This window comes from Centroberyx affinis, unplaced genomic scaffold (assembly GCF_046629955.1).
Source record: "Centroberyx affinis isolate AG114_WGS23_722 - 3 ecotype Tasmania unplaced genomic scaffold, CSIRO-AGI_Caff_v1 ptg002205l_1, whole genome shotgun sequence".
Taxonomy (NCBI): domain Eukaryota; kingdom Metazoa; phylum Chordata; class Actinopteri; order Beryciformes; family Berycidae; genus Centroberyx; species Centroberyx affinis.
In genome coordinates, this window is record NW_027280509.1 from 49,840 (window position 1) to 120,779 (window position 70,940).

Here is a 70,940-nt window from a genome sequence, read left to right on the forward strand (position 1 = left end):
AGATCACTTTTACCTTGAGAATAAAAAAAAAAAAGGCTGGAAAGGAAGTCACAGCAGCGGGAACGCAACACATCCCACAGTAAATGTTTATTGAATTAACAGGTGTGGCTTGCTGTTTTTTGTCTTTTTTTTCCTCTGCATCTCTTAAGTCAAAGTGTTGTGTAATACTGAGACAATAGACGCTGGTCATCGAAAGGTAAGTGAGAGGTGGCACCGCATCTCCAAACAAAACGGCGCTCAGAAGTGAAAGAGGAAGCTAAATGACGTTGGGAGGATCAAGTAGAGAACGGCAGCGAGTTGGAGAGGCGTTAAAAATAAATTGAGGTTGAGCGGCATTGCAATGAAACCGGATATCCAGACGACTGGGCATTAGGGAGAAGCCCGGCAGCTTCGGGACCCCGACCTTAGCCTTGAAACGTGGCCCGATTTACTCACACAGTGGCCGAGTGGGGGGTGTGAAGCGGAGTGACTTATTACTTTTTTTCAAATAAAAGGCCAGAGAAAATGTCAAGCTTTTTTTTTTTATTTCGCTTTGTTCGGCACGGCTTTCTACGAACGCAGGATGGGGGGGGGGATTCCAACCTGTGGGGTGAACTTTGCCCCCTGAGGTTTAGAGGTGGGTCACAGAAGGAAGGAAGGAAGACGTGTGTGGTATGGAATAGTCTGTCTCCCCGCTGCTAAAAATACCCACATCCAACGTGTGTGCGTCTCAGAATTGCGAGTTCAGAAGGGGGAGGGATGTGCGTCAAAACACACAGCGTGTCAGAGCAGGTGGCCCTGGAGTAGTAGTGTGTGTTTATATGTGTGTGTGTGTGTGAGACATGAGGAGTCACAGGTAGTATGCATTGTCGCAGGCCTCCACGTACAGACCCTCTCATCTATTCGCCTCTCACCAGGGTGTTTTGGTTTCATTTGGTTTGTTTTGCTTTTCCTACCCCTCTCTCTCTCTCTCTCTCTCTCTCTCTCTCTCATCTTGCTTTTGTCTGCAGGAGATTCTGTGTTTTTATGTTTTGCAGCACGCCATATCCTCATACTGTACGTGGCGGAAGTTTACCGGGTCCAGTTCCCAGCCCTGGAGCACCCCCCCTTTTCTGTGCTGCTGCTGCACTACGTGACATTTCTCTGGCCTCCAAAAGGAGCCTCTACTACAGGAACACGCTGCCTGTCAGTCTGGCCGTTTGACTGAACATCGGTCCAAGGGCTATGAAAAGAAGAAAAAAAAAAAAAAGAAAACTTTCCCTCAAAATGCCTTTTACTCCTTGGCTGCCCTCAGCAAAAGACATGCTGAAACACCAGAGCCGACACAGCGCTTATTGTGTAAAAATACCTCTTTTTTATTGAATTTCCATCATTACAATTGCACACAATCAGTTTGAGCAATCTAAAATATTTATAGAAATTCATTGAGCTCTAAATGAACAGTCATCAGTCTTTAGCAGAGGCTTTAGAGACGTGTAAATATACTGAGAACTTCACTTCCCGCGGGGCAAGGGAACGGTAGCCGTGGTAACCCCTCCCCGAACCCACCCGACAGCAACAAAAGAAAAAAGAAAAAAAAAACGCACTTATCGGACCCTCTTCCACATACAGTAGCATCTCTGGCGTACGTCTTACTCTGAGACCGGTCAGCATCGAGTATAAGGACCCGTTCCTGCCCCCCCCCACCATCCCCCCACCCCCCAACACATCCCTCTTGAACCCCCTAATAAAACAACACAACACCGCAACATCAGAAGTCACATACAGCCGTGTGTACCAGCAGTTAACCATCTGCGACAGAGAAACATAAAGCTCCAAAAGTTTTCACAAGCGCCCGTCATATTCCCGCCGGCCCGACCCCCCCGACCCCCCCCCCCCCGCAGCTCCACCGAGGAACATTCGAGCGAAAAAAAAAAAGAGTGTTGTGCAATAGATGGGTCAAAACAAAAAAAACAAAAAAAAAAGCATAGTATTCAAGAAACCGTAGCAAACATTTCACACATGAAACACGCGCACACGTACGACAGATTTACACTTGATATAGTCCGGCAAAATGCATAAACACAATTATGTCACATAGAAAAGATTTACAACTCTGAAGGAAAGGGCGATAGCGTTTCTCATACGCGGGGTTGCGTTGCGTCAACCGTTTGCGTTTGTCTGAGGATGAGGAAGAAGGTGAGCAATTTTTCCTCCGATTCTTTCCGTTCTGACCAGATCTTTCCATTTAACCCTGAAACCCTAGTCATGAGCCATTTTGATAAGGAGGCCTCGTATTCCAGTAAAGGGGGCATCCATGTTACCGACACATCCTCCATAAATACATGCTTGTTGTTGGGCATGTCGTGGAATCAGAGTGGGACGTGACAACGCCTGGGAAGGGCAGTTTCCACTCAGACATCCTGCCCCCTCTTGACCCCCTCCATTGACAAGAGGTTTACTCAGCAGGTGAGTGCTGCCCCGCGTCCACGAATAGACACGCGCACGGGAATTCCCCCCCCCCCCCCCCCACGCGGACGCACACACATTCGCAACACAAACACAGACTCTGACATGAGAGGACAGGCAGGAAACAAACACCTTTCTTGATGCACGTTCGGTTCCTTTGGGATCTTTGGAGGGACGGGGAAGGGGGGGGGAGTTAGGATGATGTGTATGTGAGAGAGAGAGAGATGGAGAGAAAGGGAGCGAGCGCAAGCCATGTGACTTGCCCTATTATCTTCCGAGAGAGTGGCGTGAACATAGGAACAGCGGGGGTAAAGATAGCGCTGCCCTCTGGCCAGCCCACTGACTGGGACAGACTCCTCAAACACCGAACAGCCACGGCTACACACACACACACACACACACACACACACACACGCACGCAGAATCACACACAGACAAGGAAAAGCCATGTGACAGGTGATTGGACTCAACTCTTTCCTCACTACAGCCTTAGTCTATTGAATATGAGTCACTTGTGACCATAAATATCAGTGCCCTTTGCTGCACAGTAGAGATGAACATTAATACAACGTGAGCTTGGAATTATGAGGTTCTATCTGGGTAGAGTGCAGTTCTGAGATTAGAGCATCAAAGATTTGATATATCATCGGGCAAAACTGTGTACTTTCTTGTTAAATATTTAACCGCAAAAGGGTTTAAAAAAAATGACGCTACACAAACATAAAGTAACACTCAAAGATCATGAATATGTGGTAACTCAATTTTGATTAAAAGTCAAATAGATCCTCATAATTCCAAGCTCACAAAATGCCAAAAATGGGACAGTGACCACACAGACCGCAACCTTACATCGTCTGAACTACTGTTTCCATACAGTAAAACACCCACTATGTGACTATGTGATATGGCTCCACAGTACAGTGCAAAACGTCATCACAGCGACATGCAGTGTCAGTGTGTTCCACAGAGGGATCAAAAGATTAACAACAGTGTTAAGCATCATTCACAATGACTGATAAGTATGTAAATGTACACAGAAATGCATTGTTAGGCACTTATAAGACCTATAAAGTATGCACACCATAATTACTGCTATGAGATCAGACGTGGTGATGAATCAAAAGGGGGGGTGGCCGGTTATTTCCAGCGTGGGTGGGATGTCAGTGTGTCTGGACTGGACGCTCATCACCTTTCTTAGCCATAGGAGGGCCACACATGCTGCCCCCCCCTGCTCAAAGACTCCCTGTCCTGAGCCCAGCTCCATGTGGTCCCTATAGCTATTATAGTCCAGCTCTGTGGTCACGTTGCCTAAATGAATGAAAACGGTGACGATTATCGGAGGAATAAAGAGGAGACTGCGCCTATTAGAGACCTGGCTGGCGCTCTGCATGTCACAAGATCCGTAAAGACCCAGGGTGAGGAACCAGCGTGCGGGACTGACAATGATGAACGAGTCAGAATTGAGAAAGATGGGCGATGATGCATAACTCGGCCGCACTGCACTTAAAAAAAAAAACAACAACTTCTGTCTGTGCCAAAATAGAAGTATGACTTGAATTTGGTGGCCCTTTCACATGGCCCTAATTTAATAGTGTAATAAAAAGTTTTCTAATGGTTGTCTCAAGAGTCTATTCCTTTTTTGGGGGGGGGATAGAAATGCACTAATGAGGGAGGCTGTAATGTCCTCATAACGGCAACTGGCACCGAGTTTGTCCGAAAGATTACCACCTACCCTCTGCCTCCGTCACACCCTCCCGTCATTACTGGAAAGAGTTAGGAAAGTGTCAAAATGAAATATTTGTAGGAGGAAGCTGAACACGCGATTGCGTCCACCGTGTGTCATCCGGCCAAGATCGAAAGAAGCTGCAGTGGTGAAACCTCTATTAATAAGAAGGGAGGAAGCGGCGGGTGAGGGCCGCTGATACCGACGGAGGGCTGGGGGTGGAAAACATAATGAAAGCGAAGGAGAGGAAAAAGCTTCAGGGGCCAGGCGTTTGTCCTCTAGTGATACCCAAGGAGCTCGACCAGTTATCTGCTGGACAGTATGCCAAAGGCCGTGGGACCTGGGCCCTGGTAGGGAGAGGATTTTTGGTGTGAAGGGTAAAAGGAAGGGTGCTCATGTCTTCCACAAAACAGGACACTCTCCTGCTGAATGCATGCAAATGGCAGAGCGCACTGTGCTGGACTCAGGACAAAAGAGTTCTAATGATGGCAACAAGGGAGCATAAGCATTATCTGGGTTTGACAAAAGAAAAGAGATACAAGTACTGATGAATGCACTGAACGTTAAAGTGTAGAACCTGTGTGTTGGTTTGTTAGGCAACATTCGAGCAACTTTGAGCACAGCCGAAGAGGCCAGAACTCAGCGAGATTGGTCACATTTGGACGCCGGCGCAGAAAAACATCAAGCGATAACCTAGCAACAAAATATTTAGAGGCAGAGAATGATGTAAATTCTCCAACTGTGACAATAGCCTGCCATCCAACCACATCTTTCAAGTTTCCTATTTTGACATTAGAGAGCGGGCCTTGCATAATGACAGAGAGAAAAGCACAAAGGCGTCGGTCTGGCTCGGCCCGGGAGCCGCCTGACGCTCTCTGCCACGGACTATCAGCGGCCGCCATGAGAACGAGACGGGACGGCCGAGAGCCGAGGCGGTGACAAAGATGAGAACAGATGCATGTAAGAGAAATGCTGATGAGCTCGCGCTAGGATGCCAGAATCCGCCGACCCTTCCTAGAACGAGAAACGGGAAGGAAACGCCGGGGCAAACGGCAAGTGGAATTTGGACGTTGTGCAGAGCGTAATGGGGGAAGGAGCCGATGTGAAGTCAGGCTGATTGGAGAGGGGGAGGTTGGTAGAGATCCCTGCATCATCCTTATTACAACTTTTTTCCTTAGTCGTTTTCTAGAGAGAGGCACATAGAAGGCTTGCAAGTTACAGTTTAAAAGCATTTACCTGTTTGAGCCAAGGACGACACGACAAAAAAAAACATACACAGCCCACGCAAACACACAGAAGAAAGTCTCTATTGGATCCGTCAAGTTTTCAGAGGGAAAACAGCAGTTGTAATAAATAAGGAAACTGCAGTAAATATCCTTGGGGAAATAAACCTGGATCTAAATAATAACAACAATAATTAATATAATATTATTAATAATAATAATAATAATAATAATAATAATAATGTCCAGTTCTTTTCGTCTTGAACTTGGAGTGGAGAGGGTTGTAATTGGCTCAGTACAGACAACAAGAAGAGGCGACAACAGGGGCGCACCTCTCCCGCAACTGACCACAATGTCAACGTACACCTCACTTGTATGCAACACGCACACGACATGCACCCGCTGACACACACACACACACACACGCACACACACGCGCACACAGGCAGCCAGAGCCCCAAAAAACGTGTAGTAGACCTCTGTTGTGTACAAGGGAAAGCAGTCGAAGTGCAGTACCTGCTCCTGACCACTGCGGGCCTAAAGCGAGGCCGTTAAGTCTCCAGGTCTGTACTAGTCAACTATTCGACCCGAGTCGGACTCTGCAACTGTTCCCCCGTCGGCCATCGGAGCCCATTTTTCACCCAGAGATATATTCTGTACATGCAGTCAATTAATAAACCAATGCAACACTTGCTTGAGTATACAAACATTTAGATTATACATAGATAGAATTATATCATTCATCTTTTTTTTTTTTTTTTATATAGTCTGCACCTCTTTTTCACTTCTGTTTTTTAGCAGGAAAAAAAAACAAACAAACATCTTAGGGTCGACCATGATGACGGGGCAAAATCCACACATGGTCGACTCACTGACAAGTAACAACAAGAGAGTTGCTGTTTTGAGTAGTAGGCGGCGCACGAATCGAAAGAAAGAAGGGGGGAGAGTTTTTGCATACAGACATCTCAAATTAATCCAGATTATGTGTGAGCCATCTCCGAAACCCTGACACCGGTTTGTCCCCCCCCCCCCCCCGTCTCCCCTCCCCACCCCTGTCTTATGTAATGTAAAGAGGACACCGAGGGGTGGAGGTGGAGGTGGGGGGTGGGGGCAAACTCCTCGCTCCTGCTTCCTTCGACAGGATGGCCGTCCTTCTCCTCCGAGCTCCGTCCGTCCGTCTGTCTGTCCATCCGTCTGTCTGTCTGTCCTAGAGGGAGGGGTGGGAGTAGGGCGGGACAGGGGGGGCAGTCCCCCCTGTCCCGCAGGTAGCAGGGGCTGCGATTGGCGCTTTTGTTTGTTTGATTTTATTTTATTTTTTTTTTTTTGTAATAGGTCCGCCCTCCCTCCTGTGGCAAGTGTGGCAACTCAGTCCCCCAAGATGACTTTCACAAAGCTAGCCACGTCGGTTTCTTTGGCCTCATGGGAGGTGAAGAAGGGATGTTGCTGCGGAGGAGAACGAGATGTCAGTTAGTCTGAATGATAGTGAATATAAACATCTCATTAGAAGCAGTATCACAGTTGGTCTATGTACTGAAGCATCTTTGCTGATCTACTCAAGTGAGGGAAAAGGACTTTCAGCCATATGGAACTAATGGACTTAGTGCGCCCTCCAGTGTCTGACAGAGAGTATTACAAGGAGGCCTAACCACCTCCATGCATCTGTTGGGCATCTCAAGTGTTGAAAAGAGCAGAACAGCAGAATAGTTAAATCAATCAGCAGTTAGTAACAGTAGTGATAATAAAATAAACACAAAAACACTCACCATGAGTTCTGTGTAATTTGGCCGCTCTTTGGAATTTTTCTTCAAGCTGGGGAGGCAAAAAGCAACATAGATATTAATTCACATATAGATTCATCACTGATAAGACATGACTGATTGAAGTATCCCACTCCCAAATCTTGGCTTTTCATTCAGTGATTACGTTCCATTATCCCACAGGAGCCAGATAATGGACTGACAAGGAAAAGACAGCACCAGTAATGGCTCGAGGACTTTGATCTCAGTTTTGGTTTCATTTTCAGGGAATAAAGGAATACATAAGAGGACATAATCAGGAGTGTGTGGTTTCTGTCCATTTTCTTCCAGCAGTCCAATTGGTCTGTGAGTGAGCGAGTGCAAAAGAGATACAGCCAAAACTATACGCTACAAAAACAATGTCATGTAAATTGCAGGCAAGATATCCATATCAGGAGGGTATAGCCTAGTAATCCAATGCTGCTTGTTAAGGAGAACTGATAATTCCTTTCCTAAGAATTAAGCCACAAACCACAAGATTCTGTTTTACGCAAGAGTATGAAGAAAACTCTAGAAGTTCCACTGAAAAGTGCAGTCTCAGCCCTCAGTCTGCAAACACAGCTCTACTGGTATACAATACAAAAAAACAGTTATGCTGATGAGGTCATAAATGAAGTTAATCAATGCATTGATTAGCAAATATTTCTGTCTTCACAAAACACATGGGCGGTATTAATATCAACTCTGTATCTTTAAGCATTAAGGAGTTATAGTAGTTTAAAGACCTGTAACTATTGTGCAAGTATGAAGTTTCTATCATATATTATTCTTGAGTTACTGTGTTCACAAGACAGACAGTGTTCAGACACACATAATGTCCCGGATACTATGTACCATGGTGGCAGCACATAAAAACAAAGGAACTGCATCCTGCCAACAGATGAATACCTGCATGGATAAGCAATTCAGATGAAAAATGGCTGCCGAAACACGGCACAGCCACCGCTAAAGCGCAACACTAGACCTAGCGCCAGGAGAAGGAGCCCGACATGCGAGGACCCATCAGTGACACGGTGTATCAAACACCCTTCAGCGCGTGCTGAGAGCCTCGTCGGAGGGGCGAGCTAATCCCCCCGCAGCGCTGCAGACTAGACACAACAGGTTGGTGAGAATACATATTCGCACACATTCCTCGGAGGGCTGGAGAGCCCTGGCACACCCCGTTACATTCTGTCCAGGTCAGAACAGGCTCTTGGCCACACAACAACAACAACAACCAAAGAATGTCATAATGAACTCAATCTGATGAGGAGGAGGGTGGGGGGGGGATTAACTCAAGCCCACACGGTGTGAATCGATAGTTTTTTTTCTTTGGTCCGAACCATAGACAGTATATTTCTGATTTATTGTGGCTTTGTGGCAAGGTCACAGCGGCCTTGTGTGGAGCATCCTGTGAGTAGACTCTGCCGGCTTCCTTTTTTTTTTTTTTAAAGAGGCCGGTCTTGAGTGGCTTGTTGAATACACTCAAAATGTGGAACTGAATGCTACGCTGGGAGTGGGTCCGGTTAGTGGAAAAAAAAAAAAAGGGGGCCGAAGAGGTGAGAGGACGTACCACTGAGAGGTGAAGTCCACAAACTCGGGGGAGAACTGGTCGGCGGGAAGCTGGGGCGACGGTTCTTCCACCACCTGCTTGAGCTGCTGGAAGGGGGTGCCCCATGAGTCATAGGGGAAGCGCAGGATGGCCAGCTCGATCTGAGGCGGGAGGATGCAGCACAGAGAGGTTCCTGTAACACTGGCTTTGGCAGCACTTCAGGGATAGTTTGGGTGTTCACTGGGCCTAGCTGATTAATCATGGAACTTTTGGTCCATCCAAAAAGCACCTGCACGTCCGTTTCGGTCATTGAGGTTTCGAAATAGGGGTTGTTCATATGTTCCATCAGTGCTAGAGCAAGTCAATGAAACTGGAAACAATTTCTTCATATACAGTAACAATTTTAAAGCATAACTCCCCATTTTCACACTTTTTTCCATCATTCCAATTGATTTTGACCAAAATCTCATCAACTCCTTCACTACAGAGCTACTTAAGTATTGCTTGCCTAAGCACATGGCCCTATGTCCTATGGAGACAATGGAGCCCAATAAATCAACCCCTAAAGCACACAAAGCATGTCTTTTTAAACACATTGTTTGCTCGCTCTATAATGAGACAAGTCGGTAAAAAGATGTAAATGAAAATGATCTCAACCCGTGCCTTTTACGAACAGTTTGATTCTATCTTGGAGTTATGCTTTAAGTCTTTATATATATATGTAGTTAAATATTTTGTGAAAATGTTAATTAGTAAAAACTCCCTTCAAAAAACTGAAGCAAAGGTTGGATCTCTAAAAAATACTCTGAGTTGATGATGAAACAGTTTCTGAAAATCCCAAACTGTTCCTTTAACCTGTATCGTTTAAACCCCAACACCCCTGTCTGGCTATTGTATCCACCAAACCTTTTGCACTCCATTAACATTAAAAAAACTTGACTTTCTTTGGATCATGCCTTCTTTTGGATCGTTTATGAAGCAAGATAAGCATCTGTTAAGGGCCAATCTAATAAGAGGAGATTGGAAGGACTAGCCAAGTCAAAAAGATGTGAAATTACATAGACCGCTGAATCGTCCACGCCAAAATATTCTTTGGTCCGAGTTGGAAATGTGCAAATGAGCAAGCTATGAATATTTAACAACTCATAATAAAACGTCTAGACACCATTTCGTCTCGAGCGCTGGCTCAGAGGATACTGGGTTTCTCCTCATTAGGAATCATTTTTACCCTTGAGATACTTCCCATGTTTTTGCAGTAATGAAGACGATTGGAAAAACTGATGAAACAAATGAACTGCGGGTCACCCCCCCTAAAATGTGTACCAAGTGAGTGACATGAGACGTTTTCCCATCATAAATTCACACAGATTTAAAACAAACATTAAACAAACGGATTTACCATTGTGATTCCTAAACTCCAGATGTCCGACTTGACGTTGTAGCCTTTCTGATTCGTCTCCGGGTTGATCCTCTCCGGCTGGGTGGGGGGGAGCAGAAGGACAGATGATGTCACACATGGCGGCGGTTGTCAAGGACGACCTGCACACCTCCCTGCCATCCTAAAACTTCTTGTACACACACAGACCACTCTGTTCCCTGAGTGCTAGCGGGGCCCTAAAACCCGCTCAGCCAATCAGCAGCGGTGTGGACACACGCTCTCTTTGGGAACACGGCACTTAAAGTCTAACAGGGCTCATTAAGGGGCGTGGATGATGATGAGAGAGAGAGGTGGACCCGCTTACCCGTCTAGTGAAGAGCCGGGGGTCTCTGTTATAAAGCTTTATCATGCACTAACTCATGACCAAATTCAGCCAAAGTTGTGATTTATGACAATTTGATCTTGATCTCACGATAAGCAGCAATTCTCTCCAATTTTCTGCGCTATATCCAAAGCTAAATCTAACGTCTATTATTATCCGGGGTAATAATCCTATTATTTCAAATGAGTATGATGAATCATAGGATAAAATCAAAAAATGAGAAAAATGAGGCCTCAGGTCTGGGACAGTGTATTATAAAACGCTGTTAAATCACAGCATAACGAATCACACGAGGTCCTCATCCCTTCTCGTCTGATCTTTCATCCCGTTTGATCTCTCCCTGCTTACCGCCATGTAGGGCTTGCAGCCAGCGTCCATGGTCTTGGCCACGGAGTCCACCAGGTAGCCGCTGATCCCGAAGTCGCACATCTTCACCTGGCCCTGCGTGTTGATCAGCACGTTGGAGGGCTTCACGTCTGCAACGGTTAGGCAGAGGGGAAGAAGAGAGAGACGTCACCGCCAGCTGCCTCGTCAGTTCGTGTCACGCTCGCACGACCGCAATATAGATTCGGCACAGAGAGAGAACTGCCGACTGGCTCGCACGGCCGCAGTCACACTCGAGAAATAGCACTGTGGTCACTGGAGAGGCCCAATTGTGTGACTTTATTTTGGTGACTTGTAATCTTCCTAAATGACTACATGGACCTTTAATGCAGCGAGAGCCGCACGGTGGTCACGGCTGGACCACTGTGGTTTGAGACAGAAGACATTAACTCTTAACTCCGCTGCTGACCTCTAGCCCAGGGGGAAAGTAGGGAGTAGGAATGCAAGAAAGAAACAAAGAAAGGGAGAAGAGACTCAGTGAGTGTGTTACAGAGCGGCGGTGGATACAGACAGTCTCTGCGAGGTGTAATGCGTTTCCACTGCTCTTACCTCTGTGTATGACTTGCAGATTACTGTGCAGATGCTCCAGAGCTTTTACTATCTGTAATGACAAAGCCCATTAAAAGGCCAATGAGAATAACATCAGACATATCCCTCATTAAGCTAATATCAAAAGGAAGGATGCGGAGGATGACAAGCGTATCGACCGAGCCCGTCGTTCAGAGTCGGGCGTTCGCTCACCGAGACGGCCATCTTGCCCAAGATGTCCTCTGGGATGGTCATGCCCTTCTCGATCACCTGCTTGTAGAACTTATCCAGAGAGGTGTCCATCAGCTCCATACAGATCCAAACGTCACCCTGGTAACAGGCAGAGGGGGGTGGGTGGGGTGGAGGAGAGACAGTTTAGTGGTGGTGGTGGTGGTGGTGGTGGTGGGGGGCAGAATTTGGAAAGAGACTGGGAAAACAGCAACAAAGCGGCCGGGCCACATTCCTGACAGCTGGCAGATCAACAGACGGGAAGCTACAGTTTTTTCCAACGTGAGTCACGGTGGGATATCCTGCAGATCCGACTCGCTTCTGGAGGAAGTTCTCTGCATCCGAAAATCTTGTGAATGTTTTGTTGGGCATACTGTGTTTTTTGTCAGTATCCACTTGTGGTTCTAGCTTTTTTTTTTGCACGTCAACATGACGGATGCAAATTTGGACATTTACACTGACAAAGCTGGGCCGTGCTTTGCATAATTTGGAATTGTGAGTGAAGGCTGCGGCGCAAATATCACAACTGGGTCATCAATTGAGGCTACATCAGAAATGTGTTTTTTCTTGATATTCTGCCATGCTGGACCTCACTTATCACTCCAAGCACACCCCCCAATTAAGAAGATTCAAAAACGGTTTGGAAATCCAACATTGCAGTGTGTTTATGCGTTATATTAATGATGCAGAAGAGTAGTGTTTATGTTGTGCTACCTCTCTAAATAGTGCTCCGTAGAAAGTGACTGTGTAGAAGCAATCCACCGTCCTCATGGAGATGTCCAGGTCCATAAGCAGCCTCTTCTGCTCCTGAGTGTTCACTGTGGCCCGGATCCGCTGAGGGAGCGAGGAGAGGAAAAACAAATGCCCATAACGATGGAGAGCACTTAGGAATGATATGACACACGATCCTCCATGAGCTTTCAACATCTTCACCTTTGCCTCAAGAGGTCTATTGTAAAATGCTGCCGTCTAAACCCCAAGTATCAGCTCCTATTAGAACGTGTAAAATGTGATGACAATAAAGGTGCGATCACACCTACAGTTTGTTTTCTTTGGTCCGAACCATAGCTGAAAAGTTTACTTTGTCGCATTTTAGTATTTGGTTCGTTTAGGTTCCAATTACAAGCGAACAAGCCCTTGTAAACAAAAGTCACATGACTCACAAGGAGCTCGTTTATTGGACAGAGTTATGGTGACCTGTCATCCTGCACGGATTAGAGAATCTGATTCCAGTCCCTGTAACTTTATCTAAGCATGATGGACTTGTCTGGGCTATTTGCCATAATTTACTTTCTCTGGTGGTCATACCAGTTAAGAACACATGAGGAAATAGCTGAATATGAGCACCTTTGTGTTATGCTAAGCTTTCCAAGCATTAATTGGATGTCAACATCTGTCTCCTTATACCTATAAAACCTTGTGTTTTGGGGTTGTTTCTTGTAATTTGAACTAAAGTGAACTAAAGGAGTAAACACTCCAGAGTTCAAATAAACCGCGGCAAACCAAACGCTTGGTGTGAACGCACTTTTACAAGTGCTGACAATGCAGAAGAACCACATTTGAGTCGACCCTCCTCTGGTCGTCCCTCACCCACCTTGACAGCCATGATGAGGCCGCTGGGCATGTGCCTCATCTTGTCCACCACGCCGTACGCCCCTCGACCCAGCTCACAGATCTGCTCCAGGTCATCTGCCTTCACCACAAAGTTCTGCTCCGGACAGATGGGGGACACAAACACGGTCAACTGAGTCAAAAATGAAAAGTACTGCACTGACAGAGACTTAAAGGGGAAGGGAGGAAAGATTCAACAGTGAAAACAAGTTGGCTACGAGGTGAGGAGTTCACTGGGTTTGTGCACCCGATCCTCAACTCCTGCAAATAAATAAAAGCGTGAGGAGAATAATTCCAAGCGGTGTTATGCAGGCAGGCGGTATCTCTTATCTCTGTTGTAAAGAAAATGCACACACTCTGCGACAGGACTCTGTTTGAACAGCTACCCCGAGAGAGGCAAGGGGGCTTTGAAGTCTGAAAACACTAAGTAACATAGTCTCCTTCATAGTGTGGCAAGATGCAAAACTTCTCTTTTTTTTTTTGCATTATCCAAGCAAAAAAAAAAATCAGTCATTCTGACTTCTGGCCAACTTGAAAAGAGAAAAAGCGGGCATCTTTGCCAATGGAAAATTCCACTTATTTGATGAGTTTAAAATAAATATTTTTACTGCCTGATGGGCAGTAAAAGGCATTCCAGTCTCCCCACAATCAGAAGTGTTCAATTCGGCTGTAATGTTCACTGGGGCGTTCTTTACAGCCAAGGGACCCTTTATTAAGCCAGCCTTTCTGCACTGAGAGCGAGGGACCTTACTCGCCCAAAAATACACTCGGGGAAGGAAAAGAGTAAACAGTGAAAAGTTATGTAAGAGTCCAGGTTAAGATAAAAAAAAATTTTACAAATTGAAAAGCTTTGATTTGATTCCTATTAAACGGCACAAAAGCGCAAACATGAGGGAAAATATGAACTGATCGAATAGTGAGCGAACGTACCTTCTCTCCGATGGTTACACAAGCTTTCGAATCCAAATCTCTGGGGGGTCTGCAACACAGACACACATTCGTTACAATTTGATTAAACACTGCTCTCTCAGGACACAACAACACCATAAAAGAGTGGAATACTGCGAGTGCAAATCGAAGAAAAACACGACATTAAGGTTCCCCCGCTTCTTACCGTTTCTGTTTGTCAGTGAAAATGTAGGACAAGTTCCCGAGTCTCTGCTCTCCATCAGCCTAAGCAGCACTTCAGTAGCCGGGCTTGAAAGGCAAGTGCTATCCCCTCATTACTCCCCTGGGGAACATGGCTGACAGTCTGACTCCTGGCTTACAACCGCACTGTCTCTGCTATTACAGTTTTGTTTACAGAAATTTCAAGACTTACTGAACGAACGTAGTATTTATGCAGCCCGGAATAATTTGGGGCGCCATTGCACTACAGGCAATGCGAGTCGGAGCCTCGAGTTAAAGAGTCCGGGAGAAAATATTTACAATATGCATGTTTGATTGGGTTGAAATACCCTAAATATCAGAGGTGTGATATGAAGAGATCCCATGCTTTTTGTAGGCACATTTGTATTCCAATAAGTGCATGTTCGAGTTACAGCACCCAGGATAAGCTGATGTCCCCATTATGAGGAACATGAATATGACAGCTGGGAAATTCTGATTTTAGAGGCAGGTCGATACCTTATCCTGTTTACCGATGGTTTCTAGCTTCTGTTTTCATGTTAATATTCAGCATTCTGATTATCCTCATTTTCTGATGATTCATGCATTACAAGGCTGTTTGCGATCGGGATATGAGGCTGCATATAAACAGCTTATCCGAATAAGACCTTTGCAGGGACAGAAGCTTGGATACGATAATGCATGCATTTGACATGGTCATTGTGGAGTAAAATACACTTACACTGCAGCAGGAGGAGGCTGCTCAAACACCTCCTTGGAGAGCTTGAGCACCGGCTTCCTCTTACCTGACGAGAGACAAAAGCACAAAGATAATTAGAAATGTATAAGAGCAGGGGCAAGACCCTCTATCACAATGTACAAGAAATCTAAATACCAAACTACAGCTAAACTAAAGCTAAAGCCCTTGGCAAACCTCAGTTTTTTTCCATCTGAATCACGTAAAAACAGATGAGGGCAGACTGATCAGACCCCTCATCAAAAGTATGGTTTCACTGGCAATAGCACACACCTAAAGATAAAAACACATACACCGCAAGTGCTAAAAATAGGTGATGGGAAATCAGTTGATCAGCGTTTGTCCTAGTCTACTGTGGTCTTTTTTCCCCTCAACAAGAGCAGCCTGTGCAGCACGGTGCAAACCTTAGCCAACTTTCTTTCCAGCCGTTTCCCAAGCAGAGCAGCTCCCACTTGAGCAGTAAAGCAAATCAAATTTAACTGGCACAGGCCTATGTACTTCTGGCTCAAATCAATTTAAGGGGAAATTAAGGGGAAACTTTCAAAACCTTAATGGAATCTTCTGGTGATACAGCACAATGCGAACACAGGTTGGCTCTCTGTGTTTGCATGTTCAGCGTTCACAGTTTTCTATCATAGAGCAGATTTGCCTTTGCCAGACGTACAATGCCAACAAATCCTACAACTCCACTCCAGTGAATTTGAAATGTCAAAATGCTCTGATGATTCGCTGGCTCTGTCCAGAGATAACAACAGCCATCAGGCACTTAAAAACTCCCACTGATGGAAAATGAGGCTGACTAACTCAAACTTCACCCAGCCATCACTCACTGACTGCTTCTGCCCAATTGCTGGGTCAGTGTGTTTCAGGACAAAACAGTTCACAAACACTAAAGTCAGGCCAATTTAGAATGCCCATGTATTTTAGACACAACCTAAATCTATAATTTCTTGCATATCACATGGTGGATATTGTAACTGCACAACTACTGTAGCTCCATCTCAAAGCTGACACTTACGGTTGGATGCAGTAAATGACTCCAGATCCTAATTGAATGAAACAGGCGTTGAGAGCAAGAGGAATATGTCTGGCAGCCCAGGTGTGGTCGCTCCATCTGGAGGTACGGCACTGAGGGCTTAACGGCTGGGCGCCTTGTTAACGGGGCGTTGCAGCGCTCCTAAGGGTGTGACCATGGGTGCGTGTGTTTGCGCGCCTGTATATGTGTGCGTGTGTGTGTGTGTGTGTGTGTGTGTGTGACTGGTTGCCTTGTCTCAACCCAGCATCTGGCTCAAACCTCCCCAGACTGGCTCGCAGCAGCTCGGGCCTGGTTGGAGCTTGTCACAGTAAACATACATGCTCCTATGTTATGTACGAAGCCCTGTTCTGACAAAAGCGACGCCGCCCGTGCTGAAACGTAGCAGGAGGAGGGGCGGTCACATGGGATCTGCCCCCGATTCAGAACAGCTTATGGTTTTTCCCCGTGAACGCTCGGGAACGTGAGCGACGGTTTGAGCAGCCGACGCACAATGCTTGGAAGAATGCCTTGCTCACACAGCAATATTTTAAGGTCAACACTCTTCGCGGTGCACCGCCCTCTGATGTCATAACTTGCGATTAACAGTACACCTAAAGGTGTGTCTCATGAAACAGTGCTGCTGGAATAACTTGAATTTTTCACATTGCTGAGATGTCTTAAGCTTGTCCAGAGAAAACCCAAACATTTGTAGCTGTAAACAAATCTGTCATTGGAAAAAGCTGTCCTGAAGGCTTATCATGCATGGATGTGAGGGCACACACACACACACACACACACACACACAAGCACACGGTGTGTCCAATGTGTCCTGGTTTGTTGAAACAGTGCAGGGTGTGCCACCACTGTGCTATGTGGCCCTCCACCGGTGGCCTCTTGCTGCCTGCCTCCTGGTCTCCACTTTCCAAAGCAGCTTTGTTGCACTAAAATGTCAGTTTGAGCCCCTCCCACACGCATTTACACAGACAACAATAGTAACTGAAAACCAACACTCTCCTAATAGGCCTATAACCAACACTGGTTTGAACCCAGCACAGTGAAACCTACTGACTTCCACACCTACAGCAAGCACGAATAAGGAAACTATTTCCATGTGCATTTACCACACCTGCAACTTTCACACATGGTTAGCTCGAACATTGCCAGAATCAAGGCCTGCTGCGTAATTATAATGAATCGGCAGCATCCTTTCACTTTCTGTATGGGTGTGTACACAGGGCAGGCTTGCAGTGGAATTCTGCTGCCTTACCAGTCTTCTGTATATGCAGATGACAAGACGAGACGCAGCACGCTCCTCAAAGGAAGAAGACAGGTTTACTCTCCAGAGGCCAGCGCACATATCACCATAACCTGACAAGTCCTGATCCCAGATGCATTTCAGTCCGCTTTAATATACACATAGGCTAGGCCCCCGCTGTCCAAGTGTGGACAATATAGGGTAGAGTCTGCAGATATGCATGCAAAATACAGCAGCTCATAATGAGAGTTAAGTACTGGCGTGCTGCACGCTGTGGCGAGGGATGCAGGCGCTCCACCAGGCACGCATGCAAATAAAAGCGCTGAATGTATGCATGACATGTCTCAACTGTTGGGAATGCCGGATTCTACGTTCAGCTTTCCAGCTTTCAGAGAAGGACCGCACTGCTTTCGAAAAAACCTGCTGCTACTGACCTAGAACAAATGAACAAATCTGTCCAGTGTGTGCATGTAGAAGAGAGAGAGAGAGAGAGAGAGAAAGAGAGAGAGAGAGAGAGAGAGAGAGAGAGAGAGAGAGAGAGAAAGTGCAAGAAAGAAACAGAGGAGGAGGGGGAGGGTGGGGGGAGTTAGAGCAACAGGAAGGATCAATTCATTACATAACCTACGTGGATGGTAGGAATAAGCATGTGCTGTGTCTTGTATCGCACAGCTCGGCAAAGATCAAATATTTCCGAGCCGAGTGGGAAACATGGAGAGCTACTCAAATATAGAGCATGCTGGAGACTAGTTGCTCTAGATTATCTTGCATAACTCAAATACACAATGTCTTCCTTTATTCTTGCTGAGCTCAGCATCAAACTTTTACATTGTGCCAGGCAGTATGGGTTAATTAAAAGCAGCAGTGCATGTTATTCCCAGTGATTTGCAGCACATGAGCTGAAGTATGTAGCGAAATGCCAGAGGGAGGCCACGGGAGACGGTGTCTGCATCGGGACACTCCTTGTTCTCACTGCAAGGACTGAGACCTAGGACAGGCAAATAATTGGCTTCATCGTGACATGCGCAATTATCTTACTGAAGAGAAGACAATGAGAGGAATACCGCTGAAGACGGCAGCGCTCCGAGTTTCTGCCACACCCAATATTAGCATGCGATCGGCCTTCCCCGTGCATGTCATTCTGTTTTGTAGCAGTGATAAGTGCGAGCGACAGCAAACATTCAAGGAAAAAAAAAAAGAAGAAAAAAAAAAAAAAAAAAGGAACGCTGACAGGAACACTGCCAGGGCATTCTGTGCTGAAACGGAGGCTGAGAACGAGCGCTCGCGGTGCTGTGTGAATCTGGAGCGAGAGAGGCTTTGGTGTGCGAGGGCAGACGACGGCCAGCCTGGCTGATAACGAGCCCGGGGATGATGGGAACACACGGGCCGCCCGGCTGCCTCCCGCTAACCCACACATGCACTCCGCCTGGAATTCCAACAATCCCAAAGAGTTCCTCAATGGAATTCCGCTAGACCCGGAGGAAGACAGATCAATCACACACACACAGGGAGAGAGAGAGAGAGGGAGAGAGAGAGAGGGGGAGAGGGGAGAGACAGTGAACCACAAGCAGTGACACAAGGACAGGAAAAGACAGCAACACAGAACACAGTGTGGAGGGGGGGGGGTGCAAAGAGAGAGAGGGGGAGGTATGAAAATAACTCCTCTGGAGCCGACGGCTGTTTGGCCCCTTCCGACCGCTCTGGCAGTTTGTGAGATACTCTACACTTCCAAAGATGGCAGGTCCTTTAGGTTACAGCTGTTGGGAGCTCCTTTGGGAGTCGTGTCGTCACCGGCTCCCGCTACACACTTCCCTGAGCGCTTGGCTCGACTTGAGCCGTACTCCTCAAGAAAGTGCGTAAGGGTATCAGCTTCAGGTCACCCCAGAGCAAGGCCGCTGCTTCCACTGATTAACTAAGGTCCGAATACCTCAGAGCATGACTGCCCGGGGATGACAGACACCTTAGACCATGCCCACCAGCGAGCAAACCGTCGCACTTATTATTAGGCTCACCATGGTTACGCTCCATCAACAAGAACACTCGCAAATCAAGTAATCCGTTTAGGCCACTAAATGAGAGATGAACTTGAACTCCTCTTGCTGCTGTTACACGATCTGGCATTATTTAGGAATGTCCGACATGAACACTCGCTAGTAGCAGAATTTTAAAGGATGTGCCAGTGTGTTTGATTGCGCTGGCTCAGGCGGTTCTGCAGAAGGAGCTGGCTCAATGTATGAGGGCGCCACATAAGAAAGGGGACCCTCTCCGGTCCAACGCACAGCAGAAAGTGCACAAAGTCAAAAATGTACTGATACACAACCTCTTAAGTCCTGTTTCTTTCTGATCACAGCTAAGGTGCTAAGTGGAGCAGGTGATGAGCTGTGTTTTATTCAACAGAAGCAGTAAACACCAGAGGCTTGAGAGAGAAAGAGAGTGCTCTTAAGAAAGCTAACAGGTGTAATAACTGCTGACTGTTTGGTAAGGCCACCAGGAGAGCACCCTCAGATTGGTCTCAGACAATTATAACAAGTTTAAAATTCAACCCCACGTAAATTGCCTTTTCAAGAGTAGCCAGTGCAGCCACTTTCCTAAATCACCAACCAAGTGTGGAACAAAATGTCTGGGAATAATTAAATTCTACATACAGCGTTGTTGCAAATCCAGATAGCTGTCAGATAGAGGGAAATATATTCCTCTGTGGTAACTGAGTGCAGCTCTTTGTAAGACAAGCATGCACTCAAATGTATGCTAGCTGGTGTTTTATGCAACCTGTAATCAGGGGACCAACTACAGTAAGTGCACCACTCTAATATCAAACATATTTGATCCTAGAAAGATGACAATGGCAAGCTATTTATTGTCTTCATCAGACCAAGGGAACCAAAGTTCAATCCTGATATACTTTCTTCAGACATAATAATAGTGAATTTTGCTACATAGCCTAACCCGCAGCACCAAAGAGCTGCAGGTTGGAATTAAAACGGCCTCAGTGCGAAAAAAAGAAAGAAGCAATTATGCATCGATTTGATGGAGCGGACCAATGTTCAGATCCAGCTGCAATACATTGACGTGCATTGCAAGGCTGCGCTACAGGGCAACACCCTCCACCCCCCCAATCCCATCCCCTTTCAGCAGTAAAAGCTGGAAACCTGCTGCGATCGCAACCACAAGGGTTACTCCAGGTTGAATGGAGACAAGACAAACCCTGGATTTATGCGCCTCTCATTTCCAGCGCGGCACCAACACATTTTGCTGCTTCATCACACAGAACGAAACGCTCACAGTATCTCACTATTGCACCGCTCGCACCGTATGCCTACGACAAAGCTGGAATAAACAGGAATTGTTTCAAATTTTGGGAGTGTCCCAAATATTACTGCTGGTTCTCGCCACTGGATAAGTTGCTGCAGTCTGGAGTGTGTGCTGGAGAGAGAACATGCATGCTTACTCAGTCAACCCCCCCCCCCTCCAAAAAAAAGAGAAGTACAGTTAGTGGATCATCTGAACAATGCTGTGAACAATTCTACTGTTATTGCAGCAAAAAACCACTATAGGCCTGGAACCGGACCAACAATTGGCCCGTCGAAACAGCAAATTTAGTATCTGTGCAGCTGAAAACGCAGCCCTCCATTTGCATGACAAATGTGCCATTTGTGCAGGGGTGCGAGGGCCGGCTGAGGCTGCAATAGTGGCAGGCTGCAGGGGACACGAGCTGGGAGGGCCACTGTCACACTGCCATCGCCGGCACACTACAGCACACAGCAGCGCACAATGGTGAAGGCACAACTGTCTGGGCCACACAGCGAGCTCTTGAGAAGTATAAGACTTTGAGATGCGTCTGTGCCAAATGATATGAGGAGGTACAGTAAAAAATAGTAGGAAGCCAGGAGTAATAACATGGGCTTAACAGTGACCAGACCCAGTCTAGCATGCTTTTAATAAGACATGAGGAGACAATGACCGGTTCGCTTTAGCAAATGTGTATTCATTTCCTTTTCGGGACTTGTGACACATATATACTTTTTATGTAGTAACATTTGTGCACGCATGCCGTTTTGCACAGTATGAATGACTGACAAGAGAAACCTACTTCTGCTCTCAGGAAAGTCCCAAAGCCAGTCATTCATCAAAACTGTCTGCGCATTATTCATAATAAGATGAACTGGCTGCAGCAACACAGTTCCTCTGTGTAGGTGAGTTGACAATTCACTGTAGCAGAAGCTCAGAAGGTAAACACTGTTTGGCTCTGGCCATTGGAGGTTCACTACTACCTGTTAAATGTCCTGTACAGCCTGTGAGTGTGTGTGTGTGTGTGTGAGAGAGAGGGAGTGTGTGTGTCCTGCATGTTGTGCAACGACCTAGCCTCACTTTGGACTTCTTGGAAAACACGTCGAGGGAAAAAAAAAAAGGTTGAGCTCCTCTCATTGCGGCTGTTTTTATGCAAACTGCGAACGCTAAGAATTGTATTGAATGTAGTTCAGTGGGGGGGGGGCATTACAGAAAATGTATAGCTCGTGTTGCTGCTGCACAGTGGCACGGTTAGGGCCAAAGTGTGACAACAGTCGTGGAGGCAGCAAGTTTCACAAATATACATGTTGGGGGGGAAAAAACCTAGCACATCAGTGGAAATGCACCCAAGGGTTTTACACATATCCAGTTGCTTGGACAGAAGCAGCAGCTGACAGCCTACTTACTCTGGCTGGGACTTTTTGCTCGGAGACTCGTATTTTAATAGCCTATTGCTCCTGCTCCTTGAACTGTTAGCACCACCTAAATGTTCGCAGCAAATTCTATATTTAGATTATCATGTTTGAATGCCTACCTATGTGTCGGGCTGCAGCAGCGAACCTTCCAATATGAGTCCGTTTACCTACGCGCTCTCAAACAGAAAACAAATCTGCACCTAATAAACAGTCAAAACTTGACCACTGACAGCTGCATGTTGTCACGTCACGCTGCTGGCTGTAGCAGTTCTAACGACGCAAATTTGCAATTGACACTGCAGCGCAAACATGCAACAACATGATGTGTATTATTTACCTTGAATAGTGTGCATGGAATTTGCATTAACTCGTGCAGACTTAATTGTAAAGAGTTGCAGTGTCCTCGGATATCTCGTGACTATGAAAGGCACCCTAGCCAGCCTCAACATCCCTGCCTGTAGACTGCAAATAACGTCAATATGAGTGAGTACACACAGCATCGTCTTACCAGGAACTCTGCAAAGGGGAAGATCTTAAACAGGAAATGCAACTGACCCTTCTAAACCATCTAACTTTAAAATGCATTGGCCGTGTTCAACCTGCAGCAATGCACGTTGCAAAACGTGCAGCAGTGATTGCATATCAGTAGTTTTGCACAGATCGCTTTCATATTCTTACCTCCCTTTGGCTGAGACATTTCCCCTTTGCTTTGATGGGGGGGAGGGGAAGCACAAAAGACTTTGCCTTCTTTCTCACTCCCTCCCTCCATCGCCCTCGCACTGGAGCTTCAGCGGCTTGCTTTGCAACAAAGATGCAAAATACAAGCCTCGATCTTCATGCACTTGGAGCCTTTTTGCGTCCGAGCCGTGTGTATCCGTGCAAAGAGCGATATTACAATTGCACACCCTGCAAAACCGTCAGGAAAGAGATAATTTTGCAATTGCACTGCAAAGAATTCTCCGCAGCACTTACATGATGGGCCAAGGCTGGCAGCTGAAAGCTCCTAACTTGGATCAGTGTGAGCCCCTGCGAGAGAACGTTCTTCCTGCTTGGAGCGCAGAGGCTAATGGGAACTGTAGTCCTGGAAGTACAGCATCGGTAGACACCACGCTTATTCACATCTCATTGGTATTGATTCAACTAGTGCCCGTATATTTAGAAATAGATGTAAGGTGTTACATTCTTTACTGTATTACTAATGATTCATTTTGACTACAATTTAATCAGATTGGTGGTGAAGTGAATAATAAACATAAACGGTTGACAATGAGGACAATCTTGACTTCAGCTTTAACCCTTTAGTAAAAATCTTTATTATCAGGTTATGAATGATAAATGCAACAGTGAATCTAGCCAATATGTTCAATCACAATGAACTAACGATGAGGTACTCTGACAACTACTGTGGTATGAAAGCTTATAAGTGGCATGGTAAGTACACAATTGAATATTATGACTAAACACAAAGTATAAATGTGAGCCTGACTGTTGGAGCACCTGACGCTGTTCAACAGGATGACCATGTGGTGATGAATGACAAGTGTTACCCCTTAATTGTGAATGGGGTATAATAGCACCAATATCAAAGCATAGAAAAAATGTTGCAGACACAAGACCTCAAGCTTTAGAGACATCTTGATTGTGTTTTCCATTCAGTATGTTGTACAAAATGCCAGCATTCAGGTACTATCTTGTAATTCATGATATCAAGCTATCATATTATCATTTAGTTGCCCATTGAAAACAGTTGTATGAGACAAGACAGAAATGATCCAAACAACACACACATGAGGAGGATTCAGATCCATGCCCCCATAATGCGATATGAGTGAGATTTTGCTTCCAGGGAATAGTATGTGTACGGTGAGGTAAGGTGGCCATGTCACTGACGGAGGGAGTTGGTTCAGTTCTTGGTAGTTATGAGGGTTTGGTACAGGGGCTTCACTACAATGTGGAGGAAGAGGGAGCCATCAATGAGGTATTCAGACGTCCGGCGGTACAGGTCAGCTTCGGCTAGGAAATCCCCATTTTCTTCCGTGCTCTGGTGGAAGTTGTAGACATGTCTCACCACCACCTTCCCCTGCTGCTGAGCCATCACAAGCACCGTCTTCTGGAAGTTCACACCGGCAAAATCTGCGCTGGAGGTGGCTGGTGTGATGATGACGCGAGGCCGCCCTCCCTCCACGCGGGTGGGCTGCATGGCGGCTGTGTCCGTGTACATAGGCCTCATGCTCAGGGGTAGCCAGCGTGGGGAGAACAGGGCGTTCCAAGTCACTCGCTTGTTGGCATCGTGCCCGCTGGGCCCCAACTGGGTCTGGAAGCTGGTGCTGCGGTCATCGCGCGTGGGGTTGTTGATGACCCAGGGGGACCCCCACAACGGGGACAGGTAGTTCCTGGGCATGAAGAGACTGCAGTTCACGTCAAAGTACTTGGCCATGTGCAGTGGCGAGGCAGAGTGGAACTGGTAGGCCATGTAGAGCAGATCACGCACCGACTCCTGATAGCGAGCCAGGATCGGGGACTGGGTCTGCAGGCGGAAGAGCTCCCGCGGGGGCATCATGGCGTAGCGCACGGCCCTCAAGGCATTCTCCGCGGTCAGACCGTCCGGCTCGTTCTGGATAATCCAGGCCTCCAGCCCCGCGAAGAGCTCCATCTCACTCTGCAGGATGAGGTCGGAGCGCTGGAGCAGGGACATGAGCAGCTGGCTGCTGATGGTCGCCCACTCTCCGCTCTGCAGCACCGAGGACAGGTTCCAGGCCAGGTACTGAAGGCAGCTGTCCCTCAGGGTCACGTCTCCGGCCTGCAGGGCATAATCATACCAGCCCACCACATGGCCCGACACAGAGTCCCGGGCCAGATTCTGGGTCATGTACTGGGTGATCCCCTGCTGGAGTCCCAGCACACGGTACTTTGTAGCCAGCTTGTGTAAAGGGGTGGCCTGTTCCAGACGCAGGGAAATTTCCCCACAATACAGATACCTGCACAGAAAGAGGGTGTGTGGGTGAGTCTACTGGCTGCTGTGGTAGATCTGTGGAATCTACTCTAAAATGATGACATATGTACAAAATATGATCATTGACCATGCAATAGCTGTCCCAGATACATTTCACCTACACCAAGAACCACTATTTTACAAGGCTGCATCTGTCGTAGAGCGAATGCTGGCATTATCTTGAGTATCTCCAAACCACATCACAACTCCTAACAAAAAGGTGAAGCAGAGCAATGCTATTTATGGTGCCACTCTATGGAAAGGCCCAGCACACAATGCAGTCACCTTCTACGCTGGTAAAAAGCAGATCTAGTGCAGATTTTAATCAATATGCTACCTCATTAGCATTTGAGATGAAAAGGTTTTGGTATGTATTGATCATCTTCCCAACTTGGGCATCTAGATGTCCTGCTGCTACACCACACACTGCTAGAGAGCAACCCAGCAGTTCATTGATGGGTTCATTTGTTTTGTAGTCAGTGCCATACTCATCATTGATTGTTGGCCCTTCAGATGTAGGGCTGCAGTTGCACATTTCATCCCAGTAGAGGGCATGCTGACTTAGTGAAATTGAATTAAGCCGAGAATTGATATGAATCCCAAGGACACATAACATGCCCCCCCTCCGTCTGCTATCTCCAAATATCACATTCAGATATAATTTCCTTTTTTATTACAATTCCTCTGTCTCACCTAATGAACTTGTCAAACACAGCGGCACAGTCAGAGCTCTCTTTGAGGACCAGGGTGCTGCTATTGCGGCTAAGCAGCATCTCCTCAAAAGCAGGGCTCTGCAGGGAGAGCACCAGGGAGTGGGCCTGGATCACCTTCACCTCATCTGCATTGGCCGTTTCTACCCTCAGGGACACATCGCTGCCGTTTCCCTGAGCCAGCAGGGCCTCCAGACGCTGCACCAGGGTCAGGGAGTGGCTGATGGTGTCCCCTCCACCACCAGCCCCATCTTGGGTCCCATCCACTTTCAGCATGCCTAGCGGAAGGGGAGGAGGAATAGGTTGAAGTAAATATGATATGAGAAGTGAGAATTAGGATTAGTGATTGGAGACAGGGAAAACGGGTGATTAGAATACTGTATCATGCAAGAGAAGGGGTGGGGGTATGTATGATGGCCAGATACAGACAATGGGGCAGTATCATCCAAATCCATGGCATCGATCAGCCCAGCTGCACTGGTTGTCTGGATAATGAGGAATTGTGGGTCACGTTTAATTAAAGCTTTGTCCCATCTGCGGCTGATAGGCTGCTGCTGACCCCCCCCCCCCCCCCCCCCTCGGAGACTGCACTGTCACTGCCACTGCCAGGATCTGAGCTTTGATTCAAATTAACACAGTGTGGTTCCTCTTTCCGATTCTTGATAAATATGTCATTTGTGACACTTCCTTTCCCCCTGATAAAAAACGGAACAGGATGGGAACTCAGTTGTGCAATGTTACATTTAGGCTGTGATGTTCCCTTTAAATCACAATCTGGCCTAAAACCACAGTTTCTGGTGTGACTTATTCACACATAGGACAGTGGAAACGTGATTGAAAAGGGTCAAAAGAAATCCCTCCTGTTTGGGTGGAGAAAGAGTTTTGACTGGTGTCTGGAGGTTAAATGACAGCTGAGGGTAACCTTTCATTGTTAATGAAGATATCAAATGCACGAATGAAGAATGACTGACAGATTAGTTTTCATAAGGGGGAATCGATCCATCATTCTGTCATCTAGAATTAATTCGGTCATTTTAATTGGTATTATTATGAGTTTGGAAAATATGACAGAGTACCTGCTGTTTTCTGGATAGGCCCTATTTGTAGCAGAATACTTAGTGTCACAGTCTTAATGTGTGAGTAACAATCAAAAAGCAGAAAAGCATTAGTCACACCCACTTACAATATTCCCCCTGGCATGAGCACCCAGAATCATCAAACAAATACAAACTAGGATTGTTAAATTCTTAGTGTTGCTATGCCCCGAGACAAAGCATCACTTATCTCAAAATGTGACAATATTAGACTACAAATAACCCAAAACAACACAGCTTTCATTCTCCATAATACAGTGTTAGTCATTAAGGTGCAGCTAGAGCAGCATTGGTATTGGCTTACCTGCAGAAACTGGCCCCATGTGAAGACAGAGAGCCAATAAAAGCGTCCCTATGCGAATCTGGACGAGGACACTGTCTTCCCTGACCATCTTTTCTCCCTCTTGCCTTTACTCAGAATATGAGCTCTGCCAACCTATCCTGCAGTCGTCCTCTCTCACTTCTCGCTGTCTCGTCCCCTTGGGAAAGCTCTGTCCGGATGTGCGCCTCTGCCGCTGTCTGCCCCGTTGTGGAGGAAGAGGGGGTCTGTATCTGAATGTGGGACACGGGTTCTTCTAGGCACATCCGGCCGACCACACAGAACCCCATCGATTGGTGGGTGGAATCTGGCCTAGGTTGTTTCCATGGCTACTGCTTTGATTCTGAGTTTCCTATCCTTGGGTATTACCGCTCGTTGCATGGCATTGATCTGGGGAGTAGGCCATGGGGGACCTCAGACAGCTGTGTTTAGGATGAAGGGGGGGTGTGAGAAGTAGAAGGACTTTGCAGGGGAATGTAGGCTTTCACTGATAGAGAATCAAAGACTAAAAATAGTCTGTTATTCAATCTAACCACAGGTATGCAGGTGAGGCCTAATCTCATGTTTGAGAAACTTTTATTTGGATTGCTAACTGTTATGCTATGGGATGTCGGTCAGAATAGAAGCTTCATAATGTATCTCATGCACAAATCAATTGTTTGGACTTTGTGGCCTGAACATTGATGAAATATCAACAATTCTGGTGAAAATCAGATCAAAGTAGACTACTCATGAGATACAGAATTAGGCCAATAGTGGGATTCAGTGGTTGCTATGTTAGTCTTCACATGATGTTGCATTGTATGTGTGTCAGTCTGTACAGCCAATTCAGTCCATGTGCGTGACACAGTGATCCAAGCAATTTATTCACTGCTTCAGGCTACCGTATGCTTCATTAGAGGGAGTAGATTATAGGATCAATGTAGTAATTCTCTCTTAACGTGTGCAACCAAAATCCTCATTGCTTTTTTTTGAAAACATACATGATCCCAAACTAAAACTCCAGCTCAAGTCGACATGTAAGTAAAAGGCAACAGGTAAGACCCATTGTTAAGATCTGTGCTGTGAGGTTAGTGATCTGCTTCATGGTGTCGTGTCAGTGTTGACCCTTGCCTGTGTGTATGGATCGCATGTGACTGTCAAAGTCGATGGTGATCCCAGAGGACGAGTTCTTCTATCCCAGTCTGACTCTGGATGCAGGAGCCTACTGTGTCTGGCTGTCAGCCAAAAGGTCAATCATACATACAGTGGCCTACATTATGTATTGTCATAGTGTGGATTGGAGTTTTGGTTTCTATTTATTTCTTCCTCTCTCCTCATTTTTTCTTTAACAAGTTCATACTGTTTCGGTCAAGGATAGCTTGAAAAAGAAAAGAAAAGAAACATTGGTTCCCATCTTGATGCTACGTTTCCATTGTGTGTGTGTGTGTGTGTGTGTGTGTGTGTGTAAGTGCAAACGCAAGTGTGAGAAAGACTGTAGCTGAAGCTGTACCAGGTCGATGCTGTAAAAAATAAGGTGTCCGCCAATCAACTGCAGTTAAATAATGGTTGTCACTAATAGTATTTACATCTCATATCCACTAGAGGGCGGACTTGCCGCACCTCATCAGTAGCCAGTATGTGATTGATGAATAGCATTAGAGACAGTCAGATGCTGCTCTTCACCCTGAGCCATGGCCTCGTCATGGAAACGAGCGGATGTCTGTCTGTGATCTGCCACCGGATAAAGCTTCCATCTCCCGCAGCCTGAGGATGGCTTCTAGTACTGGCTACATGTTGTTTTGGTTCCTTCAAATGCACACTGATTACTCAGTCCATTTCAATGGATTGAAAACTAATTGATGCTCTCTAATCACATGGACTATGCACTGGGGATTAATGCTTTCACACAACTGCGTCAGAGCCATTCATTTCACTTAATGCCAATTAATTGAAGTGATTTTGGTGCTTGTTTGTCTTAGTAAAAGAAACACGTCAAAGACAGGGTCTTAATTGAGTGAATCATGTGATATCTGTGCCAGATAGAATCATTGCTGCGGTATGATCTGATGTAATAACACGGAACTGTAAATTCTGCCGTGATAACAAGAAGGGAGCTCAGGAAATTGGAGATAGAGCTCTTGACTTTACTAAGAGATATTTCATGGCAGGACATCAAGTTCACGTAATGTTCCTGCGGTTCCTATGCATGCAAAATTCAACCGATCTGACAGCACCGCCCGGTGCTGATCAATAAGCAGATCAAAGATAAATATTCATAGATTTTTCAGGGGATTTTTTCAGGGGACTAGCCTGCCATGGATAATTTTGCAACATGAAGTCATGGCTGTGTGGCAGAAATACAGCGAGAGACAGTGAGAGAGAGAGAGAGAGAGAGAGAGAGAGTATGTGTGCTTGGAAAACTCCTCATGTTACAGCCACTGAGAGTCTTATTGCTTGAAAGCTGCACAGAATGACAGTTTGGAAGCGGAGGTTGTGGACGGCAGCCAGGATGGGGTGACCTGTGAGAACTGCTCTGCCTCAGCATCAGTTTATCTCACTGCAACAGCTCCATTAGCTCTCGCTTTGTCTTTTTCTCTCACCCCCTCCCTCGCTCAGTCCAGAGGGAGATTTATTTTCTTGTGGCACAGTTGTTTGTGAGGGAGAGGCTGTGGCGAGATAGAGATTGCCTATAACTCTGCTTTGCCGATAGACCCTGCAGGCGTGAAATGGTCTCCTTGAGTTGTAGGCTACATCTGCAGAGATGGTCATTATATCTGAATGTGACCTAGAGGTGCAAAACCTCGTTCATATGGTGACCCGACAATGCAGACTGGAGCGCCTAGTCTCCTTGTTGACAGAGAATATCTATCAACCCTGTGAGTGATGGAGGTTGAGTTTGTAAATCAGTAAATATGGGATTAAATAACATTGTGAGAAGTTAACTGACAGAAATGACAGAGGGCATGAGAAGGTACGTGCATGCACACACACACACACACACACACACACACACACACACACACACCCACACACATACATACATACATACAGGTACCAGCATGCCTCACTGCTCAGCGCCCACTGTCCTCCTGTTTAAAAAGGTCTAGGTCCAGCGATAACAAGCCTAGCGTCACTCTGGTTCACTCATCTTCACCATTCAGAAATGGAAAAATACTGTTCTGCTCCCATTCAAGGGTTACATTTGACCCAGAATCGGGCAGAGAAGACATACTGTGGATTGATGGAGCCATAAAAATGTACTTAATTGTGAGGAACAAAGGGTAGATGATGAGACAATGGAAGGGCAGGAACGGACTCTTACCATTCAACCATAGATTTCAGTTATGTGGCATAGTGTTAGTCATACATAAGACTATTCATATGTTCACCCTTTTGTGCTATAAGCGTGAGAGGAAGAAAATCCAACAAAATACGTTCAATTCTACTTTTCGAGAACATGCAAAGGAGAAAAGTTTATGTCATTTCATTTTTTCCAAGGGAGAACACACCATGTCCTTCCTATGTAGCTGATTACTGTCTATAAAAGTCCAACGAGGACATGGAGGCAGCGCCTGGTTGAAACTTATTGGGCGTGGCGAGGCATATCAGCCGAAGCATTAGTATCATAAAGCAGGAAACATACTGGGCTCAACCGCTCACATCCAGCTTCATCCTTTTTTACCCCCTCTCCACCCCCTTGCCCCCCTTCTACCCCGCCCCCCCCCCCCCCCCCAATCCAATGGGTCTGATTGATAGTGGGCCATGCCTGCGCACGATTGTTGGCCGCTGTATGGTTCATTATTTGCTTGACTGAACCACTAGCGCAGTTTAAGGTCTATTGTGGTGTATGTCAAACAAACACATACAGTGATCATCAATCTATCTGCTGCCCTGAGACCCCTACCCCCTCCACCCTCCTCCCCTCCGCCCCATGCCTATCTGCAGCCCTACGTGTAACAGCGGGGTAGCCATATTGGGTCAAAACTAGTTCACTTAGGCCTCAGTTCGGTTTGCGCGCTGTTTGCCAACAGGCCGGACCGAGCTGATGCATGAATTAGTTTTCCTAATCTGCGCATTTAATCCAGGCCATTTCACTGTTTGCTTTGGAGTCTTGTTATCATCAACAATTTGCAATCGTGAGAAGTGTTTTTTTAGCTAAATTAGGGCCGCATTCGTCTTGCGTGCACAGCGTTAACTTGGCTCGCACATCCGCCAATTTTGATGATTTACTAGTAATTGTGTTAGTTCCAACTGCTGTTAAGAATACACAGATGCAATTAGGAAGCTACTGCTGGGTTTCTTTAATCCTTGGTTTGTCTCCCTGTGTGTCGTCGGTGTAGGGAGGGAGGGGGCACAGCTATATTTGGAGAGTTAGGGTTCATTTGCAGTCTGAACACAACCTGGTCAACCCTCTGAGACCTCGTTAAACCTGATGACAACACACTTCATGTCTGCACAGGTAATACCAGTAAGAAACCTTTTTCTTTTATAATGCCACATTTTATACTCTGTCAAACTCCTTGTGGTTTTACCCTCCTTTTTTCCGCTATTACTTTCTCCACCTCCCTAATTGTCTCTCCACTTCCTATGATCAGTTTCCTCATTCACCTCTTTCCGTCCACAGATCAATCCCTCTCTCTCCCAACTCCTTTGCCCCCTCCCTCTCTCCCTCCCTCCCTCTCTCCCTCTCCTTTTTCACTCCCCTCTGCCTCACTTGTCCCCTCTTCCTTTCTCTCACTCGTTGCAGTGATGTACCGGCTGCTGGGAGCCCAGTTCTCCACCTCCTCCTCCTCTTCCTCCTCCTCCTCCTCCTCCTCCACTTCTCCACAGTGGGTTGAGAGTGTGCAATGTTGGGGACTCTGTAGGAGCCGCCGGGGGAAAGACACAGCAGAGGACAGGCTCTAACCCGGGTGGAGAGTCGCTGTGAAGACTGGATGTGAAGGTAAGAGCCTCCACTTGGCTGCAGGACGCACACACCAACACTGGGACTGACCATACAAGGGAACACAAATCATCCATTCATTGTTTATGCACTATAGCTTGTGAGCTGTTACATTGTAAAAAGGATAAAATGTGACTGTTTCTTCAGCACTGTTATACATCACTGACTTCAGATGCAGATACAGGCATATAAAAGTTATTCAGGGAAACGGGGAGGGTCTGGACTGTTTCACATCTGATTGTTTCATAATCGACATTGTCTTGGATTCCGTTTTTTTCATTTTAACAGAATGTGTTTCAAGTGCTTTCTTGTTATTTCACCCCCCTTCATTACAAGTGCTTTTCGTGAGGCGTTTGTCATCATATTAGCCTGTAATTTCTGCTGCCAAAATGCACTTCTGGATTCTGTCTTCCTAACAACATCGGCCACAGGTCAGCATTTTGGAACTTGTGAACTTTGAGCAGCAGCACAGCTCACGAACTGTGCGATGAGTAAATTCGACTTCTTTAATCGGCAATCATTTTGCCACTCCAGGCAAAATAAACCCTGTTAGAGTCGTCCGATACGTCCCCGCTGACAGACACGAGCGTCCACACAAGCTGTCAAGCCGAACTATAGTTCTCACTTTCCTCGCTAACATTGACGTCTGTTCTCCCCGTGTTGATGTGAAACAGCGATATGTTTAATGTATGGCTATGCTGGCAGGCATCTTTCAGTCCTGTCTCCCAGCGCTGTTGTTTCAGGTGCGCTGTCCCCTAATGAATAATTAAGAGGACTCAGTGAAGCACAGGGACAACAGATAGAATTCAGTTCAGCTTCCTGGGCATTGAACCCCCCGCAGCTCCGCTTTCCCTGCCTCCAGCTGGATCTCAACCCTGGGAAGACCATCTAAAATAGAGTCTTAATCAGGAACATGCTTTGGCCTCTGATCCTCAGGCTGTAGGCTACTATCTCAGCTGCCATGGTTGAAGGGTTTCCGTCCCAGATATGCTTTTCAGGGAGATTCATCTGAGGATATTGCCTGCTGATGCTTGACTGGACCAGTATGATGGAGTCGGTCATCAGTTCTACTGTATATAGTACATTTCCCTTGTGTGAGAAAACTGTCTGACAGTCATGATTGACTGCTAGATTTAATCAAACACATACTAAGAATTTCATCTATAGTGTGAAGGAAGTGATGGAGAGGAGAGCAACTCTATTCCCACCCCTAGAATGTGTTGCGCCTCCGGGACAGGCTGTGATGATGAGACTGCAGAGGAAATTGCCCAAGTATGAAGTGTGATGAACAGCAATTACAGCAACAGAGCCAAGCTTCATGTGTAAAGATTTTATTTACTGCCTTCAGGGTTAAAGAGGAGCGAGAGTGGTGTGGGGGTTATTGATTGGTCGTTGTTTGCAATATTTCGCTCGGCATCCTCACAGCTGCCTCATTCACAACTATCATCTTTCTCTCGGCTGGTCCTGAGACCGGGCACATGAGAAAACGGATCAGGTGTCTTTGCACATAAGAAACGTCAGCTATGCTGTCCTTGCAGTGAGGCAGACCTAACCATGCTGCCTTGTTTCCTCTGTAATGTTATGCAGCAGTGGTGCTTGGGGGAAATTTTAGCTTTGGTTTAGTATTGTACTGTTTTAATTTCCCATGTTGTCTAGCAGTACTGTTAATTTTCTTGTTGTGGAGGTGCTTGTAGCAACTGATAGTGTAATAACTGACAAATAATGTCATAACTTGTCAAAATGTAAGAATGTCCCTTTAAAAGGGGTCAAAAATATAATAAAAAAAATGCAATCAATTGCTGGATATTGCAATAACATTACATTATTATATTAACCAGTGATTATTCAGGGTGAAACATATTTTTAACGGAGGATGTAATATAATATTGACTAATAATGTAATACTTCTAATTGAATGAATTATCACATTATTACTTATTTACTTACTTAATCCTTTTCGTCCCCTATGGGACATAAGGCTACAATCACATTATTACATCATCAGTTAAAATATGGTACACTCCTTATGAAGTATTAATTACTGGTTAATTAATGTAATAATCTAATGTCAGTATTATCTAGCAATTCATTACATGAACAGGTTTTATTACATTTTCAACCCATTTAGAGGGATATTTTGTTACATTTCGTCAAGTTATTACATTATCCAACAGTTTGCATTATCATTGCATTATCAGTTGCTACAGTGGTGAGAGGTGTGTTATTGCCTCAGGTCAAATAGTATAGGGGCGAATGTATATTTGCAGACTCCCTACACTCTCCCCTGGGAGTTGAACTCCTATTAATACCAGGACATTCTATCTCAGCAAGTGGGATACTCTTACATAACAAGGGGTGAAACATGAGCGTGTTTTCATCTGATAAACCGAGCAACCGCTCGCTTATGAGTAGAAAGTTTTTCAGAATAACAACAGAGCGGAATCCCAGCATTCACAAGTACCGAGCACACATTTCTCAAGTTGTTCTAGGACATGTTGTTTTATTTATAGCATTATGCCTTTGTGCCAAAGTGTATAGTGTAATAAAGGCTTCTTATCACGACACATATCTATTACTTATTACTACAGCTGAGACTGGAGAAATGAAAAAAAATATTAGCTGTAAGACAGATTCATTCAGTAGACAGTACAGGCTTGCAAGAGTGATGGTCTGTCATGACCCATATGTGTTACTCTAAATGCTGACATATAATGAAGACATGTGTAAACAACACATGAGTGGTCCGACTTCCTTTCTCTATTCTAGTGAACTGACAAATCAGCATTGTGGAGTATGTTTTTTTTACAGATTACACACAGGCATACAGTATTAGGAGCCACCTGCTGACCACAGGCTTTCTGCCAGTAAAAGGACAAAATACCCATCCATGCTGAAATCTAATGCTAACTGCATCTGAAGAAACTGATGAGGCAGTTTTCAGCGCACCCCCCCACCCCCCACCCCCCCCTTTCTGCACACCTACATATAATGAAACACATTATTGATATTGAAGATTGTTTTTTCGATCTGTGTTTTTCTGTCCAACTTACTCTGCTGGGGTGAATTTGCACAGCTAAGCACAAAGAGGCAGTCTATTTTATGATCACATCCATGCTACAGGCTATAAATTGTGCCAGCCATGTAATGTGTATGCAGGGGTTTGGTGCATGAATGGCCTTTAAATTGGCTGTAATTAAGTTTGCACAACTGTTAGTAAGAGTGATCTCCCTGATCCACTGATTGGGAGATTGAGGCTCCATGAGGACGCTTACGTTGGTTGAGTATCCACAAATGGTTCGTCACTGAAAGCCTGAGAGATAACGCAGGCCAAATATGCCTTGCATGGATGAGCGAGGTAAATTAAGGGAGCAGGCAAAGGAGAGATAGACGGAGAAAAACAGGATGGATGGCACCCGGGTGAAAAGGTGAGACGGGGAGACGGAGACAGAGGGAGGACGATAATGACTTAACACAGGGTGACAGGGTCATCACTGTCTGCCCATCTGTTGTTGTGGACTTCCAGTTTAATCGACTGGGTCCAAACTCCATGGCTTTACTCACCTCCATTAACACAGTTTCTGTCTGGAAAATAAAACAAAAAACACAACTCCGCTACCCAAGCACCATTTGCCTAACATCAATCTCTTGGCACAGCGCAAGATACAATGGCCAGAGGACAGAGCTGCCCACCATCTGTGAATAATGATGTATTGAAATGACAGACTGATATATCAGGTTGATATTGGCCTTTTATTAAATATCAGGTATCTGCCAGTCATTTTGTCCATTGCCAATATATACCAGGAGGTTCCTCTCTGACTACAACTACATAAAACATGTATTTGTTCATTTAATTGTTCAGTTATGTTTTTTTGTAAATTATGTCATCATTTAAAAACCTAATGTATGCCAGAGAATACAATTCTGGGGGAAACACAAAATATCGGCAATATCAGTAAGTTCAGTCTAAAAATATAAGCGTTGGCCATCAAAAAACCCATATTGTTCAAACCCTAATTGAAACTCATGCAAATCCTATTTAGCATTTTTGGATGGCATGGTTGAAGCAACCACTCTTAAAGCAGAACTTAGCATTGCAACTGCACTGCAATTTGCTCCGCTCTGAACTATAATAAGTCCACAAACTTACAAAGTCAACAGTTTTCCTTTTTTTTTCTTGCATTCTTGGTTGAAACATCAACTCAGTGTCCTGACAACATTTCTCTATCCCTCTGTCTCATTTCCAGGAGAAGCGACAAGGTCATGAATGACTGGCCCAATGTGACGGTGGCCAGCCACCAGGAGCGGGACCTGGAACCTGAGAAGTCCAAATGTGTCTTGGGCTTCATCCCTGTGATCTACTACAGCGCTCTACTGTGTGTGGGAGTACCAGGTACACATCAAATATAATGCAGTGAATCTTCAAATGCATTAGTTGTGTTTACATTGAACCGCAATCAATGCGTAAACCAAGCACTATTTGTATCTCTCCATTGATATCTATTCATACTGAAAGTGATAACTGCACAAGATGAAGGGAATCAGTGCACAAGGGAGTTAGTACATTACTTGTGCATTAGTGGACCAGTGTGATAATATACTGTAGTAGCACATGATCCAGCAGTGAAGGCTCCTTCCACAGGTCAGATTACAATAATCTAATAGTATAATAATCACTTTCTGTTTGAGTTTATGAGTATCCATCCATCTGTCCCTCCCTCTAGCCATCCATCACTTCTTTGGCGTCTCTCCTTCTTGTCACTCTACATGCCTCCCACACCCTGAGCCAAAATGTGTCCAAAATTAACATCTCAACAATCCAGAGAGGGGGGGGAAAAAAATACCAGTCATTTTGATGGACAGCGTTCACATCAGCATTGTTGTCGTTACTGGGCTGGGCCTACATGACAGACAGGCAGGCTGATAGCAGTGAGTTGGTATTGATCCAGCGGTGGATGAGAGGGGTGTGTAGATGGGTTCAAAACAAGATCGGACGCCTCGCAGCAAAGCCTCCAGATGACCTCTGGGCCGCATCAAGGGCATGGCAGAGTAATTGCCCCCAAAGGGAAATAAAAAAGGCCAGAGGGCCAGAGTCAACAACTGTAGGGGCGAAGAGGTCTAAGACTGGCCGTGTTCTCCAAATAGCTGCGGTGGAAATATCCTGCTGTTGACGAGATGTTTGACAAAAACAGACTGTATATAAATACTTACTGGAAGATAGATGAGACGCTCTGCCGACAGACAATTAAAATCAATGTTTTGTAACTCATACTGCTGTGAATGCACGCACATGATATTTTGTACAAAACAACAGGACTGCTTAACCCCGTCTTCCTACAAAGGAATGCAGTGCAATATGATAAACAGCAGCTAACATGATCTTGTTTTCTCTGTTCCTCTGTTTCTTTCTCTGTCTGTGTTTGTCTCCCTCACTCTATCAGTGAATATTCTGACAGCGGTGGCCCTGTCCAGACTGGCGTCCCGCACCAAGAAAGCTCTATACTACTACCTACTGGCGGTGACAGGCTCGGACATCCTCTCCCAGCTCTTCATCATCTTCGTCGGCTTCCTGCTGGAGACGGCCGTGTTCCACCGGGAAGTCCCCGTCCTCCTGCTGCACTCGGTCAGCGCCGCCGAGTTCGCCGCCAACCACGCCTCCATCTGGTCCACCGTCCCCCTCACCGTGGACCGCTACGTGGCGCTGTGCCACCCCCTGCTGCACCGGCAGATCAGCTACCCGGCGCGGGCCAGGAAGATCATCGCGGCGGTCCTGCTGCTGTCGCTGGCGTCGGGCGTGCCCTTCTTCTGGTGGTCGGACATGTGGAGGAACAGCCACCCGCCCACGGCGCTGGACACCGCCCTCATATGGACGCACGTGACCATCATCTACTTCCTGCCCTGCAGCGTCTTCCTGGTGCTGAACTCGCTTATCATCCACACGCTGAGGGTGAGGCAGAGGCAACAGTGCTGCCAGGAGGAGTGCGGGCCCCAGGCGGCCCCTCGGCGGCGCCTGGGCAAAACCACGGCCATGCTGCTGGCCATCACCTCCGTGTTCTCGGTGCTGTGGGCGCCCAGGACCGCGGTGGTCATCTACCACCTGTACGTGTCCTCGGTTCACCGCGACTGGCGCGTCCACCTGGCCTACGACCTGTCCAACATGCTGGCCATGCTCAACACGGCCGTCAACTTCTTCCTCTACTGCTTCGTCAGCAAGCCCTTCCGCGACGCCGTGCGGGACGTCCTGCTGCTGCGGGGGGGTCCGCCGTACGCTCGGCGCACCCTGCGCCAACAGCAGGCCCCGGCCAACGCGTCCATTTCGTCTCTGTACAGCGGGAACAACAAGCGCTCGCAGCGGGACTCCACCCCGCTGCCACCTCGCAGGGCCAGCAAAACCGTTTGACCCCGTGACCTCCGCCTCTTAATCCGACACACCCCCGCGTCCCACGTTCCCATGAGCACTTATGACCTCAGAGCCACACACTGCGTTCCAGCCATGTCCATGGACAGCTGCCAATCAGCCTCGAGCTTTCTCAAAGGGCCTAAAATGAACTGAACAGTCACAGGCCGTATGTTTTTTGTATTATAACGTGTCATTGGTTGTTATTTGTCCACGTAAATCAGATGAGATGACGCCGTATTTATTTTTCTTGAAAGGAATTTGGCTAAATAAATCTTTTCCATATATGGTAGTAATACGTGACAAGATATTTTTTGATATTGTCTAAGAGAAACAAAAAAAGAATGACAGACCATTTGTTTTCTCTGTGATGAATCCAGTGGCTGTGGTAAGTACACAGAAGGCAGAAGAGTGAGGAGAGATGAAGCTATCATTTGCATGCTGCTAAGTGTGATCCATTCATCAGCCCAGTCCCACTTTGATCATGTCAAGTGGCGTTCAGATTGCTTCAATCAATTTCCCTCATGCTGCAGAAGGACCGCAAAGGGAGAAACGAGAGAGTTTCAATTTTTACTGGCTGCTATCATCTCCTCTAAAGATGCTGAATGCCCAAATGACAATCAGGCTTGCTGAGCACAGCCAATCGAGCAAAGAAATCGTCCTCCATTTCAACAGTGCGCTCCCAGGCACAAAAACCACAGCTGCTAAGGCGAGTGTTTATTTTGTCATGAAATGCAACTCGATGGAGCCTTAAATGAAAGCTTGCTGTCTAAGCAGCAGGAGTGAAGATCCTGCTTTTCAAACAGCCCCTCCGCTGCATCACCCCCGTGGGCTCGGCTCTAGCTAAACAAACCAAAGATTAGGCTGATGGTCTGCACAAACACACACACTCACAAACACACGCACGCGGGAAGGTACACACACTCTCATGCATGTACGAACGCGTGCACACACACAGATGTCGGCTGGTACATTTCCATTCGCTACAAGCTTTTTCAGAGCCTGTATACATGTAACATCACTGCGACACGTTGAACCACTAACTCAATGATACGTGATTGCTATGTGATGTTACCTCTCATCAAAAGTAAGAGATCTGCACTTACACTAGTGGCGTCAGCATTGCTAATTTGCATATGCGATTTTATTTAACAAGATTTGTAAGAGCCATCTGTTGTTGAAGTGTGCGCATTTTTTAATTGAGGCCCTTGGGAGTGGTGAGCCGTGTTGTCAGCTTGATCTTTCACGCAGCACTAATATGTTAAAAGGCTTTTCTGCCAGCTTCTACTTTTGTCTGAATACATGTTGATGGATGGGTTATTTATATAGCATATTAAATGCCTTGACATTAAATTCTGACAGGCAGATTTTGAAATAACATGCTGCAGCCACACTCAAAGCTAGACTAGGTATTTAGATAAGTGTTGGAACTGGCCTAAAAACGTCTATCAAACTATTATACATAATTTTAATTTCATGTACTGTAGGGCCCACAGCATAATATTAACAGATATTGTAAATGATTTGATTTGTCAATGATTTTTTTTATATATATATTTTTAAATTTCTATCTGGCATAATGATTGTGTTAAAATGTGTGTTAAATGGCAGCTTAGATACTCGTGTCTCTTTATAATTACATTCCATCCAACTGTGAAGTCTCCATGGATGAAAGGAGATGGATGCCCTTGATGTAATACAACATTGCTCTGTTTTTATTCTGTGTAAACTAGCATATGGAGAGATATCACTGGCACAATTTGAGAGCTTGAAGCTAAGTTTTGACTCTGCAGGAATTAATTTGTACTGTTGAGAAAACACTGACAGAAATCCCAGGCTTCGTAGCAGTGAAAGCTGCTGAAGGTGCTATTGCTTTACATGTAAAAATGTTGTAGCTCCATTATATGTAACCATTAATCCCATTAATACAAACATTAAGTTGCAAGCATTCAAAAATTCAAACTGGAATTCCGAACATCGATTTTTCATTTCAAGTGTGCAAAACTTTCTTATGACCACAGAACCTCAAATGCGAGTACAAATTAATTCCTGCAAAGATCCAATATTTACTTTCAAAATTTAGCTTCAGGCTTTCAAATTGTGTCAGTGATATCTCTCCATATCATCACAACCAGTTTTTTATGCTTCAGAGAGCAATGAGGTTTCAAGTGTGGATAGCTGGTTTCTTTAGATTGCTCCTTCATTTACTCCACTGACCACCCATACAGGTTTATTTTGGGGCTATGTGACCAGCCTCTTAGATCTAATATCAACACGCATTGATAAAAGCCACCATGCCAAGCCACCTGCCTGCTCTCATCTGTCTACAGTTTACTGTAATACTAATAGACAGCGTGTTAGTGGCCCCCTGGACCCCCGTGTGTCCCTGTGTCAATCTGCTTATGTCATCCGGGTGACCATACTGAGTTCTGAGAGCCTCTGCGCAGATGTCGATGTTATGAACCGTTTCTTTGAAGACCGTCCCCCCCGCTGCCTGACAAAAACAGAGAGGGGAGAAGAATAAATAGTTAAGGCCACAATGCGGCGGCAAGATGTCACAGCACGCTTTGATTAAAGCTTAATGGAGCTGTGCCAGGCCCCCGACACAACTGCAGAGCTGGTTATGACAGTCCTCATTAGGGAGGAGGAGAGGGGTTGGAGGAGGGGGGGGGGGGGGGGGGGGTTACTGATAGGGACACGGTAGAGCAAGTAAACCCCACTGGCCACACGTTCTCCTGTCTGCCTGCCACCTGTCTATTGTGCCTGTTCAAACACTCGGTTATGTCCCCAAACTCCACCTCTATTCAGCCCCTGCTTGCTGTTCAGCAGGTGTCACATGGCATAATGTGAAAAGACAAATCACCACAAAGACATATAGGCAAGATATAAGAGTTGAGGTTGATTACAAGTCTTAAGAGCATGTGTATATATGTCAAAAAAGACCTAGTTGCTCCTATCAGATGCACTAAGCTGATACTAAACTGTTAAAATCTTTTTGTTTGGCAACTTGACACGGAACAACCTGAAATGAATCCTTAGCTACTGTTGAAGGTAAAGTAGAAGAAGAAGAAGGTGTTTTTGTACCAGCTGTTTGACTGCTTCAGTGAATTTGGTTCGAATGCGATGAACTTTCACAGGCATGTTGTCCCCGCATGTTGCCTTGTTGTTAAAGTGGCTTCATGTGCAATGTTTACATTATTTCTCAGTTTTCCTTCATGGCACAATTGTAATTGTCATGCAGAATGATCCTGTCTGTAAGCACTGACTAGAGTTGTACTTTTATATTTGAAAGGAAATAAATGTTTAACATGGGATTTGTACAGTGGTCTTTTGTATCAGCTGAATATATCATAGATTATCCCATAGCTTTAAAAACAAAATAAATCAATTTCTGCCCCGAAGTGAACATTTTCGGCTTCTACGACTGCATTTCCTCTGTGTTAATGTGCTGAGTTCCTGGGTTCACAGGTATAATCTCAAATATTGACCATGTAGAAAGGTAACATTCAGGACGAGGAGAAGGTGAGGACAGACCATCATACATTTTGTCTTTGTAAAGATACAGAATGAGGGATGCTGCACCACAGATTGCTCTTCTAATGTCTCCCTGGGGTATTTGCTCAAGGACAGAGGGAATTGGTCAATACGAAAACGGCCTCAGAGACCACCAAAGCTCTCATAATGTGGGATGAGCGCAGGGATGAGGCATGGTGATGGAGACAGACAATCCAGCCTTCGCCGCAATGAGCCAGACGGATTTAATGGAAGCGAGAAGATGCAGGGAGTGTCAGATACCGAGAGGCAGGTGGAGGACTAAATTACGGAGAATGGAGAGCTAAAAGCACGACATAAGAGCCAGATGGAGGAGCTGAAAGGAGAGAATGAAGTCCAAACAAAGACGCAGTCCACCTTGCGGGGCAGACTCGACAGCCGCTGAGGGAAATGAAGCAGGGAAATTCAGCTCTTGAGGCAAAGCAAGGCTGAGTGCAAGGAAGCTGGAGTCACACTAAAAGATCAGGGGTAGTTTTTGTCTGCCTTGCTGAATGACTCAGGGTGTGCTGGCCAAACTGATCTACACTAAAAATCTTTATTAGTGTTGTCAGCGCTTACAGCCCAATTTTAAGAGAGGAGTTTGCTCCAGATTCACTCCCACTGACTCTTGTGAATCTGGAGCCTATTTTATTCACTTTAGCAATAATAACAATCAATAAATTCTTTGGGATGGGGCATATATTCAGAATCGTAGTGCTGGGAATTTATTTAATACTGTCAATTATACTAATCAGGAAGGGAGAATTCTGTGGCCACACATAATGGGCTTGTTGATACTTAAAGATCCAGATCAATGATTTCAGTTCGGTCAGGACAACCTCGCTATTGATTTCTACAATGAGGAGTGTCATTTGCGAGTGATTTTAGTTAGTTTGTTAGTTCAGCAAGCAGCCACCTGACTGTCTCACAGACTGTGCAGCACCTCATTAAGTATGCATATCTGGGTATATGTGACATCATTTACACCAGGAAGTAGATTGGATTTCTAAAATAGTTTGATTCTGTTGACAACCAGAGGGACAGTTTCCCAAAGGGCATTAATTAAATTACCACAACACTGACTGTTTGGACAACTTTACATTAACATGCCCTTTGTTAAACAATACCATGTGATTGGGAAATGTGATTCTCACTGCGCTGGACCTTTAAAACCACCTAAATTCATTCACTAGCATCTTGCTTTTCCTAATATGGCAACGATATGATGATTGAGATGATTGAGAACAGCAGAAACAGTAGAAATCCAGTTCATTTCTCCTGTTCTGGTGAAAATGTAATGTTGGGATCATAATTTAGGAAGTGAGGAAATGAACAAGAGATCAAGTGATCAGAGCTCAAAGACAAAAGCAACAATGAAACTGAGTCATTCATTCTATGTGCATGTGATCCCTCCACTTCCAATGAAGCCAAAGAAAAAGGCTGATACGATTAATTCTAACACGTCTCAATGAATAAAAGAAGAGACAGAATAAAAGGAAGAAAAACAAAGGGATAATCCATGTCCTAATGACACCGTTTAACAAGATGAGTCTTTTGAAGTAGAGCCAGAGAAGAAGACGTCTTGGATTAATAGACTGATCTGCATTCAACCAACTAAAGACAACACAACAACACCATCAAAAACAATCTCCTTCGAAAACAATTTAGATTCAAAAATTCAAACTGTTGCTCATATCCAACATAGTTTTTCATTCATCAGTCTTTCGTTTTATAATGTTCTTCAACTAAAGCATTAGGCCATATATGTATATTTGCCAATGTTTGTTATTCATGCCATCATATTTTTTACTGTGCATTATTGTAGTGTAAAAAGTAGCAAAAGCAATTATTTCACTTCATTTGTAATATGTGACACCTGTGTTGAGCAAAGAATATAATTTCATACAGACTTATTTTTTTGGTTCCACATTATGAGAATCAATGTAAGAAAATAAAAAGCACTCGTGTCACTTGGAGCAGAAAAAAAAGCAAAAAAATAAAATACAATTACAGGCCAAATGGAGGTGACCTATCCATGTAACACAATATTTTTTATATAATTTCTATAAACTCCAGTTTTATCCTTCCACATGATGCAATGGAGAAAAATACAGTTCCTATGAAAGCTTTATTTTCTGGTAGAACTAGAGCTAGAACTCACTTTTAAACTTCTTTATTTATTTATTAATTTTTGTTACATGATTCTCAGTGTTTTGTGTTTCTTACATGGACTACAACAATGCGAGCATTATAGGGTCTGTATTTACTGAATTCAAGAAAAGCAAACCACAAAGTACCACTACTACTACTATATACTTTGTGTTTTTAGTGGTTCTTTGTGTTTCTTGTGGTACTTTGAGGTGCAGCACCCTAAGGGACTCCTCTTTCACACTCATCTTTACCAGCTGCTGAAAAAGCTTCCCTGTAAATAAACAGCCTGAATACCTTTTCACACATGAATTATTTTAAAACTGAAATTAACCCACAATCCAAAGTTATCATATTGGCAGAAGCAGAAGCTGTGTGTCAAACCTGCACTAACACATGCTGCTGACACTGTGACGTTTAAATTTTTTTTTTTAATCTATCTTTCTGTCTACCTTTATGTTGGGGATTTAGAGAGATCTCACTGGGGAATATGCATTGGCTGCTGGCCTAGGAAACTGCACCACTGCACAAATATGACTTTATGAGGTGTAAAGCCAACCATGTGCTATTATCCACAGCAAGTCATCAAATAAGAGACACGTTTCTCTTTGTCTGCTTATGGTTTTGCTTCCAAATGAGAACAATATAGTGGTGACGTCCTATCGCTGGAGGAAGCAACAGGTGGGCAGCAGCAGCCCACCAGCTTTATATGAGTATATTTTTATATATACATGCTTTATAAAAGGGATGATGTGGCAGTCAAGTGGTCTTTAAAATGTCTGTCTTTGAAATATATCCATTCTAAAATGAGATATCCACCATCTGAAAAAAAAAAAAAATGACGCGAATAAAATAATTATTGACATGAAAGTAACACACATTAGTAAAGTTAATGTATGAGTCCTGTACTGAAGAATACCTTTGCTTAAAAAATAGTACTGTTATTATGGTTCTAATTATCTGCAGTTTTGAAATATTGAGGAATTTCAGGTAGCAGAATTTTACCCTAAATGGATAAAAAGCATTTGGGAATGAAACTCTTCACCTAAGGTCCAGTTGTCTTGACTCCATTATTTGCCTTTGCTGCCACCCTCATGTAGGAAAGCACATTGACATGCTGGAGGATTTACCACTTTTCACCACCAGATGGCTCTTCATACCACTTTGATGAGATAATTATTCCGTAATCAAGTTTCTACTTCTCTGATACACAGAATAAGTTGATATTCATGAAAACTGTTTACCTTAAAATTAACTAAACCAATGGTGTTGCCTATGACTCTGTTAAGTAATAACGAATAATGAATGTTATGAAAAAAAAGTCAGAACAACTGAATGGACCAATTGGAAGGGTTAATCCACACAACAATTTTGTGAGGAAGTAGTGTGTGTGTGTGTGTGTGTGTGTGTGTGTGTGTGTGTGCGTGTGTGCGTGCGTGAGAGAGAGAGGGAGAGAGAGAGAGCGAGAGAGAGAGAGAGAGAGAGAGATTGTGTGTGTGTGTGTTTATTGCCCCGGTCAGGTCTTTGAGCAACGCTTTAAAGTGAACTGTGCTGAGATCAATCAATGTAATGAGGGATTCTATTAGGAAATTAATCAAGAGTGCAATCTTTCGTTAACTTTCTTCCCTCGATCATTTTATTATGAGCGCACTTTGTGCCGGTGTCTCAGTCCGGAGCAGGTGAAGAAGCGAGTTCTTGGGGAGAACAACAAACTACAGACCTCTACTGAAGCGGATCAGACCTTCAGGTAATGCATCTTTCACATCTTATTTTATTTTCCTGTTGAAGATGAATAATAATGATGCTGCATTTCGACTTCTACAAAGTTTGTGTATTGGCTTTGTGAGATTTGTATGTGGCTGTGAATAATTTAACGTAAACAATTGACCCACACACTGGAAAGAAAAAAAAACCCTATACGTTTCATGTAGCGATATGTTTCAAAATAGCCTATACAAAAGTGTCAAACACTTAAAAAAAAGTATGTTAATGGATTTCAATCGAGTGCAAAATATATTTTGGATCAACAGCATAGGAAGTGTCTAAAATATATTTCGAATTTGTTATATTCGAAATATATATATTTAAAATGTATATATATCATCAGACTCTTTTACAGACTACTTTTGCACTTCTGCACTTTTTGACTTGACGTCCATTTAGTTGTACAGATGTGCAGGCGATGCCCATTAGGCTACTGTACGTGCATTTTTCGTGGTTGGACACATAGGCTCTTGCAGTCATATAGCTGCTGCTTCTTAAAAGCAGTGGTCCCCTACGTGGAGCCCGGGCCCCGCAGCGGTCTGCTGCAAAATGAGGAATAGTTTAATTGTTTTATTCATTTTTATAGGACTTTGAGAGAATATTACAGGAATGATTGTTCTGATCAGAGGTTTCACTCTCCTCCACACTGTTGTCTCCCCACTTACAGAATACACAGTTGTCTCTGTATCATATCATATGGAGAAAAAAAAACTTCTCAGATGGGGTCCCAAAAGAGTCCATGGTCTAATGTTTATCCATTTTGGGGTCCCTAAAGTTTGAGACCCCCTGTTTTAAAGGAGAAGTCTACCATGTGAGATACTAATGCATACAGAAGGCCTAGTTACTAGATAGCCCCCCTAATGACTTATTTCATTTTTGCCTGATAGTACAATGAAATATCTAAATACCTGCTTTGCATTCCTACCTTGAACATTCAGAAATGACGAGCATAATATGAAACAGTTGGTCCTTGAGCTCTCCATGGTAACTGAGGTGAAAATGCCCTTGATGTCTACTTGTGATTGTGAATGGCTGCTAATATTGCAGCATGCCTCTGTTTGAAAGCCCCGAGACCTTGGAATAAATACTGTAGCGCATGCATGGTTCTGTGTGTGTGATCAGAGGTCCAACTCTAAAACTAAACCAAATTGGAAGTCTATATTTCCTCACTTAACAAGTAATTGACTGGATGTGCAACCCTACATTAGCTGGGATAATTGGCAGAATTGGCCGGAAAATGACATTACGCAAAGGGACTAATCAAATCTAGGTGCATGGAATAAAGACGCTGGACTCTTTAGTCCATAAAGGTCCTTGTCCTGACTGAGTGACCAGAAACACTGAGCATCCGCCACCACACATCCATCGATTTGGCTCCGGGACTGTCCTCAGCTCAGTGTAATTGGATCTGATGGGGACAAAGAGAAACAGCCTGGCACAGCAGAAGGACAAGTCTGGGACTGTGGAGATGTTCATTCAAAAAGGCTGACAATGTTCTGTGTTGTTGTGATGTAATTTAATAAAGAGCCTTGAAAAGGTACCATGGAATGTGCCACTCCTCGATTTGATATATATGTGTATTTTTTGCAGCTGTACATTTTACAATGACATTCTTATCCACGGTACCTCAGGTTTTTTGTGGACTCTCACCTCATTGATTCAAGGTGCACTTTATTCTCAACGTAAAAAGAAACAATATTTGTCGACAGATCCTATTAATGATTAATAGTAGAGTTGGGAAAAGGTCCAGGGTTTGAAGTTACTGGGACATTTTTTTATAATTGGTGGCTGGTGAGGTTTTACAGCTATTTGATGCTTTCATGCTATTAATAACAGTTTAGTCAGTTTTCATTACATAGTTTTATGGGAAAAGTTAACAGAAAACATGACATCATGATTAAGGTTATGTTTAGATTTCCATGTGTTTGTGTGTGCACACTGACTCATGCATGAATAATATTTGCCTGATAGGGTGTAGGCTGCAGTATCACTTATTTTGAATGGATGACGTTGTGTCTTAAGACTCCTTAAGATCTGTCCACTTCCCAGCTTTCTCAGACTCGCTCTCTATCCATGTGAACAGGTGCTGCTGGGATCCAGGAATTCAGCTGTTCCTCCTCTAGTCTGCTCTCATTCTTCAGTCTATGGCTGCCAACATCACCCCCCAGGGCTGCGGCCCTAATGTGGACTCCCTCTACTACAACCTGTGTGATCTCGGCGCAGTGTGGGGCATCGTGCTGGATGCCTTCGCCGGGGCCGGCGTGGTGTCTTCCATCGTGCTCTTCATCTCGCTGCTGGCCAGCCTGCCCTTCGTGGCGGACAAGAACCGCAAGAGCTCGGTGGCTCTCCACGCCTGCTTCCTGCTCTGCACCCTGGGCCTCTTCTGCCTGACCTTCGCGTTCATTGTAGAGAAGGACTTCTCCACCTGCGCCTCGCGGAGGTTCCTCTTTGGAGTGCTGTTTGCCGGCTGCTTCGCCTGCCTCCTGATGCAAAGCGTGAGGCTGAACATCCTTGCCAGGCGGAACTGTGGGCCCAGGTCTTGGGTGCTGTGTCTGGGGGCGGTGGGGCTGTGGCTGGTGGAGGTGGTCATCAACACAGAGTGGCTAATCATCACAGTGGTGCGCCACCCGCAGCAGCCGCTCAACGCCTCGGCCGAACCTGGCAGAGCCACGGCAACGCCCTGCAACATTGCCAACCAGGACTTTGTCATGGCGCTCATCTACGTGATGAACCTGATCCTGGCGGTGGTAGTGGCAAGTCTGGCCATCATGGCGGGCAAGCATAAGCAGTGGAAGAAGGAGGGCGCCTTCATCCTCTTGACGAGCTTGGTCTCTGTCGGGATCTGGGTGGCGTGGATCGTCATGTACGTTTATGGGAACGAGAGGACGGGGGGTCCCAGGTGGGATGACCCCACCTTGGCCATAGCCCTGGTGGCAAATGCTTGGGTGTTCCTCTTCTTCCACACCATCCCAGAAATCTGCTGTTTGGCCGTTGAAGACGACAGCCCGCAAAGCTACGCGGAGGACCTGTACCCCAGCCGAGGGGTGGGCTACGAGACCATTCTCAAGGAACAGAGCTCCCAGAACATGTTCATGGAGAACAAGGCTTTCTCTATGGATGAACCCAACCAAGGTACGTAGCGTATGTCACCTCCCTCACTGACATCTTCACTCAATTCCAATGTCAAAGCTTCTCTGAAAACAGTCGATCATAAATGATGCGTGTTTACCTTCACCATTCACAATTCCTGTGAAACCTGTGAGGTGAACTGTCACGCTACGTTCATGTCATGTTGGATTTACTGTAAATGCGAGCTGCTAACTGGGAAAACAGTTAGCAGCTCACCTCAGCCTCCTAGTGGTAACCTAGTAGTCCAGTTATTGTTATATCACACTTCTACAATCAAATCTACTTCTGAAAAGTGCTAATTATCTGCTGCAGTTTGTTTATGGTTGATTTTAAATTCATAAATGAAAATTATTTTAGATGTAGGTGTTCCAACAAGTTAAACACATGAACGCTTCTAAGTTGTCACAATGAGATGTCATCTGTTTTTCCTCTTCTTCCGATATGACGTGAACGCATCATTATGCACAGCAGTACATTTTCATTCGTCAGGAGACTGTTGTTAGTCCTACTTTGCCTTGTAAATCAATGATTTTCTCGCTACATATATATATATATGTATATATATATATATATCAACAATTTCAGTTTGTTTATGAGATTACCAGAAAATGAATTTAAGAACATGGACACATTCATTATGCAAATAATCTCACACAGTAACCTCCAGTGTTATGTACACTGTGTCTTTCAGGGAGGTTACTATGTGAGATTATTTGCATAATGAATGTGCCCATGTTCTTAAATTCACCTTCCAGTAATCTCACAAACAAATTGATGTCACACAGAGTCAACATATCTAACACTATGAGCAAATGTCGAAGTGGAAGTACATCATATCTTTCTGACACATGGTTTACAATGGGACCATTCAAGTGTACATGCTGTGCTTTGTCTGTATATAGTTTGTTATATTAAAATCTCTCTCTGTCATTATAGATTATTCAGTATGACCTTGATGTATGAAACAATATATCTCTAAAGTCACCAGTTACAGATGAGCAATCAATAGTAGTTTCAAGTCCATGAAAAAAAAATCATTGGAAAAGACCAAATACCCTACGAAACGTCCTGAAAAGGTAGTTTTGCATCTATGCGATGACCCTACAGAATTTGAGATGCTGAACAGTATCTGATCTCGCAGTAGCAGAGCCAAACAGAACAGAACACACTGTCCTGCACCCTACACCCCTCCGTGGCTCCCTGCCTTTGATGCTGGCCAGGACTGATCATCAGGGCTTTTGGTAGAGTGGGTGGGATAATCATAGATGGTAATGCGGATGGCGCCATGTGGCCAGTCAAGCCCTAGAAGGCTATTGGATGTCTTTCACTGGTCTGTCAGCTTGTCAGTTTCATGTCTTTGAGGTGTAATCCAATTTGTATCTTATCTTTTCTATTCAAAAATCACTGACATATTATTTAATTTTGGATTTGTGATGAATAGTTATTATTGCATTCACAGCCTACAAGTGATGGGACGATAACGCTTGTCTCACAAAACGATTCAATATGCGATAACACAAAGTATGACTGCAGAATTATGTTTATTTCTGAGCCACAAATCTTTCTAGCAATGGCTTGCCAGAATGTAAACAACAACTTAAAAATGTCATTGCAAAGTGCAAATAATATAATTTGGATGGAGAGCTTGTGAAACTGTGATGAGCAAGACATCTCATCTGTGATTACTGCTGCAGATTAAAATGTAGCTAATATTGCGATTCATTTTTCTGCCCCGCGATACGTATTGTCACATTTTTGTATTGTGATATATTGAATTTCGAGTTCCGATCTGGTGGTTGCTGCACAAAGCTCCAATATTTGACTAAACCCCTCAACCCTCCCTCTGCAGGGTTAAACTTACAGTGGAGTTTGTTCCTTACGTTGTGGGCTCTGACCAAAAAGTCAATGATTTCCCTCAGCTGTAGGACATGAAAATTCATTCAATCTACCAACTTCTGTAGCACACATTCCACTCCCATCGTTGCAGCAGGTGATTCAGAGGGAATGAGCCATTCCCTACAGTATGTGTTAATGAATGTCTAGTATCTAACTGTGTCCCTAACCCGCGTGTCATACACAAACACACTCCCACTCGGTCTGACTCCGATTCCCACCAGAAACACAGCGGCTTGTGTTTGCGCTGCCGCGTCGCCGTGGAGACGGAGGTGTGGCGCCGCTCTCATCCAGGGGAGACATTTCACAGGAAGAGCAGGCGCTCCCACCTGAGAGAATGACGAGGTCGTCTCACACACCCATCTGTAGAGGATACATAACTCGAAGCACAAACAAGATAAAGGCCTGACGGTGCCTCTGTTGCTTACGGTCTTGTCATGGTGATTAAGTGCTGTGTTTGTAACATAAGGCTTTCACAGATGGTTGCCAGGGAACACTGAATGCCTGGGATAGTGCTCAAGAGGCCTAAAGATATTGAGAGGGCTTGTTTTCATGGGTGACAAAATGATCACGTTTGTTGCTTTTCCCTGTCTGTCCCTCCCAGGTTCCAAGCCTGTTTCCCCCTACAGCGGCTACAGCGGTCAGCTGCGCAGCTCGGTGTACCAGCCCACTGAGCTGGCTCTCATCAGCAAAGGAGTGGGGAATGTGAGTAGGCCCATGTTTGCATACGCACATTTGAATATGTTGTTTACGGCCACCTTTTCATAGGAAATAGGGTGGCGTGAACAGTAAAGATACAGTCGCTGGCACTCACACTGCGGTAGGCAAAGCTGTATTGGAATGAGGAACTTATATTGATAATAGTCAAAAGAACTTTACTTGTGAGGCACTTTTTCTGAAGCAAAGTGTACAAAGTGCTTCAGAATGGAGAGAAAGGAGACAGAAACAAGAAAGAAAAGAAGAGGACAGTGGCAACAGGGAAACATCATTACCAGAGGTGGAGACTCGTCAGATTCAAGTCACAGTCTTAATTGCTTGAGACTTGACTTGATGCATGAGGAGAAGACTTGAGACTTGACTTTGACTTGTACTTTGATGACTTGAAAAGGTTTCTAAAGTCTTTTTGTGTTTGTGTAAATGACTAAGATTGAAAGTGATGAGATTTGTTCCAGCAGACGACTGAATTTAAATTCTGTTTTCTGAATTTGTATGGAATGATTGAATTTAATAATTAATTTATTAATTTAAGTTGAAACCGATTATAGAAATCAAACTCATGATGCACTTAGCAAGTTTTTATCCTATTGAAACCATGTTGCATTGAAAAGTCCTAGATATTTAGTTTTCTTTAAGATTTTAAATTGATACTAGACTCTTGATTTGTTCTGACTTGACTTGCTGTTCTACATTTAAACTTAAGACTTGAGACTGACTTGGTCACACCTCATTACATCAAAGCAGGTTGGTAGAAATAGGTGTTAAGAAGTGATTTAAAGGATGACACAGACTTCGGGGAGCTTCTCTTGGATGTTTTTGTCATGGCCCATCTTATGACTTCACGCAGCACCAGGCGGAGCTGTCCTACGACTCGGCCATCCCCCGGGCTTCCACCAACTCGGCGGCCAACAGCGGGAGCAGCACCCCCTCGCTACACACCGAGATCGCCGATGCCACACACACACAGACAAACGGCAATAGCGTAGGTCGTACCCTGCCCCCCCCCCCTCACACACACACTCCTCTCCTCTTCACTCCTCACCTCTCCTCCTCAGTTTCTCCTTATCCACTTGCCTTCCTCCAGATGCTTCTCTATTCTCCTGCCTCTGCACATGTAGTCCTTTCAGCTCTTGCTGTATCCATAGCAACTTCTTCTAACAGGTTGCCTATGAATCACTTCTTTGTCTGGCTGTTTTTTTTTGTTTTTTTGGGGGGTTTTTTTTACCTTGTGGAGCTATCCATCTCTCAATGCCTCGTGTCTTTTACCCTGCTCGTTCAATATGCTGGATGGACTGAGTCGACTCTGTACTGTGACCATCTTTTCTCTTAGGGAAATGGAAGAAAAAGTGGAGGTTGTGTTTGATTAAGTTGTCTCTTTTACTTTTAGTCTCTTAAATATTTCCTGTCATCTTGTATCTTCTAAAAACCCGCTTTTCTTTCTTCCTCTTATTTTGAAATATACTGAGTAAAATAACAGTACAGTATGTTTAACTATATCCTCTCTCTCTTTCACTCTTCAGGGGAATGGACTGCATAGGAAGACCCAGTGGTGAATACGCCACAGCTCTCAACACCCTGTCCAAGACATTTCAGTTCATGTATTTTCATTTGCGCCTGCTGACTGTATCTCCTGCTGTTGTCCACGGTTCCCTAAGCTGGTTCTAAGAGGAACCACCGGCCCCCGACATGTGGAGGCGAACGCTGGGTCATCGCCGCTGATGGAAAACAGTTAAACCTTCTATTGACGGACTATCAGACAGTACAGGCCCTCATTTGGAAGTCAAAGCACGGGGTGAAGCCGTGGCTTTGCTAGAGAACAATGACGTTTTGCAATGGTCGCCATTTACCGAGAATGGACTGTGAGCTCTCCGCCGGGCCAAACGACACAGATGAAGAGTGATGGTGCTGACATGCAGAATGCTGGAAGAGAATAGGCTCCCTAAGCATCAGGAGTGTTTTTGGCACGACGTGATTATGCGGTGTACACACACGCACGCATACAAGTGCACTTCTCCTCCCTACACACACACACACACACATACACACCAACTGTGGCACCTACACTAGAATCAGTGGAGCAACAGGTGGGAAGTAACATAGCTACTGTAATCCCAGAGGTGGAAAAGCAATGGAACATTTTATATTTGGTTTGGCATAACTAGAATGTGTGTTTACACCACCTGGAAAAAAGAAGGATATAACCTATAATCACATATACTCATATATTAGGTTGCAAGTGTGCACGGTCAAGTTTAATTGTAGGTGTCAATATATATTTTTGTGCCTGGATTGTGAATATCATTTGTAGCACACAGAATTCACACATCACATGGTATTGATTTCATGTAAATATGTTGTTAATGTGTCAATGGTTCCTCATTGCATGGAATTTTATGAAAATGCATATTTAAAGAAAACTATTTATAGCACTCTTATGTGCTATTTAATTTTTACCAATCAAACCAGCGTGAGCATCATGCCTTCATCGTAATGTATATTTTGTTTTAAGAACTGTTGATTGCACATCCCGCAGCCACTGATTTTGTTTTTAATCGAAATAAATATTCACTTGTGGAACTAAGTGGCATGTCGTCTAATCAACATGTGATGAAGTTCACATGAGGATATGAGGTCATGAGGGTGTGTTGTGACAGTGGAGGTGACGGGAAATATTTCCTGTATGATAACTGAGCAGATCACTGGTGCTTGCTGGGAGATGACATCTCAAAGGGTAATTACTTTGGGAGTGGAAACTGACCCCATTCTCTCTTCCCATTACACAGGTGATTTTCATACTCACTGCCCTCGGGCTCTGCAAGCGTCAGACAGAGCTAGAAGACTCCAGAGTCAAGGTTATGGGAGGCCACAGCAAGCCAGACAGAAACAACAGCTCAGGAGTCAGGGCCACTCTCTCTCACACAGCTCTTTCAACAGAGAGATGATTGGCATATGAGATATGAGGGCAGAATGAGCCATTGTTTTGTCTGGAGACTGCTGACATTTATTTTGCCTATAATTTTACTATACCATATTAAGAACAATTATTAGGGCCCAAGCACCGACTTCTGTGCGAAGCCCTATTGTATTTAGTTCGTGGAGTATTATTATTTTTTGTCCAAATGAATCGCATTTTTGAGGGGCTAAAGGTGCTCGAAAAGTTGCGAAACTTTGCACATGCCTCAGAAGTGGCGAAAAATTATATATTTTATGGGTCTTGTGCATGGGTGTGGTAAAATGGCTCGATAGCGCCCCCTACAAAATTTCAACAAAGTAGCCCTCGCGGTACGTTTCACTTGGACGTACGAAACTTGGTAGGCACATGTAACATCCCAAGACTTAAAAAAAAGTCTCTTGGTGCCATGACCTAAACCCAACAGGAAGTCAGTCATTTTTAATTTTTTGTGACATTTTTGTTCATTTTTGACCATTTGCAGGGGTAATCGGATCCACCTCAAACTTGGTCAGCGTGTATAAAAGACCTTAACAATGAAAAGTTATCAAAAGCTTGAGTTTTTTGTTGAACGGCGTGGGCGTGGCGCGGCGCAGCATGTTTCGCCAAGAAACAGGAAGTGGCTGGTAACTGGACTGTACATGGTCAAATCTGCCCCAAACTTCATACATTTGATAAGCATCCCGGCCTAAAGACATCCACATGCCGATATTCGGTTATAGTCATAGCGCCACCTACTGGCAACAGGAAATTACATGTTTTATACTTTGCTGTACTCCTCCTAGCGGGTTGACCAGATCCACCATCAAATGTGGTCAGAAAAGCCTTAAAACCTTGATGATGCTTCATTGTGAAGATCGGGAGTCTTCGTCGAATGGCGTTGCCCTGGCGGCGCGGTGAATTTTGATGTTTCGCCATGAAACAGGAAGTTGTGTTAACTTGAGTGTACATTGTCCGATCTGCACCAGCATTCACATGCTGGACTAGAGTCCAGGCCTGAGGACATCTACATGCCAATTAGGAGTCATAGTCATTGCACCAGTTACTGGCAACAGGAAGTAAGCCTTGTGTGACAATCATCATTTGATTTACATGAAATTTTCATGGTGTGGTCTACACTTGATATACTGGAACATAACGTATGATTAGTGATTAGAGAGTGTTCTCCAGCACAACATAGTGGACACAGGAAGTAACATTTAACTCCTTCCTGCAGTGTCCAAAACACATGAAAATTCAGAGCCGCATCGACCGGTCGGTGTCTGGTTACGACGCCGCAGCTGTGGCACACCCTGACGTGCACAGAGGTGCGAGGGCCCGATCATCGCTGTTTGCAGCTTTAATTTGATGGATTTATTTGAATAAAAGTGCAGCCTCTGCATCTTGTGTCAATCAGCCTGTGATAAACAAATTATTTATTCCACACACAGCAAGACTGCAGTTTTTGGTAACATTACACAGGCCATGCTATTGTTTGATTACAAGTTGGTAGACAGTGTAAAGGTCCATGAGGCATTACGTGAGAGGAATATTAGTAAGCACCCAAATTCAATCATGTTTATCATCACGTGCGATCGCAGTAATGGATCCAGCCTCACTGACATCAGATGGCTGGAGGCATGAAGGTCAGCAAAGGGGATGGAAATAATTGATTGTGGTTAGAGTAATCTTTCCCCTACAATGCCAAAGTATCTCCCAAGTCTCTTTATACTAAAAATACATTTCAGTCACTCAACATCTTCTCTATTCCCCAATGTTGGAGGGATTTGGAAACGTGTATCCAGGTTTTCACCATCAAATCTTCCCACAAACTGTTTACTCAGAAGAGAGTCCACTATCTGTGTTGGGCTTTGCGTCATCTCAGCTATGACGGTGTCAGCTGCCAGCTCCCCCAATCCAGGCCCATAACTCACAGGCTTTAAAAACTAGATATAGACTGGCTGCAGTGTGCACACTCCAACGGGAGCTGTCTGAGAGAAAGCATATCTTAATGAGCTGAGCTGATATAGATTCTGCTGTGTAAATAGCAGCTGTCAATTTACAGAGCCACTGATAATGCAAAAACTGCTGGATACTATAATAACTTGTCAAAATGTAATAAAATGGGCAGAAAATTTATTAAAACCTGTTAATGTAATGCTGGATAATGTAATATCATCACATTATGATGTAATAATAAATTGGTTAATAACGTTATAACTAGAAGAAGAATGTAATAATTCAAGCTATTACATCCCTTTTGAAGTAATAATTGTTGGTTAATGTAATGATGTGATGTCATTTAATACATTAACAGGTTTGTTTTACGTTTTTGACCCAATTACTGGGACAAGTTGTTACATTATCCAGAAGTTATTACATTATCAGTTGCAACAAGCCCTTATGTAACCCCCTCTCTCTCCCGAACATCCCCCCCCGCTCATGTTTCAGCATGCCTCTATTACATTCCCCCCATCTGTGTCAGGCTGCTTACTGTGGCACAGGACTGTGGTAACACACTGGGTGGCTGGTGGCGGCTGTGGTCAAGAGGTTGACCTGTGATTTATAACCAATCCAACTGCTGTGGCCTGATAACCCCCAGGTCCCAGGAGAAGGCGATACGGGCCGGGTTACATCCCAAGTCTATTTAAGGCTCAGCAGACTCTGCTATCACTATGTGGACAATTACATGTGTTTTATGTGGGATTCTCAGTTTCACATGGTAGACAGTAAAAGGTTATGTGACACTACTGCTGCAGGCTAGATAAGAGATATGAGAGGATATATTAAGGATAACATGACATGACATGCATTGTCATCTTCACCTTTTATGTCCAGGGGAAGGGAAAAACAGGATGTTTCATGTTCATTTCACATCACAGCATAGCATTCTGCTGAGACAGTGTAGAGTTATGAAAGCCCTGACCCCAATTTATTCAACAGTAGGTTCAAGTAACAGAACTAGTATATTATGTAAGGATAGGAAGGTCAAAAGTGGAGACGTAGCTCTTTGTTTTAGCGCCCACACATTAAGCTTTGTTCAGATGACTATTATACAACTACAGTGTGTCTTCTTGATGCCAAATGCTCAATACTGTCTGATGAAGCCATAGAAATGACTGCGGTCTGCATCATTCATGGAGTGAAAAGTGATGCATGATGTGATTGGTTATTTACAGGACCGGTAGCTTGTTGTCTCCCATTAGCCTGCAGTCATATTGGATTTATCTCTGCACACACACACACACGCACACACACACGCACACACACACACATACACACACACATACACACAGCGTCAGTCAAACTTGTAGTGAAAGCCTGCTTCTATATTTTGTCTATTTTCACAACCTTGCCCTTAAAGACTTTGACTCATAGATTGTAAAAAAGGCATATATCTCTGGAAATACCATTATTGTTACCTGGTAATGAATACAGATTGGTTTAAATACATTCATTTTTGTTGGCATTTCGATTTTATTTACACATTGACTGACCTGGTTGTTTGCTGTTGCCTTGTATTATATAGTGGAGAATGAGGCCATGACAGGCGACGAAGTTCACGCAGATTCAAGCCGTGACATCTTTACTGCATGTATACACCTTCGCCTTAGCATGCTGTTCCATATAACTGTAGTCGGGTGAGGTTGTGTGTCCAGCGGGATACAGAGGCACCACAGCATGGCCCGTTGCTGGAAGAGCATCACGAGTGTTAGAGATGTCTCACTGTGAGGTAATTAGTGCTAGAAGGCTGCACCTGTGTCCTGCTGATAGTGCAGGTATCTGGACTGCCAAGCTTTGTCCAGTGAGTTACACATACACACAATATGCGATCAAGCCAAGACATGAACCGCAGTCAGCTATCATTACACTGCTGAGCAAAACGGCAAGGGAAAAAGTTGCAGCGTTCCTGGAAGAGCCTTTAATATTCATAAATGTCACTCAGGCTCTCTCTGTGCAGAGGACATAATGTAATAGATATTGTTTACATCCTATAAAGGCCGATGTGATTTGGTATTCAGCGAGGCAAAACACACTTTTCAGAATGTGTGTTAAAGAGGTAGATAACCAATACAAACATCACGTCATTACCAACAGAGTGTGCATTAGAGTCCGTTTATTTGAATACGTGTTCATTTCATTTTGCCTTTTGTTTATCCAAGTAGGACATTGGCCGATAAACTTAGCCCGGCGTGATCGGTGCCCAGAGCTCCGGCCCCAGTCAAAGCACCTCTGTCCCTCCAAAATAACACTCCCCACCTCTTAAAAGGCAGCCCCCCTCCCATCCCGAATCTGCGGGCCGGGCCCCCACGCCTCAGCAAACTGAAAAACAGCAGCATGGCCAAGTCTAAACCATTGATGAGTTCACATCAGGAGCAAACTCTGAGCCAAGGTACACATTCAGGCTGTTCTGCTTCTGCTTTCCTGCAAGCATGGGGTGGATCTATGAAACATACACCAGTGTAAAATACAGTCACTTGTAAGATCATACAACTCACAATACTCTATTTCATCTTCTAACTCCAGCAAGTGAACCCAGCCTGAACCTCTGTGCGGTTTACCAACAGGTTTACATCACGGCTATTACAGTACTATACAGAGCTCCTGTGCGGGGCCACAGGGGTGAACTGTGGAAGTGTTAGATGACGGAAGTGTTAATAGCCGGGGGCCACCGATCGGTCAATCCACTTCCACGGCAGGAACACGCCGTGCATTCAGGCCCGTTCATTTGAAGTTACTCAACCAGCATGGGCCTCTATGGATCCTGTGACCTCACGGCCGAGCTAAAGAATGATTTACCAGCCGCTTGCACCGAGCTGTGGGAAAACAGAGGGTGGCTTGTTTCATGGCATGATTTGGTAGACAAAGTTGATAAGTACAAATGGATTATAAGGTTCAGCGGAGCCGACATTTTCATATCCATGGTGAATTTTCATATGATTACATATGCATAGGGCATTCCCTGGATTTACCTATAATATATGATGCAAGAGAAACATACAAAGTGGAACCCAACTTGTGTATGGGTCAGCTTAACACAGTGCTGAGGAGATTTACATGGTAATGTCGTGGACAGTCACTTCAGTAAGAAAGCAAGCATCCCATAGGTGACACCTTTTCTCAGCTTTTACCTGTGAGGTTTGGCTCCCTACTCATTTGTGCTTAATTGGAGTGTTCTTCTGATGCCTCTCCACTGTTTGTCATGTTATCCTCGTGCCCTCTGAGGGAAAAGGCTTTGCTGTATCATGTCAGTCATTAGCATTATCGGTGACAGCTTCACACTGCTAGGACTGTGGGGTTAGAACCCATCATAATGGAGTTGGGAATCATAGTTTTATTTTGGCGTGAAAAGTAGGAATTTAGACTGATCAGCAGGCAGCTTTGACTCTAGAAAATGCTAATTTACACCAACATGTTGCGTTCAAAAATAATTCTATGTGTAGATAGAAAAAAAAAAAAGATGCAGTCATGTTTTTGATAGATATGGGTCCCTATTACTTTGAAATTGAACCCTATTTCTTGTTTTTTCTTCTTTGTTGTCTTTCTCCATCCATCCCCCTATTTCAACCCCCTGACTGACACACACACAAACATGTTTTTGACCTTTCTGACAAGTCTGCATTTGAGGCGTGTCACTGAGTTGTCATTTTGGAGCAGTGGCACGGCCGCTATACGGTCCAGGAAAGCGAACAGTGTGGTCTTTGTGCGCTCGGGACAAAGCTGGCGCTGTGAGTCAGCCAGGAAGACCTTGAAGGAAGGACACCTGAGCACCAAAACACCTCCCTGCTACCTTTTTAACCAGCCTCTTTGTATGCGGGCTGTCAGATCCTGAGCTCATCCTCGCAGGCTCACAAACGGAAAAGATGCTCGGTTATCTGAGTCGCCTCTACTGGGGCGTTTCAGCGAAAAGCTGACGTGACGCGGGGAACTGGCACGATCAGACAGAAAAACCTTGTTGCCCACTTTCCCCTATTTTGAAGGACTTTGGGTGAGCTGTTTGCCCAGACTGTTGACACAGCTGTAGCTAGAAAATACCTCTTCATTCAGGCACCACATAGTCACACTACAGTATCAGAGGTACACTAAGTAGGCACAGATAGCTCAACACATGCACAACTCTGCCAATCCCACCAGGAAAGGGAAAACATTCCTTTTGCCAATGATTTGAGGCCACTCTGAAAACTGGAGATACGACTTTTAGCACGTACCACTGTTATTTTAAAAAGGCACAATTCTGAGAAATCTTTGGTTGATCTTTCTCATATATAGTGGGGCAGTGCAATGCTGCCAAGTTGTGGAATGTGCAACTGCTGATAGAAGTACTGCCAGGCCTTTTTGTGCATGCGGTGTTTCACCAGGATTATCAGTGATGAAGCTTATCCTTCAGCTCTTGTAGAATGCCTGCAACCAGTGCTAAGCTGTTTATGTTGGGGTTCCCAAACCTTTTCACATTAAGGACCCCCCAAATAGATCTGCATTAGGCCATACATAGGCCCCATTTAAAAAGATATCAGATTTTGTCCCATGGAAGCCCATCTGAGAAAATATTTGTTGTTACATACTTGGTACAGAATTATATACCGGTTTATACTGTAGGTGAGGTGATACCAATAGGGAAAAGAATGAAAGCTATGAGCAAAATAGTCATCCTTGTAAACACAATATTTTCACTGTGCTAACCTCCAGGAGGTGAAATAATAGTGGAATGAATCGCTCATTTTTCTGGGGACCCCTTGGAATTCCCTCAAGGACCCCTGGGAGTCCCTGGGCCCCACTTTGGGAACCACCGGTTTACGTGAAATGCAACAGCAGCATCAGAAATAGCCTCCCTTAAGTGTGTTTTCTTTGCGTGTTTGCCATGTGCCTGGCTCAATCTATCTTTCCCTCAATCTGAGCGCAGGCCTCTCAGGAAATACCTGCCGGAGGCAAACTGAGGTTCCAGGCTTTCCGAGGAAAAAGGTGTTGAGAGAAACCTTATCCGGCAGCGGGGCAGCGGTGGGACTGTTTCTGAGGAAAAGCTGCTGGGAGTCTCAGAGAAAGCGGACCTCTCTGCCCCCCCACTGGTCACATACCTGACATACTTAGAGATTCTCTGTGCTGGTTGACACTAAACACTGTTAGATTGTCTCAACCATATATTAAATCACATTATATGAATGAATCCTCTTTTTGAAAGGATATGAAACATAAACATTTTTATGTAATAGAGTTGGCTGTGATTGTGTTGTGTGTGTGCAGCTATGACTAAACAGAAAACAGAAACATTAGGATATAGTGTAACACTATTGCCTGCATGGTTACTCATTTCACAGCTGATTTGACTAAGATATCAGCCGGGTATTTTCTATCCACCCATACAGTACAGCATATTGTTCTAGTCTGACAGCTTCATTGTGATATCACTTCCGGTCTGTAGCATGAATAGAATAAAGTCTCTGTCCATCCTGTCTTTGGGGTGAAAAATGCAAAATCAAGCACACCTCTTGATAACAAATGAAATTGTGGAATGGAGTCAGATATGATATAAAGTAAAAATGATATAAAGAAAACACTGACTAATACTATAAGACTCTTGCCTGTATATTACATTCTGTCTATACAGTCCATAGTCCACTTCAGAATGAGATTATTTGCCATCCATCAGTCCTTTCATAATATTATCAGCAGCCTTTTAAATGTGGTTAGGCTTATGTGTTTGAATAAAGGTCTGAGTCTGTATGAACCGTGACTCTGAGTGGTGGAGAGCCTCTCCCTAGGATAAAGTCACATTGTCCCCAGCCTCTGGTGAGATAACATGCCCCACCACACACCTGGTATCTCATGCCTAGTCAAGCAGCTGCTGTGTTTCCACATAACGTTACCATGGATGTGGCTTGCAAACATTAAGGTCTGCGGGGACCTCAACCTCACGCTCCCTCTCTTCCATATACTCAAACACACACACACACGCACACACACACATACCTCCTCATGCATCAGTGAATGGGTCAAATAGTTAAGAAAGTGGCAGGACATGGTATGGCGTAGTGGAGCCATAGTCTAATAAAGAACAACTACATCAAAAGAAGACTTAATTTTACACATGAGCATAAAGGAGGCATTTTACTAACCAAATCTGCTTTCAAATGGTTCTAAAGCTCTTTCAGTGCAACCTGAGTAACACATAATTAGTCATGAACTAGGTCAGTGAAAGTCCATCAAAGCATTTTAACAAAGGGGCCCGAGCTGCTTATACAACTTAGATATGGTTTCAGCTTAGATGCAGCTGTATGGAGAAGTAGCAGAACTTATCAGAGTTTACTTTACAGCAATTTTAATCTTGACCACAATCATTCAAGCATCACACAGGAGTATTTTAAATTAATTAATCTAATGGAAGAGGCAGAAGAGATGATTGGGATGATAAAATACACCTCATAGCTTTTTTTGACATAGCCAGAGGAAAATAATGATAAAAGCGCAAGCGTAAAAGATCAATCTTAAACAACACAAAAAAGAAATAGACCCAATGATTCACTTGTAAACATGCACTTACTGACATCAAAGTGTTGATCTGTGCAGGTGAGTCAGCAACTAATGAGATGAACCTGACTAGGCACATGCAGTCTCTCAGCTGCAGACAGATTACAGTTGAGTGTAATTAGGTAAGCCAATAATGTTGTGCATGGCAACAATACAAAATAAACATGAGCAAAAGCTACAGCATCTTCCTTTTCACCCCTAACAAAAACACACTATAATATCATATATATGATAGATAATATATATACTGTATATTATAATATTCCCACAGAGACGTATAGTGTCTGTGGTAACTACTCACTATTGAGTTAATACTGACATCATTGTACATTATGGTATTTCTTATCCTACTGTATCACTATAATTTCCCTGTATGGGCTTACAGTTCCTTTAAAATTTAGGATTGTTAACGTTCTTTTTTGTAAGGGAAATCAGAATTTCATTTGCACCTCATCATAGGACAGATAGAGTATGTACTGTATATAGAATAGTGACCTCTGCTGGTTAGAGATTATAAATACAACCTGTCTGTTGTGGACCGTCCCTAAAATTCTTCTACGGTTCCCATTGGTTCAAAGAATATGGAAGCCGTCGATTTCATTGGTCATATATTTTCTCTCGGCCAACCAGCACTTTTGTTTATAGCTACACGCAGGGTCATAGTTCACGGAAATATAGAATGACGTAAGTAGCTCGCAAGACAAAACCCCTCGAAGGAATACCTGTCAGGTCTCCGGTCAAAGAAAATGAGTTGTACAGATACATAACCAAAATACTCTGTGATGATGTTGCGTTTGAGTACAAATGTCGTGAGGTCGTCGTTATCATTACAGAAGGTTGGTAGCTAAGCTAACGTTGGATTAGCCACAAAGCTACATAGCGACAATCCTCTTGGCTAGCAGATCTAAAAGGCTGACTTTGATCTAACCTTAGTGATACATTTTCTTCACTGACCCCTTTTAGCTACATTTGAAGACAATTATACAGTAAATAATGTTTTAAAAGTATAAAACAGTTATACTTACAGCACCTTAAAGTGAAATGTCCATTATGAGACAGAATACATGATGTAACTGTTATTCTACCAAAGCTAGAGGCCAAAGAGGCAAGACTTTCCCAGCTAGTCCACAAAGTAGTTTTCGAGTTTATTGCCCATTGAAGCAGCTCTGTGTGGTTTCTTTTCTCGTGTTTCTTCTTCTTCATGACATTGTACTGATATTTTAGTGTAATATAGCCTGCGCTAAGAGACAGTTGTTTGTGTATTGAGCTGTCTTTGTATGGTAAAAGCCTAAATAGTTGGCTCTGGTCCATTCTGCTACTATATGATGCTGCGATTGTTCTTGTTCATGCCTCAATTAACCGCACTGCAAACAAATGGAACATTCTGCTTCTTTTTTTGTCAGCTGTGCATCCTCTCCCTACTACACATGAGACACCGGTACTGTCACTGCTTTCGGCAATCGTGGTGGAGAGGTCTACACAGTGGGACCGTCCGCAGCCTGTGTGCCAGACCAGATTCACCTGCTCCACCTACGCTAACTGACTCATCCAAGAACAGTGACCTCGAATGCAACCCAGCTACCTCCGCTTGGTCCCCTGACCAGGGCCCGCCGCCCGCTCCCACCCACTGCTGCATGAGTGGGTGTCATAACTGTGTGTGGATCGAACATGCGGAGCAGCTCCTGGCGTACTACCATGACGGAGGCGACCGGGCGCTAGCTGCCATAGAGGAGAATGTCCTGGATGAGAACCTTAAAACCTACCTGAAGATGGAGATCAGACTCTTGAAGAAGTGACATTGTGTTTACTGCCAATTGCTGTGACTACCGTGTTGAAATTTGCGGGGAGTTTTTTTTATGTAAGGCCTTTTTGACTATGTGTAAGCACTTTATAACTCTGTCTTATCGCACATATCTATTTACATCAAACTATATTATTTTAATTATACATTTCAGTTGGTCAGGAATAGTCTCCTTATGGTCACTGAGTACATGTCCCAAAAGCTAAAGGCTGGATTTGCAGCAATATATGAAATTGACACAATCTTGTCTGACACAAGATTGTCTGGCTGGTGAAAATACACTTACAGTTACAGCTTGTGGCCATGAGACATCATATTTCAATATCTAGGTACACATAGTGCAGTGGTCACCTTAAGAGAATCAATATGCCTGTTTATTCATATTCACACTGGAGTTTCATTCCTGGGACTGAGATCCATTCCATTGAATGGATATCCATTGGATTTATTTCACTTATGTTAACTTGATCTTAACCACTGATCTTGAAACAGATAGTCTTTCCCCTCAGTTATGAAACATATTGCACAAATCAGTTTTGTAATTTGGGTTTTTTTTGTTTTTTTGTTTCTTTCTTTTGATGAATCTGTTTTGAAGTTTGAATTGAAGTGTGAAAAGTAAATTTATTTTAATATACATTTTCTTTATAGTTTGTTTTATTTTATTTAACTGTCTCTAAATAATGCATTTTACATTTATTTGTCAAAGATCTATGTACCATAACCCTTGTCTATATTTATAAAATGAGAACTCTGTTACTGTTTTCCTTGGCTTCCCTTCAGCCTACAAGCCACTAGGGAGTGCCAGATAGTCATGAAATAGGTATCTTGCTCTCATGAGGATCTAAGATATCATTGGCTGATCCTCTTAACATTTTCACTTTGAATCATGTCCATGTCTCTTATCTCGGCTCTAAAGACTGTATTTGCTGTAAATAATTTACCCATTTCAGACAGCAGATTTATGAGGATTAACTCAGTTTGCTTTTAGTACATCCACAAAGTGTTTGCTTAGAGTTTTGATTCTATAGATATTTGAGGCAGAATATGTTTGCTTCTCCAAGAAAGCACATGCAACACCTTCCAAAGAGTGTTACAACATAGTTAACTACATAGATCACTCAAATTAATTTAAGAAAAATAGTTTTCAGCTCATTCACTTGCGCTAACATAACTAACAAATGCAAACAACTTCTATAACTACAGTATCTAAATAACCAAAACACTTAATTTTGAATTGATTTAAATGACATCTAGTTTGTGATCAATCAGATAGACTTCCTCCAAACCTGAACTACTCCTTTAAATTCTATTTTCTGTCCACTACTGATGGGGCATGTCAGTAAAAATGACTACTGCCTTTTTAGTATGATGTATTTTATTTCAGTCAGCTGAACCTCAGAAGAGGAATACAGCCTGTGGCCACTCACTGGGCCAGTTTCTTAGGTGACAATGACCCTGATTTCAATGACTATGAGTCAGCGACAGTCTGGCGATAGTGATGCACTGTAATAAATCCTGATTACCCAGAAGACAATGGGCAGCGTTGGCCCGCCAGCGAGGGAGCAGAGATATTCTTTGATCTGGGTTATACGGGGGATTACAAATGAGGCGTTTCACCATGATCATGCAGTGTCCCCGCTGACTCTGACGTACTGGAAAAAATTAAAGACGCGCTGATGGGAGATTAGGGCCTTTGCCTCTACTGCAATGTGTCACATTGTATCATGCTATGATGGCCGTGTCATAACTGTCTCCCAGGTTGAAAGTGTGCATCTTGCTTACATCAATTTGTGTCAGTTTGATTCTTAAGATTACTGAGGAGATTAACCTTTTGTATTTTCTTTGCAGAAGGCAGCATAATCAGATCAGATGCATGTAGATCTAAAGCAGTGGTTCTCAACATGGGGTCCGGGGACCACCAGGAGTCCTTGAGTGGGTTCCAGAGGGTCCCCAGCAAATTGATGAATTGTTAAACTTCACCATTATTTCATTTACAAGAAGTTAACACAGCTAGAGAATGTAGAAGAATGACTGAATGAATTTTGATCATCACTGTTATCTCTATAATACGGATAGTCATGGAATTCTGGACAAAATCATATCTAACAATAAAAATATTCTCAGATTTGGGTAGCAGAGACAAAATTTCATCAAATGGGGGTCCATGGGCCTAATGTGGACTAAATTAGGTGTCCTTGATATGAAAAAGGTTGAGAATCACTGATCTAAAGGGTGAGATGAAGCTGCCTTAGTGGTATATATACTCATACAGATTGCCTGTGTGTACCACAGAATGATCTGTAATTCCTTTCATGGGACACTAAACTAACAATCAGTTAATGGGATATTTCTAGATAATAGAATTGTTAGTTTGCATTGATTCTACCCCTCTGTCTGTCTCTTGTGAGTGATCATTCACTCCTTACTAATGGCTTACAAAGAGCCGGGCACGTGTGCCCTCACACCCTCCCGCTGAGGGCTTAATGGTCATCAGGCACGTCCAGACAGACGCACCCTCAGGACGATAATGACCCTCTACCTCACATCCCAACCAACGCACATGAGCCCCTCCTACTGCACGTGTCCAAATAACAGAAATTGGGGCAAATCCATTGTAAATTAATGGTCAGTGTCCACTAACTGGGCCAGTAGCATAATGTAAACATCTTGTGATATGTTAAAGTCTTCTTCACCATAAGAGGTGGTGAAATGTTAGACCATGAGCACATTTTGTCCAACAAATTAATAGGGCAAATGAATCCCGTCCTTGTTTATAACCAATGTAATTAACTAATCAGAAGTCCTTGTAATCCAAAGCTGTAGAGTGATTGATTTCTGTTATGTGGGATGTAGCCATGTGTCTGTCTTAGCGTGTGGGGTCACCCTGGCTGTGGGGAATTACATTGTAACTTCCATTAAGGTTATCTAAGAGACTTTTAAAGGATGGAGGATTGAGGGGTTTGTTGACACCCTGCCTGTAGCAGATGGTGGGACGATTGCATAACACAGAGGGAGTGGGCTACCGGGCCTGTCAGGAAGCTTCCAGCTCCATCAATAATCTTCATCAACATGTCTCAGACTGTATTATCTCATTTATCCTCTTGTGTCATATTCCCATTAGGTGTAATATCAGGTATGTGATTAGCATAGCTGAATGTATTCTTGAATGTTCTAGAGGCATACAGTGCATCATGTTTTGGACATCTGAAAGAAGAACAATACAAATGAAAAGAAAAATCTGTTTTTTCATCAGTGTCAAAATTAGACCGCAATTAGACAGCATTTTGCTGTAATGGAGTACGCCTTCATATCACAGCAATTTTCATTCAGAAATTACAACCAATGCTACAAATGTGCTGTTATATTTCTGAAATGATTCAATCCAAATCACTGAATATTATTATAGTGCACATCACATTTATTCCAAAATCTATTCCCCACAACAAAAATGAAACTTTTCTGTTCCAACTCTATCCACTTTCCTTAACCCCCCTTCTGTCCCATCTCTGCCTCGACCCAAACCCCAAACATGCAAAGTCTTGACAGGGACAGTAGGCGGTGCGTTTCTAATCTGCCGAGGGGCTCAGCATATAAAAGGGCCCCTAAGCCCCGCTTGGCCCTCACAGCAAGCCTAGCATAGAAGTCCACACGTCTGCTAGAGAGAGCGGTGCTGCGCTCACACCCACTCGTCTGGCTGTCCTTCACCCAAGCAGCCGGTGAGTAGACCTGCTGGCACATCCCCACCGTGACAGCGAATGATTACAGATGTTGCTATTCTTGAGCTACATGGGATTTCGGTACAATTGTGCTAACCCGCCATGAAAGCCAGTGACAGTGGATATTGCTATTCTGGAGCTGCAATGGAATTCATTGTAATTGTACCAATCGCCATGGCAGCAAGGCATTATGGATATTGTTATTCCTGAGCTGCACGAAACTCAATGGATTTGTGCTTAATTGACTTGAACTGAAAAGAATGAGGGTATCTGTCATGGATTAAATTGTTTTTTTTAGGATCAAGATAAAACCTCAGAGTGGGGTTTGTGTTGAGTACATTGTTTTTGGAATTAGCTGCTTATTAGGTCAGTGAATTGATTCAATCTGTTGTGTTGCAGTGAACACAAAATTTTTAATTTATTCCAAAAACAGCAAACAGGTTATTTCCGTTCTATGACCTGTGCCAGGTATTAAACAATAGTGGTGAATCACCACAGTGTATAGGAAACAGAAACAATCCTGGCCAGTTATAGGAAATGAGCAGACCTATAACATCATGCATCAGTCTGTTTAGAAATATTGTATATTTGAGCATAATCAGTGGCAGCAGAAAACACAATTATGCAACTTTGTTTACTTGACATTTTTTCTCCTTTGTAACACTTTACAACACTGAACAATTAGGTGTTACTGAAGCTATTCTCCTTAGATGCAGTCAATGGGTTGGTAACCAAGACAGACTGTGGCTTGTTAATGCTGCACGGGTGTTAACGGCAACTCATGAGCAGCAACTTCTATTCAATACGTGGTAAATTCTTAAATAACTGCTAATGTGTTGAAAGAGTGAATAAGAAGTTATTTCATCACCATTTTCAAATATGCAAAGCGGTCAAATTTTTAATCGTAGGAAACGAAAAGGCAGTATTTTCTTCTTGAATGGACATTTTGAGATAAAACTACTGTACCCTGAAAACGTATTCTTTGTATGAATCAAGTTAATCAGGGTATGATCATAGTTAACTGTACATATTCATACTGCTATCATAGCATATGATTATGACTCATCCTCAATCCAAAAACGTATTGAGGTTCTATTACAAGCTCCATGAATGTCATTGCGGGAGGACGCGGTGAGAGGATTGATCCATTAGACCCTCAGTGCATGCTCAGCATATCTGACGTGCTGCCCTTGCTATAACCAGATTAGCCCATGTGTGTATGGCTGGCTCGAAACAGAGACAGGGAATACTTATTAACTTGAGCCAGGGATTATAGAAATTGGGTCATCCTCTCTCTCCAAGGTAGTCCATCTCAGATATAGAATGACAAGGAAATATGAGTGTAAATCCTCATCAGACAAGTAAGAGGATTAGGGCCTGTAATGTCAGACAAAGGTGAGAGAGGCTGCACGCTAACTGCTACATTAAATTAATTGTTATAGAATCTAAGATAATACCTGGTGATTTACAGAGAATAGTGAAAAGTTTTTCACTTCTATTAACCTCCTGTGTCTCTTCCAAAGATATCACCAAGACGACTGTACTCCAGAGAGGTGTCCGTCAAAGCCAACAACCCGCGCACAGTATCATAACGACTCAGAATGAATCTTGAGCCGCCGAAAGCCGAGATCAAGTCGGCCACCCGTGTCACCGGCGGGCCTGCCACCCCGCGCAAGGGACCGCCCAAGTTCAAGCAGAGGCAGACCCGTCAGTTCAAGAGCAAGCCTCCCAAGAAGGGGATCCAGGGGTGAGACTGGCATGCGGCACTGTGTCATATTCATTCCAAGTCTCCACATAGAGGGGGGAATAGATATTTATCATGTGTGACTGATGTTCTTGATTTCTCTTCACAGCTTTGGTGATGATATACCTGGCATGGAGGGCTTAGGCACAGGTAGGTTCACTTCTTTATTAAAATGCATCTCCCATCTTTTGGGTTTAGATGTTGAGTTCACTTGTTTTTTTCTTTCGATCTGGGTAACAGAAATGGAAATGAGTAAGAGAGTAGGAGAAGACAAACCTCTACTCTTGGCCAGTGGATGAATATAGTTGATTGTATTTACAGTATGGAATGTTTAACTTTGACTCACAAGAATACAAAAAGACAAAGGCTTATTGGGACAATGGAGAGTATATTGCAGGCAAATTGAGAGGGTGAGAACTTAATCCCCTTTTTATCAACTAAGTGTGAACTGTCTGTTTAAAAAAGGGAAAAAGAACTGGCAACCTAGTCCCTTCTTAAATTTCTGGGGTTTTTTTGTTTGTTTTTTTCACGTTACTGACTTCTGTTTATAACCCTGTTAAAAGA

General features: G+C 44.2%; 5 protein-coding genes across 8 annotated transcripts in view; 3 read left to right on the top strand and 2 right to left on the bottom strand.

The window, feature by feature from the left end:
• Positions 1-1,891: 1,891 nt before the first annotated feature.
• Positions 1,892-22,977, bottom strand: LOC139655184 (dual specificity mitogen-activated protein kinase kinase 6). 3 transcript variants are annotated; one of them, XM_071532522.1, is made up of 13 exons: positions 22,724-22,977; positions 16,975-16,991; positions 15,061-15,113; positions 14,142-14,190; positions 13,195-13,308; positions 12,315-12,434; positions 11,586-11,702; positions 11,394-11,445; positions 10,809-10,936; positions 10,100-10,177; positions 8,722-8,861; positions 7,137-7,182; positions 1,892-6,816 (listed from the first exon to the last, which is right to left on the bottom strand). In XM_071532522.1, exons 1-13 carry the CDS (start codon positions 22,812-22,814, stop codon positions 6,739-6,741), a joined length of 1,083 nt encoding a protein of 360 aa, XP_071388623.1. In that variant the 5' UTR covers positions 22,815-22,977; the 3' UTR covers positions 1,892-6,738. The 3 variants fall into 3 exon arrangements, with proteins under 3 accessions (XP_071388623.1, XP_071388622.1, XP_071388621.1); XM_071532521.1 differs by lacking the exon at positions 16,975-16,991 and adding an exon at positions 19,886-19,899 and having other exon boundaries at positions 15,061-15,119; XM_071532520.1 differs by lacking the exon at positions 16,975-16,991 and having other exon boundaries at positions 15,061-15,124.
• A 971-nt stretch (positions 22,978-23,948) lies between these two features.
• Positions 23,949-26,023, bottom strand: LOC139655191 (BTB/POZ domain-containing protein 17-like). Its single transcript, XM_071532531.1, has 2 exons — positions 25,731-26,023; positions 23,949-25,023 (listed from the first exon to the last, which is right to left on the bottom strand). The coding sequence occupies exons 1-2, from the start codon at positions 26,021-26,023 to the stop codon at positions 23,949-23,951; spliced, it is 1,368 nt and encodes a 455-aa protein (XP_071388632.1).
• A 10,291-nt stretch (positions 26,024-36,314) lies between these two features.
• Positions 36,315-38,484, top strand: gpr142 (G protein-coupled receptor 142). The gene is made up of 2 exons (XM_071532534.1): positions 36,315-36,477; positions 37,526-38,484. Exons 1-2 carry the CDS (start codon positions 36,348-36,350, stop codon positions 38,482-38,484), a joined length of 1,089 nt encoding a protein of 362 aa, XP_071388635.1. The 5' UTR covers positions 36,315-36,347.
• Positions 38,485-45,741: 7,257 nt separating this feature from the next.
• On the top strand, positions 45,742-53,710 carry gprc5c (G protein-coupled receptor, class C, group 5, member C). 2 transcript variants are annotated; one of them, XM_071532533.1, is made up of 5 exons: positions 45,742-45,907; positions 48,008-49,056; positions 51,551-51,651; positions 52,511-52,649; positions 53,184-53,710. In XM_071532533.1, the coding sequence occupies exons 2-5, from the start codon at positions 48,069-48,071 to the stop codon at positions 53,198-53,200; spliced, it is 1,245 nt and encodes a 414-aa protein (XP_071388634.1). In that variant the 5' UTR covers positions 45,742-45,907; positions 48,008-48,068; the 3' UTR covers positions 53,201-53,710. The 2 variants fall into 2 exon arrangements, with proteins under 2 accessions (XP_071388634.1, XP_071388633.1); XM_071532532.1 differs by having other exon boundaries at positions 52,511-52,645.
• A 14,841-nt stretch (positions 53,711-68,551) lies between these two features.
• pde6gb (phosphodiesterase 6G, cGMP-specific, rod, gamma, paralog b) overlaps positions 68,552-70,940 on the top strand; it is a 4,350-nt gene continuing 1,961 nt past the window's right edge. The window contains exons 1-3 of the mRNA XM_071532526.1: positions 68,552-68,632; positions 70,156-70,379; positions 70,486-70,526. Coding sequence (XP_071388627.1) covers positions 70,234-70,379; positions 70,486-70,526 — 187 coding nt within the window. The 5' untranslated portion in view covers positions 68,552-68,632; positions 70,156-70,233. The remainder of the gene's footprint in view (positions 68,633-70,155; positions 70,380-70,485; positions 70,527-70,940) is intronic.

What these genes read in the sequence shown, in the direction of transcription:
- LOC139655191 (XM_071532531.1), bottom strand. Translation starts at nt 26,023, where the DNA reads ATGCTGAAAGTGGATGGGACCCAAGATGGGGCTGGTGGTGGAGGGGAC. An exon ending in GTGTTTGACAAGTTCATTAG is followed by an intron (nt 25,024 to 25,730) that starts GTGAGACAGAGG and finishes CTTTCTGTGCAG; the next exon opens with GTATCTGTATTGTGGGGAAA.
- LOC139655184 (XM_071532521.1), bottom strand. Translation starts at nt 22,814, where the DNA reads ATGGAGGGAGGGAGTGAGAAAGAAGGCAAAGTCTTTTGTGCTTCCCCT. An exon ending in TCTGCAAGTCATACACAGAG is followed by an intron (nt 10,937 to 11,393) that starts GTAAGAGCAGTG and finishes TAACCGTTGCAG; the next exon opens with ACGTGAAGCCCTCCAACGTG. An exon ending in GTGGACTTCACCTCTCAGTG is followed by an intron (nt 7,183 to 8,721) that starts GTACGTCCTCTC and finishes TTGCCTCCCCAG; the next exon opens with CTTGAAGAAAAATTCCAAAG.
- gprc5c (XM_071532532.1), top strand. Translation starts at nt 48,069, where the DNA reads ATGGCTGCCAACATCACCCCCCAGGGCTGCGGCCCTAATGTGGACTCC. An exon ending in TCAGCAAAGGAGTGGGGAAT is followed by an intron (nt 51,652 to 52,510) that starts GTGAGTAGGCCC and finishes GACTTCACGCAG; the next exon opens with CACCAGGCGGAGCTGTCCTA. An exon ending in CACAGACAAACGGCAATAGC is followed by an intron (nt 52,646 to 53,183) that starts GTAGGTCGTACC and finishes TTCACTCTTCAG; the next exon opens with GGGAATGGACTGCATAGGAA.
- gpr142 (XM_071532534.1), top strand. Translation starts at nt 36,348, where the DNA reads ATGAATGACTGGCCCAATGTGACGGTGGCCAGCCACCAGGAGCGGGAC. An exon ending in ACTGTGTGTGGGAGTACCAG is followed by an intron (nt 36,478 to 37,525) that starts GTACACATCAAA and finishes TCACTCTATCAG; the next exon opens with TGAATATTCTGACAGCGGTG.